Source organism: Pinus tabuliformis, chromosome 5_1, assembly GCF_031772625.1.
Source record: "Pinus tabuliformis cultivar Carrire ecotype Pingquan chromosome 5_1, CPIR1, whole genome shotgun sequence".
Classification (NCBI taxonomy): Eukaryota; Viridiplantae; Streptophyta; class Pinopsida; order Pinales; family Pinaceae; genus Pinus; species Pinus tabuliformis.
In genome coordinates this window covers 993,900,111-993,972,199 of record NC_142305.1, presented here as the reverse complement: position 1 = coordinate 993,972,199, position 72,089 = coordinate 993,900,111, and the positions used below count along the sequence as shown (strand labels likewise).

The following is a 72,089-nucleotide window of genomic DNA, read 5'->3' as shown; positions in this document are numbered from 1 at the left end:
TTTGCATTCTCCTCTCATATCAAGGAAGGTTCTTGTGGATTCTCCCCTGATGAAATATTAGAAACCAGATTAATCCCCAATACTTTGCAGTTGTATTCAGCTAACAATTTGGCTAGGCCTTGGCCTTTTACTAGCTTTGTGGTTTTAATTTCAAGGTCAAATTCAAGGATTTTAGCAATCCACCTCCCTCTTCTTCCATCAGTGTCAGGCTGAGTCAAAACAGTTTTGACAACATGATTAGGGAGATAAGTTGTAATGTGTGAATGCAGGATATAGGTTCTAAAGGCTTTCAGGGCTTGAATTAAGGCATAAGCTTGTTTTTCAATAATATCATACCTAATTTTAGCATCTCTCATAACTTTGGAAAAGAAGGCTATAGGCTTGTCATCACCGTTTGTATTTTTCTGTAAAATTACAATAGCTAAGGTTGTCTCGGATGCAAAATAAAATATGCTAAAAGGTGAAGAATAATCAGGGCTAGCTAACGTAGGGGCCTTATATATGGTCTTTTTGATCTAATCAAAAGCATATCTAGCAGGGACTGTCCATTTCACTTCATTATTTTTCTTAAGCATATATGTTATATCTTTAACTATCTCAGCATAATTTGGGATGAACCTTCTGAGAAAATTGATCTTTCCGAGGAAGGTTTATATCTCTTTCTTATTCCTTGGTAGAGACAGGGTATGAATAGTTGAAACTCTCTTTCGGTCAATTATAACTCCCTTCTTGGAGATTATATGCCCTAGTAATTTCCCTTCATTCACAATAAACAATGATTTCTTTAGATTGATGGATATGCCAAATTTCCTACACCTGTCAAAAACCTTGCTCAAGTGTTTTAAACAACTTTCATCAAAATTAGAGAAAACTGTTAAATCATCTAAATAAATGACGGTAAATTCAGATTTTTTACCTACAAATGTAAGGTCCATGGCTCTCTGGAAAGTGGCTCTGGCATTGGTTAACCCAAATGGAATTCTGGCATACATGAATGTACCCCAAGGTGTGGTGAAAGCAGTTTTGTCTTGGTCAGCTTGACTTACCATAATCTAGTTGTAACCAGAAAATACATCTAGCATAGAAATACTATTGACACCTAAAACTTTTTGAAGTAGATGGCCCATTTTAGGCAATGGATAGTTATCCTTTAAAGATGATTTGTTCAGATTTTGGAAGTCTACACATAGCCTACTCTCACCATTTTTCTTTCTGACCAGAACTAGGTTGGCTACCCAATTAGAATACCTTAGAGGCACAATGATATTCAGGTGGCTTTTTAAGTTCTTTCTTAATGGTTGGTAGTAGTATGGGATTAATTCTTCTTAGCTTCTGCTGAAAGGGTTTTGCTGTTGTTTTCAAAGGAATCTTATGCTCAATGAAAGATGTATAATAAGTTTTTAACTCATTATAGTACCAGGAAAAAACAACTTTGTAGTTTTCAAGAAGGTTCAAGTATCTGGATTTTACATCTGAAGGTAAGGTTGATGACAATTTAATATTTTTCACATCATCGGCAGTCCCAATATTGCATTCTTCGATTTCTTTCTCAAGTGAGTGAAACAAGGGAATTTTAGAGACATCATTATTATCAAATAATTTTTCCAATGGGACTAATCCTTTAGGAACAAAATTATTAGATAATTGGTTAATATCATGATCAAGACTTTTAGCACTGAATGAAGTTTCTGGATTTTGTTGATTAATTCTCGAATATCATTTTGATCTCATTCAATTTGCATATTTGAGAATTCATCAATAACTTGAAGGAAAGATTTCAATTGTTCATCATCTTCAAAAATATGCCAGTGTTTAAGGTTATCAGGAATTGAAGGCTGATACTTGACTTGGATTTTGTATTCTAATGATACTAGCTCAAGGATTTTGAAAGAGCTTGTTGAGACAACAAGTGAATCAACATGCATGTTTTCATCTCTGGGTATAGCGGTTATGTTAAAACCTTGGAATAAATTTTCAATTGTGTCCCAAGCTTCATTTCTGTAGGACCTAAGCGTTGTGGGGAAAAATGCCTATGCAGGACGATCCTATCCACCTAAGGTGTGACAGTGCCTTAGTAACAAACAGAAACAACTATTCTAGTATTCTTCCTTTATGAATTAAGAATGAAGAGAGATGGATGGACTAACCGGTGTCTTCCGTTTGTCCCTCGATCCGGTTTCTCTTCTCTTTGAGAGTTCCCAGTTACTTGCCTTCTCGCTCACCCGGCTTCAACAGGTTCCTGCAAAATCACAAGAAGGGAACACTACACAAAGACATAGATTCATATTCATAACTAGTTCAGGATTAGAAATAAACCAAATACACTAATGCAATCATACATCAAAGATACATCAGTATATAGGAGAAACCAAGATAGCTTTATTGATGAATAACAAGGTTCAGGAGGAGATACAACCAAGAGAGTTCCAATCCAACATCTCCTTCCCAGCAAATGAAATTCCTATCTTCACCTCCCTTCAAAGCATTAAGCACCCAATGATTCCAATCTCAAACCAACAACAATTCTTTGCAATGACAAAATTCCAGCCTCTAGATCTCATGGAGAAGAGATCCATATATAGATGTTTGGAGTGAGGATGAGTCAGCTTGTGATCTGACTAGTGTCCTCTCTCTCTGTCAGTTCTTACTTCCACTTGGAGACTAAGAGCCTCTTACTCATCACTTAGTCGAACTCAGCAAGGCAAGTGTCATGGAGGAAGATTCTGGAAGCTTCCACAGTCTTTACACCTCTCACAAGAGACCCTGACATTTGTCATTTCCTGCTCAGCGCACCCTGGTAGTGCTTCCACCTGCGTTGTAATGCAACTAGCCAGTGTAACCTCTGCATTTCAACGCAGGCAACTAGTGGAGCTTCTGAATTGATCCTGAATTGACTTGTTTTTGAGCAGTTTCTGGTGGAGAACTTCTGTGAATTGCTGTGGTTTGTTAGCCTTGTTCCTCTAGGGGCAGGAACAACATGTTTAGGGACTTTGGATCCCTTGGATTATGGACATTTCATGCTTATAGCTGTAAGGCACAAAAATGTCTATAACAGTTTCCCCCTAAAGTATGAGGCCGTTTATCGGGTGAAATGCTTTATTAGGAGGATCCGAAGTTCTTTCATTGCTGGGAGGAGACCTGTAATACAATACAATACAATACATTATTTTCATACTTTTTTCATGATCTAGCTGAGGCGGGCATTCCCATGATCAACTTTATAAATTCATTTTCATGTACATATAACAGACAATCGTCTGATGATAGACTGATGATTCTGAAAGAGCCATCATCCTTTTGGTAGGATGATTATCTGTGCTGCAAAGCTGTACATTTCCATGTCTTTATTTTCTGAATATATATCGCAGCCCGGATGGATGAAACTAGATCCGGGGTCTTCAATCTCGTCCGATCTTCACTCTAAGTACAAGTCGATCCATGTGAGAATTGCTCTGAAGTCAAACATGGAAGGACATCGCTTGATTACCAGTCAATGATGTAAACTGTTAACAAGCGCGAGAGGAATCACCGATAATGATGATGACCCTCAAGGTACTGCAGTACAATTCACGTGGTGTGAATAGAGGACTTGGCGTCGAACACCACATGAAATCTTTCGATCGAAGGTCATTGATGTATACCTGTCGCCGGAAGTGAGAAACTTGCCATTGAGGCATGCAAGCTTCAAAGTACTGAAGGGGGTGTTCCTAGATCAACTTCTTGGATAATGAGCTGATGTCGACAAGAAGCGATCCGTCAAAGAAGGGCCTTAATGAATCCCACATCGATGACACGGAACGGAGCTAATGATTTTGATGGAGGTGAAAACGATCTGATGACATATGATTCAGGGTGGCGGTCATGAAAGAGTATAATGTATGGTAGTGGATGGGACACAGGTGACTTCTCTGAACGACTTCTCTTGAACATATGGTGACTGATGCGATGGATTGGTAGCATTACCCCAAGTATGGATGGTATGGCGAGACCATGGTGATGTGACCGGTGAATGAAACAACCCAACCCGATTGTGGTACGGAGGAAAAGTGTCATGTTCAAGAGCGACTTGCTACAATCAAAGTTTTCTTGAGTTTCTCCCAATTTTTCCCGAGTCATTGCTGACCAGTACCTCTTTATTTTTGTCAAGCTTGAGGAGGATAACATATGCTTGTTCTATAACTTGCCCTTCGGGCAAGCCCATCGCTATGTTTTAACGAGCCTAGCGATAGGGAAACTCGTTCTCGTCTAAAGACAAGTTTGTCGCTATTTAATGCATTTAACGAGTCTAACGACAAGGATAACTCGGTCCTTTTCATTTTTAGAGAGTCTAAAAAGGTACATAAAGTTAACTCCAAAAGTCATTTTTTGTCATCTAATCCCTTAAGTCCGAAAAAGTATAAAACAATACAGAAGGGATGAATTTTCGATAGTTTTAACGAACTGAATAAAACAAGCGCTCGATCTTTTTGTGCAATAATCCCTCAGGTCCAAAAAGATTAAAATCTAGAGGAGGGATAGCTCTTCCGGTCACTTTAACGAGCTGGAAGGCCAAAACTCGGCAATCTTTTCATATTTTACGAGTCAGATGAAAAGAGCTTAAAGAAGACTTGTCTTTTGAGGAACTAGTGAAAAAAAGGGGTAGGAGCTGATTCCAGGGAAGGATTGGAATTTCCAAATCACGACAGCGTCACAAGGATGGCTAGTGAAATCACTCTTCGCAGCTGTTCCTGAAAATGGGTAAACAATCATATGGAGGTGAATGATCGGCCAATGGAAAAGTGGAGGTGGTGGGCAAACACGACCAAGGCTTTAATGGCTGATGTTGCTACATTCACGGTGGTTATTTACCGGAATAGTTCATTTTTTAACGAGCTTAAACGCGGGTTGAAACATTTGCTGGGTCTTATGTTTATTTTTTAACGAGCAAGAACTATGTGCTAAAACTACTCGGATCTTGCGTTTATTTTTTAACGAGCATGAACTATGTGCTAAAACTGCTCGATTAATCTAGTCATATGATAAGAATGTCTCATGTAAAACGACAACATTTAGATTTTGCCCCACATCCTTTCTTTATGCAAGTTCGGAAACGACTAATCCTACGAGTTTAAAGGGTTAGACCTACAGGTTTAAAGGGAAGGACCTAAAAATTTAAAAAATAAATAGCCGCCCCTTGCTTGCACTCCAAAAGGTTTGCATGCCCCCAGGTATAAAGTACGATTTCAAGGTTACCCCTCAATTTGCAAGTAAAACATTTGTTCTACCAGGAAAGGCCTACCTCTTTCAGGTTACCCAAAGATTGTTTCATTAGTCTTTCAAACAAAACACTTCTTCGGCGGTGTCTACCGAGATAGACAAAGGTGAATGACCTCAGTGCCAAACACGTAGCTTTGACAAGAGGATCTTATTCTAGAATAACCCCTCTTCCTAGACGGACAGGGTACAGACTAGTCATATTCTCTCGCGGAAACCTACCCTATACCCAAGGTTTTCCTGCCGAAGCAGACCAGGACGCATGCCCCCTGGGTTCTAGTCATATCCTCCCAGATTACTCGCGCTCATCAGGAGGACGGACCGTGGGTTGAGACATTTCTTGAGTGAAGAGACCATTTAGGGATGGCATATGGCTATTTGCGATGCATGATTCGGGGAATGAAAGTTGGTCCACGAGCTTGACCATTCTTCCTTCATGTGGAAAACACATTACTCTAAAGAGTGAGGAGACGATGGCTCCCATGCAATATATATAGTCTCATCCAAGGAGTAGGTTATAATCCAAGGGTCCTTGAACGACCATCACGTTCATTTGAACGGTCTTCCCTTTCAATGTGATTGGCACATTGGGAAGAATCCCTAACGGTCGACTGGTTCCTTTATCGAAGCCTGTCAGATTTCTCATTTCAGGCAAAAGCGCTGGCGAACCAAGTGCTTTCCAAGCAATATAGGAAAGGATACTCACAGATGCCCCCTCATCAATGATGGTGCCAGCCATTACCATTTTGTATATTTGAACGATAATTCTGAATGGTATGCTTGCTGGCAACCGGGGTCTGCCTAGTTGGTTCCAGTCGAAGGATACAACTAGGTTGCTTGGTGGTGGGACCGAATAGACGGCTGGGTATGACTCTGACAAAGTTCCTTCCTGCGATAAAGGAATGGGCAAATTGCCCCCTTGTTCGTCGGAGTCTGTGTTGATGAAGAGAATTTGGATGGTGTCGTCTTTATTCTCCTCTGTGATGGTATCATTCGAAGATAGAACCTTTGAAGGCAAAATCGGTTCAACTGCCACTTCAACCTTTTGACTTTCGTCAGGTATGGATTCAGACGGTTCATCCTCAATGATAGGTGCTTCGGCTGTCCACCTGAGCGGGCCAACCGGGTTCTCAACTGGTGAAGGACTTGGCAGGAGTTTTTGATATCCAGGAGGAAGTTGCACTGGTAAAACCGGGCGATCTTCCAAAACTCTTTTAGCCTCGTCTAAGAAGGGACAACAGTGGATGGCATGGTTGCCTTCACACAGTTTGCAGGGAAATGTAGCTTTCCCTCTCTGTCCTGTGGCTTCACTTTCACTAGTTGACGGTGTGCTGTCAACATGGCTATCAGAGGTTGACGTCACCGAATTGTGCAAGCGGGGAGACCAATCCCTTAGTATCCGAGGGATGCAAGGACAATCTCTGTGAAAGTGGTCTCCCTTGCATATGACACATGGCGATTTAGGCCTGGTCAGTGCAGTGTGTGGATTTTCATTAGACGCCATTCGCTTTCCCCCAGTCGCTTTTGGCTCCTTCTTCTTCTTTTCTTTCTTCTTCTTCTCCTTCTTCTCCTTAGGAGCTTGGCTTTTGGCTTCGCCAGCTCCATCATGCGAAGAGGAAGGAGGAGAGGAAGAATTATAGGAAGTGGAAGGCTGGTGGGCAGCTCTAGACTGGTCTAACTGCTGATTCGATTGTTCAGGAGTAGTGGTGTTTTGAACAACATTAGTTGAGAAGAGCCAGACAGGCAAGCCTATTGTCAGCCCTAGAAGCGACAATGTGGCCATATGGGGTGCTCCAACATCTCCCCAAGAGGAGAAGGGACTAGGAATTCCACCAAGGGGAATTCCTTGGTTGGAGGGCTCCATTTTCTCAACTGAAAGATCAACGCGGGAATAAGGGTGATTTATTATTCCGTTTAGAATAAGTTTTAATGACGCTTTAGACACAACTTGTTTTTTCAGTTTTAAAGAGTCGAGAAAAAACAAAAGATGACTCTAGTCGCCTTCGATGTTTTAACGAGCCCGAAGTGACAAATGCTCGGATGGACTTTTTCCATTATAGAGTCTGAAAAATGCCAAAAGGAACTGCTCTGGAGATCTAGGTAGAGGGTGTGCCAAACCAATCACAAAACTGCAGAATGCGTTTTACGGTACGACAGTCAATCTTCCCGAATGCTGTGTTCGGTGCATTGCGATCAGTAGGGCGGTCGACACGGCTTCCTAAGGATAAAGGTTTTAAGCCTATAGGGGTCTCCCAATATATACGCGACGGTACGTGGGAGCACAATCCGTACTGGCACTTTTGGTCCCTCTGGAGGAATCACCCAACCATCCGTGAGGCCAACATATACCAAGTTTTACGACGCCAGAACACGTCTCTAGCCTAGACCTCTATGTTGTGCGTTATGTTACAAAGCGTTATTAAGTTCATTCAGTTTATTTTATGTTGATCTTTCTTAGAAGTTTGCCTTTTGAGGTTCACCACGAGATGTATAGACAACTTCCTAAATGCAATCTAAAAGATGATAAATAAATTTTATCTCTTTTTCAACAATGAAAATCCTAGCTACAAAGGGAAAATAAAGACACCATCTTTTCTCAGAGAGCAATCAGCACACTCTAAATGCACTTTCCCTAAATCAATCATGCAAACTATCAAGATGCAAATGCACAATGCAAGTCTTTGTTTTCCGCTTTCTTAATATTGATGCCTAAAAAGAAAGCTTTTTGCACAACTTTGAATTTGCTTTAACACAAACAAGTTTACTTTTTCGAAATCAGAAAGGGTAGAAGAGATTACAACACTTAACGATTTTCGAAATGAATACTTGTTTTGACACTCAAAAGAGACAAACTCAAACCAAAAGCAAAAATGAATGTATAACCAACTGTAAATAGCCAATGAACTCTCTCCTAAGATCACAATCAACAGATCTGAATCAAGGGCTACAGGATGAATATTTCACTCTTGCAAAGGGAAACTGTAAATGATGTCACAAACACATAAAAACACTCACAGTCTTTTGTACAAAAGGAGGCGGAATTTAAGCAGAGAAAAGGGGCTATCAGACAGGTACCTATGCTGGCTACAGGCTACAAAAATCAGAGATCAAAACAAGGAAAAACAGAGCAGAGAACCCCAGCTGCACAAGACCTAACTGGATCAGCGCACCTGTATAACAGGGAAACTAAATTTCAACGCAGGTAGCCTTCACGGTAACTGCGTTGAAATGCAGAGTCTCTTCACAGAGCCTGCGCTGAAGGAGAAACGAGAGTTCCTCATTGGGTTCTAGGTCACGGTTTGCTATTTAATCTACAGTTTCAGGCCAAATCAAAGCAACAAGCAAGGTACAATCAAAGGGATGCTTTGTAGGAGGACTAAGATCTATCACAAAGGATCATCAAATCATTTGTGAGTCCATTGTTTAGATCATAGACAAATCCATTGATTGGATCAAGGCAGCAGCTGTCTACTTTGCATCTGAGAATAGCAGATGCAGTTCGATTGCTGCTCTTGAGTCTATGAAACAAACAATGATAGAAACACAAATAAAATGACTAAACAGATCTCCCTAGCGGAGTCGCCAATTTGTTGTGGGGAAAAATGCCTATGCAGGACGATCCTATCCACCTAAGGTGTGACAGTGCCTTAGCAACAAACATAAATAGCTATTCTAGTATTCTTCCTTTATGAATTAAGAATGAAGAGAGATGGATGGACTAACCGGTGTCTTCCGTTTGTCCCTCGATCCGGTTTCTCTTCTCTTTGAGAGTTCCCAGTTACTTGCCTTCTCGTTCACCCGGCTTCAACAGGTTCCTGCAAAATCACAAGAAGGGAACACTACACAAAGACATAGATTCATATTCATAACTAGTTCAGGATTAGAAATAAACCAAATACACTAATGCAATCATACATCAAAGATACATCAGTATATAGGAGAAACCAAGATAGCTTTATTGATGAATAACAAGGTTCAGGAGGAGATACAACCAAGAGAGTTCCAATCCAGCATCTCCTTCCCAGCAAATGAAATTCCTATCTTCACCTCCCTTCAAAGCATTAAGCACCCAATGATTCCAATCTCAAACCAACAACAATTCTTTGCAATGACAAAATTCCAGCCTCTAGATCTCATGGAGAAGAGATCCATATATAGATGTTTGGAGTGAGGATGAGTCAGCTTGTGATCTGACTAGTGTCCTCTCTCTCTGTCAGTTCTTACTTCCACTTGGAGACTAAGAGCCTCTTACTCATCACTTAGTCGAAATCAGCAAGGCAAGTGTCATGGAGGAAGATTCTGGAAGCTTCCACAGTCTTGACACCTCTCACAAGAGACCCTGACATTTGTCATTTCCCGCTCAGCGCACCCTGGTAGTGCTTCCACCTGCGTTGCAATGCAACTAGCCAGTGTAACCTCTGCATTTCAACGCAGGCAGCTAGTGGAGCTTCTGAATTGATCCTGAATTGACTTGTTTTGAGCAGTTTCTGGTGGAGAACTTCTGTGAATTGCTGTGGTTTGTTAGCCTTGTTCCTCTAGGGGTAGGAACAACATGTTTAGGGACTTTGGATCCCTTGGATTATGGACATTTCATGCTTATAGCTGTAAGGTACGAAAATGTCTATAACACTAAGCCTTAGGTGTTTAGCTTGACACAGATTTCTAACCTGGTTCACTATAAGCTCAGAATCAGAAAATACACTCAAGTTTTGAACCTTTAAGCTCCTACCTAGCTCAAGAACAAGAAGAAAAGCCTGATACTCAGCCACATTATTGGGGACCTCAAATTCAAGTTTACATGACTGAGTTATGTTTTCCTTATTTGGAGATATTAAAACAATTCCTACACCTGCTCCTTTTGAGAAACAACCATCAAAATAAAGTTTCCAAATATCTGATTCTATAACTTTAGGTTGGGAAACGATATTTTCAATGGCTAGTTGAATATTTGATGAATTTTGTGAAGACAAGTGAAAGAAACCAAAATCTCTATCTACTACATAGATAGGGTGATTTTTTGCTTGATCAAACCTACAAACAGTATGAAGGAATCTAACTTCCCAATATAACCTTAAATGCTCACCTCCATAAACCGAGATAGTAGCAAAAGACATGTCCATCTGAAGTGATCCTCCAAGTTTAGCACAACATGATCTAGATAGAAGCATGACCAACTTGGCAGGAATATTAGTGACAACTATGTCTAAAACTATACTCTTGATAGGTATTTGAGCTAAGGTCACAACTAGTTCTTTGATCAATCCTAGGCATGGTACTTTCTTTGAATTAAAGGTGTAAAGGTCATGATAGGAATGGGTGACTTGTAAGTGAAACTGGTCCATAATTACCTTTGGCATAAGGTTATGAGAGGCTCCAGAATCGAGCATGTAGTTATAAAAAAGAAAATCATGAGCTTTTAATGTTACATAAAATGGTGGAACAATTTCATTAATCATATCAAAACTAAGGCCAAATACAACCGAGGGTTTTTCATCCTGCATACTAATAACATCTACACTAGAAGACTGTATCCATTTAGACACTTGATTTTTGTAACCAAGATTTTTGGAAAGTTCAGCTAAAGGTATAGGAATCTTGACCCTTTCCAATTCCTTTTCAATATTAAAAGTGGTCAACACAGTCTTGTTAGATGAAGGGGTTTTAGTGGCTGACTCTATAGTTTGAGGTGTTGGAGTTTTTGTTTGAATGGTTTTCATCACAGGTTCAATTATGGTGGTATATTTTGGAGGTCTACAAGTACCTGATCTAGGCCTTAGATCATATCTTTTATTCAATTCTACAATTAAAAATTCATAGAATGCTAAGTATTTTGAAAGTTGAGCATCTCCTAGTTCTTGTTCAAAAGACTGAGGTGAGGATGAAGGAACTATGGCCATTTGTACTGTTGAAGAATCAATGTTATTGATATCTTCAATGATTAAAGGGCCTGTATCATATGATTGTTGTTCATCAATCATCAAAGGTGGTTGAATGTTTTGTTCAGAACTTGGTCTCTGGAGAATTTGCATTTGAGGAGTTCTTCTGAATTGAGTTTGAGCTTGAGGTCTGAAAGTAGTTTGCTGAATAGTTCTAGGCTGTGTTTCAATTTTGGAAATTATGTTAGACAGGTTCTTGAGTAAAGATGTAATTTCATCAATTTTCTGATCTTCAAGTTTATATTTGGAAGAGGATGAGTCATCAATCTTAGCTTTTAGTTTTCTTTCTTCTTTTTCTACTTTAACTTTGAGTTTCCCAGAGGCTAACCTATTGGCTTCTACCTCTATAACATTTGTCTGCATGTCTTCTAAAGTATTAGAAACCCTTTTCCTTAGCATGAATACAAATTCATCATCAAATACTTTGGAAAATATAACATTTTCAGCTGCTACTGGTGGTTTACAATCAACAGGCATTTTATGATAGAGTTTGTTAAATCTTTTGATGAATTTAGCAACTAGTTCACTAGGATTTCTTTTTAATTCCTCAAATTCAATGAGAAAATAAACAGGGTCTGCCTTTACCCCCCATCGATTTTTGAAGATATTTATGAGATCATTCCAAGTTCCGATAGAATCAACTCTGAGTTGCCTAAAACATATCCTAACATTTCCTTCTAAATATTGTACAAATACTCTCATATAAACATTTTCCTCTTCTATGTTCATATTGTCAGCAAAATCTGGGAAGGCTGATACATGATCCTCTACTGAGGGACCTATTTCTCCATTGAATCTTGGCAGATGTTTTAGATATCCATCAAGAAAATTTCCCAAAATTGCAGGGTGAACTAGAGCAGCATACCTAGCTTTCACAATGGGTCGAAAAGCCATAATAGTAGGAGAAGTATGGGGTGTCTGAGTGGATGTTGTTTAGAAAGAGGAAGATGATGAAGATGAAGATGAAGGAGATGAAGATGAGTTTGTAGGTGTAATAGTATTTGGAGGAGAGGGAGGAGATCTCTTTAAGGGTTTGAAAGGTGTTTTGATAACCAATTTATGAACTCCTGGTGGGAAGTCTTCCTTATTTTCAAAAAAAGGATTCGAATAGACAGAAAATGTCTCTTCAAGATTAGTTGAGTATGATGGAATAGAATAAGGAGTTGTAGTAATGAAATCTTGAGGTTTGAATTCAGGGAAATGTAAACCCAATTCTTTCTCACATGGAGGTGATTTGATAAGAATGGATGGAACTTGATATGACTCAAGTCACTGTATTAAAAAGGCTGATAGAAGATTTACTCCTCTAGAAATAAGATTAGAAACCCTAGGAGGTGGTTCAGTCCAATCAGGATGGGTTGGTATAAATGAAAAGGGACCTACAGATGGAATGTCTTTAGGTTGTAAAGCCGAAGAAGAAGAAGAAGAGGTTCTATGTATTCTCCTTGAAGAGGCTCCCCTAATAAGTCTTTCTTGGTTTGGTAGAGGGTTAACAATATTATGATCAAAACATGATCTAGTATGCTTATAAGGAGCAAGCTTGGACTAGTGGAATCTCCAGGTAAAATATTTTGACCTATAACCTTATCCTTTATTCACCTTAAAGGAAAGGGAAAATCGTTGCCGAAGGAAAATTTAACTTTCAGTTCTTATCTCCCTGGCAACGATGCCAGTCTGATGTTGTCCTTTGAGATAAACTAAGTTCAATTGGATATTGCAAAGCATCTATAATGTTTTGTTGATTTTAGTGGTTTTGGATGACCAATGAACTGTTTATAAACAAGTGCTTTAAACTTAGAAAGATCCTTAATCAAACAAAAGGCTATTCTTTAAATACATATGGTTATTTTGATTTAAGTGGGATGGATAAGTAGAATATAGAGAAGTATAAGAGATTTAATATTCAGACTAAGTATTTAACCATTTATAAGAAGAAATCAAGAAAATAGTGTTTCCTATAGCAATATAATATAATTAAACTATTGAAGAAATCTAGTGCAATTTAAGTTCAAAGAGTAATTTACAATAACAGATAGTTCTGCAAATTAATCTCTTATTTAAATGCAACTTCACAGTGGATTCAAAATGAAACTAAGATTCAATTAAATTTTCAATCGGATGACTATAAAAGAATTAAATTATATGAAGAATACAAAACGAAAAACATGATGAAAACAACTCATTGAGAGACAAGCCATATGAAGTAAATCCAGAATCTGTTATTATGTCAAAAATGCTCTAGTTTAGTACAAATATATGTGATAATTGGTTCAAGGGTGCAACCCTAAATACTTTGACACACTGAAGTATATATAAAAAGAATACAAAATATTACAATACATGCCCAAGTGACACGGCATTCTATTATTACTTAAAACTAACAGAAACAGAAGTAATTCGATCAGAAGGAATGAATGTAAACATCTAGCCTAGTTTTGAAGGAAAATTGTTGTTGAGTGACCACTATTCGGGTGTTGCGCTGGTGAAGTTGATGTGTCCTTTAATCCTGAAACTCACACAACTTTTCCCACCTTTATTCATCTGGAATGACTATCTTGGTTGCCTTGAAGTAGATTTCATCTATGTCAGTATACTGATAAAAGTGGGTTTTACAGTGAAAATATGTTTTATCTCATGTGAATAAAATTGATGTTGTTGATGGCTTTGTAAAATGCTCTACCTATCATAGAACCTTTAATGTTGGAGGACTTAGATGTGTCCCTGGAAATGTCCTGAAGCTTCTTCATATAGTCTTCCCTGGTAATTAATTTATCATTAATTAAAAACAGTGAAGGCAAACCCTTCTTGTTCAATGCATCAATCCTTGTGAAAAACTTGTTGACTTCTACCTCTAGAGTGTGACACTTCTGTGTCAATTGTACAACTAAGTTCTTCTTTGTCAAAAATTTCTTCACCTCCAGGATGGTTTATGTTCTATCATCCACTCCCATATCATCCATGTCATATCTATTTTTGGAGTTAAGGAACTTTATAATGTTGTTGGATGTAGCAGGCATCTCTCCAGTGTGAGCATTTATATTGGTGATGGTGTACTTTTCCTTTTCCATCAACTCCTTCTGCTCAAAAATAATATGGATACATGGCCATATTTCATCTATCTCCTCAATGATTTTGTTCCATATGATTTCCTTGACATGACCCAAAGTGTGGCCAATAGAAGACTCAACTGCTGACTTCTTCCATACTTCTATCTAATTTTGAGCTCTCTGAAGCTATGTTGCATGAAAAATCTTAGATTTCTTTTGATGGTCCTCTAGAAGTTTTACTTGATCATGCAATTTCTTGATCTCTTCAGTCTAAATGGACATGTTTTGCACAACATTGGCCAAATGATCTGAAACATCTCTTGTACTTGTTGTAGCAGATATGGCTGTAGGAATGACTGTTATAGGAAGTGCTTCCAAAGGGGCAATATTTTTAGCAGCTTTCTCCTTTTCTTTAATCAGCTTCTCCATCTCTGTCTCCATTTTCTTGAGCTATGTAGTCTGCTCCATAATGAGTTTCATCATATCATCCTTTTGAGTCTCTGTCTCTATAATATCCTTAGCTAGAGGATCTTTTGTAGTTGGTAGTTTTAACTGCTTCCTCAATGCTGCTATGTCCAAATTCTTCTTCTTGACAAGCTCCTCTGCAGCATTGATGTTTGCAGGATCATAACCCAATTTGATTACCAAATCCTCTAGGGTTTTAATCATGGCGTATCTAGCAAGCGCAGATACCTTATCCATCTTCATCTTTTATTGGACATTCGCTAAGGTAAATTGTCATTTTGATAAAGTCATGGCACTATTAGTTACAGTTGAAAATATCATTTCCCTAGTCTACTTATGCATCTCCATTTGGTCAATGGGATGTATATATTTTACATCAAACTCAAAGGATGTCTTCTTATAGTCTGATGCTACCTTCGGTTGGGGCACTTGTGCTTGGAGGAATGCGATTTTCGTTTTTCCCTTTTCTGAATCAAAAGTTGACAGCAACATGCTTTGAGCACCAGAAGTCTGCTTCTAGAACTGGTTGTAGGTGTTAATCTTCAACGCTTCATTTCTGAATTTTATCTCCTTGAAGATGTCCATAATACTCTTCTCTCTTTCCCCTGAAGTAGATGTGCATGTGTTCATAATTTTTTGTTGCTCTTGTGAAGTTGTGGAGGTAGTAGGAGACTGTGTGGAAAGATCATCGACTAATGAGGAAACAAGTGGCTCATTAGTGGTCTTAATGGTCTTTTGTTCTGAATATTTGCTGATGCTTAGTATAGAACTAAGGTTGGCCTTCTTTCTATACATTATCTTGAATCCCTCATTGAAAATTTCATCTCCTAAAGAGGACTCTTCTTCTCTACTTCTCTTGGTTGTCTTCTCCTGCATGGTAGGAGTCTGCACTGTAGATGATGATACTTGTTGTTCTTCTGCCTCATGAAGGGTATTTTCAGCCCATTCTAACTTATTCTTATATTTCTCTATCTCTGGCTGGATGTGTGAAAGTAAGGAGTAGACTTTGTTTCTAACCTTAATTTAGAAATGATCCCTAATGGATCATATGACCAAGTGAAGCTTAGGCTGAACTGCATTTCCTTCAAGCACTTATCCGCTTCTTCGCCTGCTGCCCTGTTGTTGCAAATGAAAGGGCCAACCTATGTTTTGATTTTAAACTGAGACTTTTTCTTGTCAAAAACAAAGTGGATTTCATCCATGTTGATCATCTGCCTTATGTATTCCAAAAGCAAAATCCTCATTGGGAGGAATTTTTGCAGCTCATAAGTTGGGAGTTCACATCCAAATATTCTTATTTTTGTATAATTCTCATAAAGGTACCAATCTCCTATCTGAACTTGATCTAACAGCTACAAAACCTTTCTGATTTCCTCACTGATCCTTGGTTCTATCCTGCCGCTTAGGAGACCTATTGCTGGATGAAAAAACATCTATGTAAATTGTTTATAAGTGTACTCCTTTTTTTCCTTCATGACTAGAGTAGTCCAAAAGATGACTGACTATTGGTTTCCCTTCTCATCCAGCTTTTGCAAAGATAGGTTCATGTTGTCTCCCTGAAAATATAGGAACATATAAACCAATACAGGGCATATTTGAATACCTTCTCAGCTAGAAATTTAACAAGTTGCTAATGAATGGATCCTGCAAGAAATTGGTTGAAATTAAATACAATGGAGGGCTTAGAATCAATAGAGAAGATGGACAAAAACCCTATAATGGCCTCATCTACCCAATGGTTAGAGTCATAGCCAAGGAGGTAGGAAACAATTGTAATAATCTGCTTGCCTCTCTCAGGGAAAATGGAGGGATAAGGAGGATTTTTTTAAGGTAATGAAGCATCATCTATCAAAAACAACTCAAGAGTTTGGGCCCTCTTGGCAAAGTCTAGTTTTTGGTATAATTCAACCAGTGCTTCATAGGAAAATGGGGTAGCATTCTCTAATGTGGGGGCTTGCATCATCTGATCAATGGCCTGAGGAGTTATGGTAAACGAAATTTCTCCAGTGGGGGATATTATTTCCCTTTGGCTTGAAAAGTATGAAGCATGACAGTTTCTAATAAAATCTGGGGTCTTGTGGGTACGAGGAAAGATGTAGTGAGGTAAATTTGACTCCCACAGCTGGATATCATCTGATTTATCTATATACTTGTCTTTGAGCCAGCAATACATCTCGAAGAGGTCAAGTTCACAGAGTGTCCCATGTATTTTGTAGTCTCTGTCATCCATAGGAATGTGATGAAGATCTACAGGAGGATATATTAGAGGATTAACAATTTCCTTTGGTCCTTTGTCCTTTGGAGGCATTTTGGCTATGACTAATTAAGTACAATAGTGAATTGGATAGGGAGTTTGAGAGTGGAAAAACACAGAGAAAAGTCAGGCTCTGGAGGAAAAAGAAGAGTAACATGCTAATAATGATTGAGTAGAGATGTCATTGGTGGTTTAAATTGTCAGAATTGAGTCCAACAATACCTGTAAGAAATCAATTAATAGTGACAGAGCATGAATTCAGTAACCAGTTCTCAAATAGAAAGGAGGTTTATATAAAGAATTTGGTTTTCCATTGAAGGTGGCACAGGTCCGTTGAATTAATGACTAAGCCAATTGAATGCTTAATGGGTTAATTTTGGAGTGAATGAATGTTATTTGATGAGTTTAACAAACAGATAAGGTGGTAGAAAGTGAATGGTGGGAGCGCAACGGATAGGAAAGTGTTATCGGGAGCGATGGAATCAGCTTTTCGAGGGGGGGGGAGAGTGGTTAGCAATTTTACTTGATGGGTGTCCGAAATGCTGTTAAGCTGACACGTAGGGGTGAGCACGGTTTTGTATACCACCCATTTCGAATCCCCCCTGACGGTAAAGCTCAGATGGTGAGGGGAGGCCGAAATTGCATGCGGGCCATCAAATGTGGGAAGATGGGTGGAGATGAAGCGTAATATGGCGGGAGGTTAACTTATGTCATGATAGGACACTTGGTGAGGACGACGGGAGTTAAATACTTAATGTGTTGGAAATATGTGCGATATATGAGGGGAAATATGGGATTTAAAACTTAGGGATAAGTGGGTAGAGGGAAAATATGAGTGGAGGGAATAATGAGTTGGGAATTTAGACTTAGGAATAGGATAAATACCAAAATTATTTGATATATAAACCTTAGAGTTAACCTTTACTGCTTTGCCTTAATCTGTGCACATGAAAATATGATTTGATGTTTATTTGTGGCGCATTTAAACTAGCAGCCTGTGCATTTATAAAAACATGAAATGAAGCCTTTCTTTTCTTTTTGCTTCGTTAACATTTTATTTTATTTTTGCCTTATTTATTTAGGGCATATAACACCAAACATTTTATTGATATGGATGCCTATAAAACATTAAATTTTCCTAACATTTTAACTTTTCTTTCTTTTGCATCCATATCCTAACTTAACATTTTAAAATTATTTTGACTAATATGCTAACTTTTCAAAAATAAATAATGTTACAACAGGTTTCATGTCGACTAATGAACAACGTAACATGTGAAATTATAGATTTTGCATGTGTCCCATTTCCAAATCTTATGAAGTCAATTGGAGCTAATGAGAAAAATAACATGGAATTTTTGAGAATTTGAAATATGACCAAGGATATATGTGTATTCATGAAAAACATGACATCACCCTGATCATTGAGAAATAATTGGATCCAACATGGATGGCAACTGGATTGAAATTTGACATAGAAACATTTTTTTGAATGCTCACTTCAAATTCAGAAGATTTGTAGAAGAATTTATGTGGATTCATATTGTATCAAGCTTTGCATCTAGATATTGTTATAGTCCACATTCATTGCCCTATGTTGCTTTCTTATTTTGGTTCTCTAATATAATGGAAAACGTTTATGGGATTGTCAATTTTGGTTAGTGCATAGAAATTGGTTTACCTTGGGCATGTGGCATGCTAAGGGCTTCACTTATGGATGGATAAATAGTTTGGGGTGCACATATAATGTGTCTAATCAAGATGAGGACACAAGCACACACATTGTGTGATAGATTGAAACACACTTCATGGATAGGCACATCATATGACACACCTGGATGAGGATTTCTAACACACATCATGTAATAGATGAAGATGGGCTCATGGCATTGAGTTTCCACTTAATCAGCCTATAACATATGTGTTTGTGGGATACTAAAGAATAAGCCTAATTTCAGTAGACATTAATAAACACCTCCTAAAATCCTTTCACTAAATTCCCCTTCTCAATACATCATTCTAATAAAATAATTCCTATTTTAGTAGATTAAAATAAAAATATGTTTACATAATCATGCATATAGCATATGTTCCAGAATAACCCCCAACATACATATGACTGATAACAAGTTATGGGGCATGCATGAGGCCCCTCAAAGAAACCTCATAGAGAAACATTAGATATAGCCCAAACAATAGGTAGCCACTCATCAATTGAGAAAACTAGACATGCAAGCCTACATAAAGGAACCCTTAGAAAAGGGTGCATCTGTCAAATTCCCAAACAATGGGAAACCACTTATCAATCTAGAAAACTAGGCGCGTAGGCCTAGATAAAATAACCCTTAGAAAAGGGTGCATCTCTCAAATGCCCAAAAATGGTTCTCAAACCATTACAAAATAGGTCAAAACCCCAACATATAACCATGATGAAAATAGCACAAGGCTGCCATGGAATAACCCATAGCATATTTGATATGAACCAATCACAAAGCCCTAACCATGACCACCCAGATGTAAGACAACAACCCCCACTAGCATATAAGCAGAGAAAAAGGATCACAGGGTCCATGGAATCATGACATCCTTCACAACGATGAATACCATCCCCGATTTTCTCCATCATATTGTGCCCTAGCACCAGCTAACCAACAAAGCAACCCATTGAGGAGAAAATATCATCAACGATGGCATAAAAAGACATAAAATAATTTATTAGGTCCCCCTTGTTGTGTATAGCTCTCGCCAAATAAGACGAGTCTAATATGCTCTTCCTCAGCTAATAAAAACTGCCATTATCCTCGCCAGTCGCTAGAACGAACCTCACAACCTTTGGCATCTTCACCATGACCAAACCTATTATTAATAAAACAAGAAACTTATGCCATATTTTAAGGGTTCAACTGTATTTTGCATATGATCAGTTTCAACAATTTCTCCGATTGTTTATGGAGTACCTCTTATATATGGAACAAATTTATTCCAAAACAAACTGACAAGAAGCAAAATTGCATAAACCAAAACCTTTCATTCATATGCCTCACACACAATCAACTTCTACAGGGCATGCACAAAGACCCCTAACCCATATTTGTTACTTAGTTAGGCCCTTACTTTTTAGCTAGTATCATAGGATCTACATGCTTAAAATATTGGCTATGAACGCTCTCAATACATTGCAAAATTTTGACCCCCATGAAGCACTGGTTGTATATCATATGTCCAACATAGAACAGGGATTACGAGAAGATTGACAACTAAAGGGTGCATACTCCATCACTTGGCATGGTAATCCAAATGCTAATAACATGTAGGGTATCAAGAGAATGAAGTATTTCTCTCATACACTATACATCTATTATTGCTTAACCACCTAAATATATAATATACACTCAAATGAATAGATTACAATGGTGTTACGAGAACGATGAAGGAAAAAACCATATTGCTACTATGAATAGCTCCAATGATTTGTATTGACCTCATAATTATATGTTTTGAATGAGGAACTATATCATTAAGCTACATGTCTCTTTATACTTGTGACAGGGCATGATAGTATCACTAGTTCCCAACTAGAAAAATAGGGGATGCTAAAAAATGAATGAGAGATGTCAGAGTCCAAGCCACAATTATCCAAGCCAAAATTATTAATAGTGCAAAGAAACATTCAGTGGGAACCTTAAGGTACTTGAATGATGTTAAAGGTGGAACAAGGAGCACAATATTACACAGAAACTGTAGAGAAACATTCCTTAATGTCTTCACCATCTTGACCACACTATATATGCAAGAAAAGCCCCTTATGCTACAAAATAATAAACATCTTTCCATCCAAATGACACAGACTTTGTGAACTCCAAGGATAATATATCAATCAATGGAGTGATTATTTTAGTTATTCTTGGAACTTCAAATAGTTTATCACCCCTCACATGCATATATCACATTTAAGCATAGGCATAATATGGAGGAGAATCACAGTTGCTAAAAATTGTCTCTCTCTATCTGGAGGCAGGAATGACTACAAAATTTTGATTCAAAGCATGAGAAGAAATGGGCAAACTTATGTTCCCATATGGAATGTGAAACCAAGTGAGGTGAATGATATTACATATAGCTAAGTATATCCACCCTTTTCATATCTTCCATAGTTCAATTTAATTGTGCTAGAGTACTAAGAGAAAAATAAACAGAATCTAGGTAAGTATTTTAACATTGCCTTTCTAGAATTAGTAGCATGAGTGAACCTCCTACGTGTTGTCTATTTGTTTTGATTTTATTTCATTGCTTATAATCCCCTTGTTTAGTGGATCTGAGGAGGTATTTTGATAGAATTCCTATAGAAATTTATTGATCATTGGGCAGAACTAAACTCAGATCCTCTTCACAATTAGAATTCAGACCTGTCATAGTGAAAACATTACAGGTTTATGAAATTTTGGTCCCTGAGGTAAGACCTTGGCCCAGAGGTCTAATATGAGGTTTTTCTGAGGAGGAAACCATCATGGGAGATTCTGGGCTTTAATCCAAGTTTACAGAGAGACAAAATTAGTCACCTATGTAGGACAGAGGAACATACATGGCCTTGATTGATCCCAGTTTTTTGGTTGCACTAGTAAATGATTCCTAGGTCATTCTAGGGCTTGTTTTTAGATCATTCCCATCAATTTTTTTTGAGGAAAAAGTGTAGCAGATCTTGAACTTTGAGCAGAAAAAACATTGTTATTATATTCATCTATAATTTGAAGAAAACCTTAATTAAAGAAGTAGCAAACAACTTCATAGTGTTGGAAGGAGGGTCTTGGGAATCCTTTGGAGCAACATTTGAAGGGTTATTTAAAGTGAAATTGAAGCAGGCTTGAAGAACCTTTTGAAGCATTTTATAAATATCTCCTTTAGGTGACTTAACACACACTGGAAGTCTTATTCTACACCTTTGCATCAGTTTTGAAGCAACATATCTTGAAGGGTGAAGAAAATTTCGGAGAATTGAATTATATCCTTTCAAGGACTCTTGATGATACCTTGAATATTGGTTGAAGGAGACTTAGTTGGAATTTTTCAATCTCTAGAGACTAGGTTTTTGGGCAACATTTGGAGGAACCAAGTGACAATCTTGACAACATCCTTAGAGTAGACTTTGAAGAGCATTTTGGAGGACACTTTGAGAGGAAAAAACTTTAAGAAACCTATTTAAGAATTCACTGTCATGACATGCTTCTTACTATTATCCTTCTTCCTCACTAGGTTTCTCTATCCCTTTCCCTAGTGTTACAACCCACACTATTGCAAATTCCTCTATAATTTGTGTTATGGTTTTAGCCTCTACAATTTCAGTTGTATCTTCCCTTATTTGTGATATAGTTATTGCTTCCTCTAGCATCACACTCTATCCCCTATCTTCCAACTTTGATAGAAATAGGGGAATGCCTACAAGGTCACCCAAAATGTGACCCACATACTCTAATTCATGCATGACAAGAGGTAACACATTGTACATTTGGACACTCAATACCATCTACTACAACATTTCCAGAAAAAGAAGGTTGATTTTACCAACCTATGGTGTTGTAAATGGTTCAATAGCTTGAAGTGGTATAAGAAAATAAAGTATTGTTTCCATTTGCAAGTGAATTACTTTTGAATGAAGTATGCTATATTGGTCCATGGTAAGGGTAGGGACTTCTGTCAAACCCATTTATTTTCTACACCAGCACCTCCCCTTCCTGCAAAAAACCATTCTTTACTTCTAGTAGCAACACCTTCCTAGAAAAAAATGTTGTCCCTCGTGAGGCAATCCTTTCACTACAAATATTCATCCATTATAATCAATAGGAGTGCCCATAACTATAACCTATTACCAAATTCAGACAATCAATGGGTTTCCAATCTTTGTCCAAGTTATATTTTTATGCAAAGTTGTAATTAGCATCCTGGAACCATTCATAGACACATTATGAATTTATTTTAGGGATATTAAAACTAAAATATATAGAATAAACAATTTCCATAAGATTTGGTAAGTTTTTTTGGAAAATTCCAATGTTAGCATGTTCAAGCCAACTTTTTCCAAAATCGACCCTTTCAACAAAAACTACATTGATCCTTACCAAGAAAAAAGATAGCTCTAGAGATCCTCAAATAAATAAATTTATGGATAATGGAATCATAGTAGAAGGATGCTTATAGATATATGCTAATCTAAGGAGTCCAACAAAATCTTGGGTTTTCCCATCTAACTCCCTAGGCATACTTTAATGGAAAGTTCCAAATAACTTCATTCAAAAACACATTGTGAATTTGATCCATGGGTGAAAAAGCTAAACCAAACGGTTTAAATGAGTTCCAAAATATAAAAATAGCGTGTTTAACCAAAGAGGATCACACTATCTGAAATAACTTGAGTCAAGGTCTTGCAAAATTGGAAACTTTGTGAGAAAATCGCATTGATATTTTCTAAGCTAGACTCTATCACAATAGATCTTCAAAGAGTACAATTTTAAATAGATGGGATCAAACAAAAGGTTTCTCCTAGATATGATATAATTTTAGGAGTCTAACATAATTTATGGGTCACCAATCCAAGTCCCAATTAGATTTTTTGTCAATTTTCAACATCTTCATTTGGATTTTAACAAATAGTTTTCTTCTTTATTTGGATTTTAACATCCATATCTTGATTCCAAAGGAGAGAATAGTTAGAGCAGTCATAACAACAAAATAAGAAACAAAAGACATATGAGCTATCCTCTATACTTGAGTAGGAAATTTCCACATCTAAAGAGGTTAAGAATAAAATATGAGAACCAATGGATAGGCTAAATACTCTTAACGTTCTCCTCAATTAACTAACGAATTTTAGAGTTGCCTTCAATGGATTTCAGATTCAAAAGGTACTTAATAAGGACTTGTTGAAGAAGAAGAATTGCACGTTTGATTCTTCGGAAGTATCATCCCTTATACTTGGTTTCAGTTTGGCTGCCTTCTACATTGGGTACTTATTGGATTGGTTAATGAATATTATATGTCATGATTTTTCTAAGCTAAGTGTGCAATGCCTTCTAGGTTATAATAAACAATCCTTAAATGTTGATATATGTAATTTTCAATGAGTTCATTGCCTCAAATTTTCTCACCAATTTCCCCCTTTAAATAGATTAGAATTCTTGCATTCAGTATAGCTACTAGAACAATAGGTGCACCCATAATTGTAATTATCACACGCATCTCATAGTACTTGCAAAAAAATAAGAATGGAATTTGAGCCATAATTTAAATGGTCCTCTCATACCAAATTTTGTGAGGTCCAGTTGGGACCTCATACGAGAGAGAGTCAAAAACTATTGTTGGGAAAATTTTCATTATCAATAGTTATGTGAATTATGGAATCGAGGTCCATAATAAGGTTCAGACCAAAAAATGTGGTCATTTAAGGCCTCAACATGGATCTTAAAGATTTCCTCCCAAAAATTTCAAGGTGGGAGAAGTAGTAAAAATGACACATAAAGGTGATTCCTCAAAATATTCTGCTCTAAAATATGGCTGAAAAATAATGTATTGATCCAAACACAATTATTTATGATTTACAATCCTTCCCCTTCGATCGTACCTAAAAAAATATGAACAAAATTCTTTACCTAGAACATCTAAGTAAAAGGCGTACTCACATTACTTAGAAGAACATAATATTCCATCCTCAAAATCCTCCACCTCCTCAAGTTAAAAAATAATGTTAGGGGAAGTAAAAGTTACTTTGAATCCTAACACACCAATAGGATTTTTGCTACTTGTTTTATCAACAAATATAATTATGTTAATGAAACAGGATGACTATGTAATCAAAAAATGCTAACGCTCAAAATAGTTTTGTGAAAAAGTTCCATCACCTAAGGAGAACATATAGACCAAGGATATATTAAAGATGAGGTTCCCATAATAGGTACAACTTAATCTCCACCCATAATTATCCCATTCTAGAAGTTTGAGTTAATTTTATTGTCCCTCTTTAATGCATCCATTACTACAACACATGAACTCTTGAAGCCTAATATTTTCATATATTGAAAAGGATTGGTTAATCCAATCCCTCTACTCTAGTACTTCTCACATGGATATGTTGTGAAGATATTGTTTGTAAACTTAAGATAATTTGCGATCCCATCTTTAGTACCATGAATTAAAGGTTCCCATCCATTCTCAACTTTATTTTGTATAAACATGATAAGGAGACATAAAAACTTGACTTACTAGTGACAAGTCTTCTAAATAGTCCGCAACATCATAAGATGATCCTTAGAAACATCTCTAAAATTCAACCCATATTATATAGTTATCAATTTAATAATTCATTATATAGTTTAATATATGTTATTTTATAAATAAACCATGGTTGAGAATAATTTTGTTAACAATAACAAAAAATATATATATCTTATATAATAGAATATGTTTGTGTGTTTTTTCATTAGAAAAAACAAAGTTAATCATAATTCTATTAGATTTGAAAAAAATACACAGAGCATATAATTATAGCATTCACAAGGAATTGAGGTCGTTATATTCTCGTTACAAATTTCTATCTCAATATTTAAAATTCCAGCCAAAAAATTAAGAAGGTCATAGCCCTTTATAAAATTGATTGTAAACATCTAATATTTTAAATATTTATATTTAAATTATATCATGGTAAAAGTTTAATTATTTCCAATAAGAAACTAATTTACTCTATCGTCACCTAGAATAGAGTACTCTCGCAAAGGTCTATGTAGATATGACATTCTATTCACTCAATATTGATTATTGCAAAAAATATTTGGAGTTCTACTCTTCACCTATCCATAAACCTTGTTGCTCTAGATATTTCAATAACAAGTCATGCATGAGCCATTAATCCATTACTATGTTGTCTCTTATTAGCCTTGTCCTCAATTACACAAGCAAAAGTGATGTCATCTTCTCCTTCTTCTCCTTCCTTATATAGAATACATGGATGATAAGGAACCCAAACCCTATGATCCACCTATAAGTCATCGTCGTCGTCGCCATCATCATCATCATTTTTTATTTCCTTTCTATTCTACTTTGAAATTTGTTTATATATTATTTTATTATTATTATATTACTTAATATTATGTGGGATCTAAAGTTCCTCTTCTGGTGGGATCTAAAGCTCCCTCTCAAGAGAGCACCACATCAATTTCTCCTCATCAAACTTTACGTCCCTTTGCACAACTGTCATTATGAGGTATGGAAAGTACACACTATAGTTGTGGGGAGTTTATGTGTAACCCACAAGTACCCCTAGTTTTGTGGTCAACTCAAGCTTATTCCTTGATTCTTTGGAGACATGGTAGTAAACAGAGTCTCCAAAAATCCTGAAGTGTGACACATCCAGATTTCTCCCCGAGAAAGCCTCCTCTGGTGTAACCATGCCAAGAATCTGATGAGGACTCTAGCTCTTCAAATAGGCTGATGTGTTGCATGCCTCAACCCACACATGCAAAGGTAGGCCTCAGTCATGGAACATTACCCTCGCTGCTCCCAAAATGCTACGGTTCTTTCTCTCATCCACCCCATTATATTGTGGTCTGTGGGGTGTGTTGTCAAATCTCATTGAATGCCTTCTTTCGCACATAAATTTTTAAATTCATTCGACAAAGGGAGACTTTGGATTGGGCACAAAATTGCTTTTCCAATGAATTGGTTGGATTTCAAGTCGCAAGAAAAGTAAGGCTATCTATGACGGAATGACAACTAGGGAGTACCAAGGTGTGCCACAGAATGTTAGGAACTACTAACACACGCGAGATAATTCCAAGGCATGATAGGCATGCCAGGATGTGTCATGTGCCAAGGTGTGGCATGAATGCATGCTAGGGAGTATGAGGGCCAAGTTCTAGGGAAACACAAGGGAGCACTCATTTAAAATGCAGGGAAATGAAGTATCAGCAAGTTCCCCGAGTGCTAAGGAGGGAGTGAAAAGGTATGCTAGACAGTGCCAAGGCATCACAAGGGAGAACTAGGTCAAAAAGCTTGGAAATGAATGAATAAGAGTGTGTGCCAAGGAGTGTCAGTGAATTCTAGGTGTCCCAAGGATGAAGTGTGTTAGGAGAAGTTCAGAATAGGACTTGCAAGAGGCAAGACTAGGGTTGTGATAAGGCATGTACAAAGTAGTTTAAAAAAAAGGGAGCATTTGGGTTGGGCACAACCTTGTTTTGTCAATGACTTGGTTGGGTTCCCAAGTCACAAAAAAATTAAGGTTATCTATGAGGGCATGATAGCTAGGGAGTGTCAAGGTGTTCCATGCAATGCGAGGAAGTACTAACGCATGCCAGAAAATTCCAAAGAATTTTAGGCATTCCAAGACATGCCAAGTACTAAGGCATGCCAAGAAGTTCTAGGTGTGTTTTGGAGAATTTGGTATCTACAGATAAATACTAATTCCATAGATAAGTAGCCATATATAGAACAACAGTTTAAAGAACTTTAGCCTTTTCCTATAAGAAATAGATAAGACAGAGAGGATGACAAGACCTACTTGTAGTTTCACTTTCCTCTTGTCTCATTTATATCGATCTTGTCGCTTCTTCCTGTACTTAACACACTTGAGAAGTACCTGTAAACATCAATAGAAGACAAAGAACTGATCAAAGCAAAAGATACATTAAATACAAGTAAATGGAATCAGATACATTCACACATATAAGCATCATATAACAAGATAAGCATATGGGAAAAAGGTTCAAATACTTTATTGAATAGAAGAAGGAATTACAACCATCAAGTCTGATTCGAAGTCACTCCTCTAGCTTTGGTTCCATCCACATCATATCATAAGCATGACATTCCAGTAGCATAAAAACACTTACAATAGTCTCAATTCTCAAAATAACATTATCTCCTTATGATTCATTGAAGTCCAGCCCTTGATCACTTAGATGAGTGCTCAATTTATAGGAAGATGGAGGAGTTTTTGTCATAAATGAGGGTATTGAATGGCCTTCCAATCATAGAGTTAGTTTCCATGGAGAAAGGGATGATAGGATAGGAGGTTAATGGATCCTTAGCCTATCCAATTTTGAGCTCATTGGAGGGGATAAGTGGTGGGATCCTTCTAGAATGATTTAGAAACAAAGAATATTTCCAGAACCCTATGCAAATTTCGCTCAATCTTGCCCACCGTAGGTCAAGGTGGGCCTAAGTGCTCTATAGAGCACATTTGCATTGGCCTAAGTTCTCTACAGAGCACACTTACATGGGCCTACCTACACTAGTCCTTGAAGGAGTCATTTTGGGATGTCTTCAGGCCATGAAACTTTCTGGGAAGGAGGCATTCAATAGGTTGACCTTTTTAGGGCATGTAGAAACTGAAATTAGGGTTTGATGAGCCCTAAAACACTGATCTGGATGATGGGAGTGATGTGAACAAAAGGATCTGTAACAGCTGCCCCTGTTTCGAGAATATTTAGTGTTCTCAGACAAATGCCTAACCCTCTAGATCTAGTAGTGGGTCTAGAAACAACAGACAAAGTAATCTTAACCTTTTCTATAATCAATAGATAAAACAAGAGAGAAGAGAAACCTACTTGTAGTTTTCACTAGCTTCTTGTCTCCCTTGACGGATCTTGCTGCTCCTTTCCGTACTTAAGCCACTTGGAAAGTACCTGCACAACTACAGAAACAAAGACTGATCAAGGCAAATGATAATGATCTATTGCTTAAAAATAACATGGAATCGAGAACATGATATGCATATGAAAGCATTAACATGTAACACAACCATAAGGAAAAAATATTGAAAACTTTATTGATAAGAGGAAAGATTACAACCAATATGAGCTCGACCAATAGCACTCTTCCAATTCAATCCCTCTTCACCTCATGAAGAGCAAGACACTCCAACACTATAACAATACTTACACTCAATTCTAATCTCATATCAATAGCATCTCCTTACAACTCAATGTTTTTCAGCCCTTGATCCCTTAGATGAGTGATCTATTTATAGGTGAGTGCAGGAGGTTATGCCATCAATGGTGGTAATGAATGCCTTTCTAAATTTTGAAATTAGTTCCATGAAAGAAGGGATAAGGGATTGATGTCTCCTAATTCCCTTCCTCATCCAAATGTGAACTCAAAGGTGTAGGTGGCATTGAGAAACTTGTAGAGGCTTCCAATGGATAAGGAATCTTCAAACCCTCATAGAAGTTTGCTCAAATTTGCCTAGTGCAGCCCAAAGAGGGACCAAGAATGCTACATATCACCCTATCAGTGTATGGTTTGCATTGTAGCACGCCCTAATGAAGGTCTACTTGCGCTGATCTTCTTAGAGGTAGTTTTTGGATGTTTTCAGTGATGGAACTTCTTTGGAAGTGAGGCATTTTGATGACTAACTTCTTTATGGCATTGTTATCAGGAAAACTAGTGTCTATGCAGAGTTGCTAGTCCCACTAAGGCTGGTAGCTACCTTAGAAACAAACAAATTAAAACTACTTTCATTTTCCTTTATGAGAAATAGATAAGAGGGGAATAAGGAGACCAAACTCTGTCTTGCGCTTGGTTCCTTGCTCGATTCCTCTCCCTTCTGATAGATCTTTGCTACTCGCTTCTTTGTCTAGCTAGCTTCACAGAGCACCTGTAGAATCAAAGCAGCATAGCACTATCCAAGAACATAGATCTATTATCATAAACAATATAGGACCAGATATATATTGACCACACAAATACACATAACATCAATCATACAAGAATGTGGAGGAAAACTTGAATAGCTTTATTGATAAGCAAGAAAGAGAAAAGAGGATTACAACCAATTGTTCTGACCCAACATCATCCTCTCAGCAAGAAATCCCTTCTTCACCTCATGAAAAGCTTAGATCACCCAACACTATGATATTGCACTAAGAAACCAACAACACTTCCTTACAAGATACCAAATTCCAGCCTCTGGATCTCTGGGATGAGGGATCCATATATAGATTTTTGCAAGGGGGGTGAGTTAGCTTTTGAGAGTTGATTAGTGTCCTCTCTCTGATAGTTCTTGATTCCACTTGGAGATTGATGATCTCTTACTCATCCCTGGGCGAATGCAGAGAGGAAAGTGTCACAGGAGAAGTTTCTAGAAGATTCCATGATCCTCCACCTTGCGGATTGACCCTGCCATTTGTCCACTCTCGCCCATCGCACCCCATAGAAGGGATTTTCGAGATGCATCGCACCTAATGTGTGTATTTAGGTGGGGTGCAACGCACTTTGACCATGGAGCAGGTGAGATGGTCCAGTTTTGACTAGTTCTGAGCAATTTTACATGGAGAACACCTGGGAGAAGATGTAATCAGTTGACCTTGTTCTTTTAGAGGTTGGAACAACACTTTTAAGGACTTAAGAGCCCTTGGTTTGTGGAAATTTATGATTGGGGTTGAAGTGCCCAAAAATGTCTATAACAGTTGCCCCCTAAAGCAAGAGGTCGTTAATTTGTTGATGTCAGGTGAAATTCTTTATCATGAGGATCTGAAGTTCTTTCAAGCTGGAAGGCGACTTGTAATAAGATACAATACAATACATTATCTTCATAATATTTTCATGATCTAGCTGAGGCGGGCATTCCCATGCTCAGCTTTATAAATTCATTTTCATGTACATAAGATAGACAATCATCTGAGTGTAGACTGATGATCCTGGTAGAGCCATCATCCCTTAGATTGGATGATTATCTGTGCAGTAATGATGTACATTTGATGTCTTTATTTTCCTGAATATATATCGTAGCCCGGATGGATGAAACTAGATCCGGGGTCTTCAATCTCGTTCAATCTTGACTCAAAGTACAAGTTGATCCATGTGAGAGATGTTCTGGAGTCGAACATGGAAAGACATCGCCTGATTACCAACCAATGATGTAAGCCGTTAACAGGCGCGAGAGGAATCACCGATAATGAAGATGACCCTCAAGGTACTGCAGCACAATTCACATGGTGTGAATAAGGCACTTGGCGTCAAACACCACGCAAAATCTTTCGGTCGAAGGCCATTGATGTAAACCTATCGCCGGAAGTGAGAAACTTGCCATTGAGGCATGCAAGCTTCAAAGTACTGAAAGGGTTGTTCCTAGATCGACTTCTTAGATAGTGAGCTGATGTTGATAAGAAGTGATCCGTCATAGGAGGGCCTTAATGAATCCCACATCAATGACACGGAATGGAGAAAATGATTTTAATGGAGGTGGAAACGATCTGGTGATATAAGGTTCAGGGTGGCGGTCATGAAAGAATGGAGCATGAATGTATTGCAGCAGGTGAGACACAGGTGAATTCTCTGAGCGACTTCTCTTGAACATATCAACGACACTGACATGATGGATCGGTAGCATTAACCCCAAATATGGATGGTGTGACGGAACCATGGTGATGTGACCAGTGAATGGAATAACCCAACCCAACTCGGATGCGGAGTGAAAGTGTCATGTTCAAGAGCGACTTACTACCGATAAAGTTTCTTCAAGTTTTCTTCCCAATTTTCCCCAGTCATTGCTGACTAGTACCTCTTTATTTTTGTCAAGCTTGAGGAGGATAACATATGCTTGTTCTATAATTTGCCCTTCGGGAAAACCCATCACTATGTTTTAACGAGCCTAGCGATAGTGAAACTCGTTCTTGTCTGTATGTACAAGTTTGTCGCTATTCGGTTTTAACGAGTAACGACAAGGATAACTCGGTCCTTTTCAATTTTAGAGAGTCTGAAAAAGAGATGTAAAGAAAAATCCAATAATCCTTTTTCGTCATGTAATCCCTTGAGTCCAAAAAAGTATAAAATAATACAAAAGGGATGAATTTTTGGTACTTTTAACGAGCCGAACAAAACAAGCGCTCGATCTTTTTGTGTAATAATCCCTCAAGTCCAAAAAAATTAAAATCTAAAGGAGGGATAGCACTTTTGGTCCCTTTAACGAGTTGGAGAGGCCAATTGCTTAGGAACCTTTTCATATTTTACGAGTCAGTTGAAAAGAGCTTAAAGGAGACTCATTTTTTGAGGAACGAGTGATAAATATGGGTAGCAACTGATTCCAGGTAAGGTTTGGAATTTTCCAATCACGGCAGTGTCACAAGGATGCCTAGCAGGATCACTCCTTGCAGCTGTTCCTTAAAAAGGTTAAACAATCAAATGGAGGTGAATGATCGGCCAAAACAAAGTGGAGGTGATGATGAGAACACGATCAAGGCTTCAAAAGGCTGATGGTAATACATTCACAATGGTTATTTACCGGAAATTGGTTCATTTTTTAATGAGCTTAAACTCTGGGGGAACATTTTCTCATTGCTTATGTTTATTTTTTAACAAGCTTGAATTCCGCATTAAAACTACTCGATTAATCCAGTCGTATAATAAGGATGTCTCATATATAAAAACGAAATTATTTCAAAGCTTTGCCCTGCATCCTTTCTTTATGCAAGTTAGGAAACGACCAATCCTATGAGTTTAAAGAGTTAGAGGACCTATAAATTTAAAAAAATAAATGGTCTCTCTTCGCTTGCACGCCAAAAGGTTTGCATGCCCCCAGGTATAGCGAAGTAGACTTTCTAGGTTACCCCTCAATTTTCAGAAAAAACATTCGTTTTATTGGGAAAGGCCTACCTTTTCAGGTACCCCTCAATTTGCAGACAAAACATTTGTTTTATCGGGAAAGGCCTACCTTAACAGAGGTATCTTATTCTGGTCTAATCCCATTTTCCAAAATGGACGGGTGTGTCAGGCTAGTCATATACTCTCCGTGGAAACCCACCCTATACCCAAGGTTTTCCTGTCGAAACAAGCCACGGTGCATGCCCCCTGGGTTTCAGTCATATCCTCTGAATCACTCGTGTTCATCAGGAGGACGGACTGGGGATTGATGAGACATTCCTTGCATGAAAATACCATTCAGGGTTAGTATATGACTATTTGCTATGTGTGAACCGGGGAATGAAAGCTGGTCTATGAGCTTAACCACTCTTCCTTTGTGCGGAAAACACATTAATCTAAAGAGTGAGGAGAAAATGGCTCCCATGCAATAAATATAGTCTTGTCCAAGGAGTAGATTATAATCCAGGGGTCCTGGGACTACCATTACATTCATGTGAACGGTTTTCCTTCTCAACGTTATCGGCACATTGGGAAGGATCCCTAACGGTCGACTGGTTCCTTTGTCAAAGCCTGTTAGATTTCTCATCTCAGGCAAAAGCGATGGTGAACCAAGCGCTTTCCAAGAAGTTGAGGAAAGGATGCTCACAAAAGCCCCTTCATCTATGATGGTACTGGCCATGACCATTCTATATATTTGAGTGATGATTCGAAATGGTACACTAGCCGGTAGGCAGGGTCTACCTAGTAGATTCCAATCGAAGGAAACAACTAGGTTTCTTGGAGGTGGGACCGAATAGACAGTCGGATACGACTCTGACGAACTTCCTTCCTGCGGTAAAGGAATAGGTAGACTTCCCCCATGTTCATCGAAGTATGTGCTTACGAAAAGAATTTGGACAGTGTCATCCTTGTTCTCTTCGATGATTGTATCATCTGAAGATGGATCCCTGAAGGCAAGACTGGGTCAACTGCCACCTCGACCTTTTGACTTTCGTCTGGTGTGGATTCAGATGGTTTATCTTCAATGACAGATGCTTCGGCTGACAACAAGGGCGTGTCAGATGGATTTTCAACTAGTGACAGACTTGGCAAGAGTTTCTTATATCCCAGAGGAAGTCGTAACGGTGAAACCGGACGGTCATCCAAAACTCTTTTAGCCTCGTCTAAGAAGGGACAACGGTGGACGGCGTGATCGCCTTCACACAATTTACAAGGAAATTTACATCTTCCTTTTTGTCCAGGGGCTTCACTTTCACTAGTTGACGGTGTACCTTCAACATGATCATCAGAGGTTGATGACACCAGATTGTGCAAACGGGGAGACTAGTCCCTTAAGATCCGAGGGATGCAAGGACAATCTGGATGATAGTGGTCTCCTTTACAAATGACACATGGCGATTTAGGCTTGGTCAGTGCAGTGTGTGGATTTTCACTAGACGATGTTTGTTTGCGCCTTTTTGCCTTTGGCTCCTTCTTCTTCTTCTCCTTCTTCTTCTCGGTTACTTGATTTTTGGCCTTACCAGCTTCATCAAGCGAAGAGGAAGGAGGAGAGGAAGAATTGGATGAAGTAGAGGGTTGGGGGGTAACTTTGGTATCGTTTAGTTGCTGACTTGATTGTTCAGGAATCACGGGGTTTTGAACGACAGAAGTTGAGAAGAGCCATACGGGCAAACCAATTGTCAATCCCGGAAGCGACAATGTGGCCATATGGGGTGCACCAACATCTCCCCAAGAGGAGAAGGGAGTAGTATTTCCCCTAAGGGGAACTCCTTGGTTGGTGGGCTCCATTCTTCTCAACCTAAGACCAATGTAGGAAAGGTGATATTTATTCCATTTAAAATAAATTTTAGATGCTTTGACACAACTTGTTTTTTCAATTTTTAAGAGTCGAGAAAAAAAAGAAGATGACTCTAGTCACCTTCGATTTTTAATGAGCCTAAAGTGACAAGTGCTCATATGGACTGTTTCCTTTAAGGAGTCTGAAAAGGAACAAAAGGGACTACTCTGGAAATCTAGACAGAGGGATTACCAAACCAATCGCAAAACTGCAGAATACTTTTTATGGTACGGCAGTCAATCTTCCCGAATTTTGTGTTCAGTGCATTGCGATCGATAGGGCGGCAGACACAGTTTCCTATGGATAAAGGATAAAGCCTATTGTGGTCTCTCAATATATACTCGATGGTACATGGGAGCACAAGTCCGTACTAGCACTTATCATCTCAAGATGGAGGAATCACCCAACCAACAATAAGAACAGCAGTTACCAGGCTTAACGACGCCAGAATATGTCTCTAGCCTAGACTTCTAGATGTTGTGCGTTAGGTTCCAAAGCGTTTTTAGATTCATTAAATTTATTTTACAGTTGATCTTGCTTAAGAAATTTTCCTTTCAGTTTCACCATGTGATGTAGATGTACAATTCCTAAAATGCAATCTAAGATGATAAACAGTCATTTAATCTTCTTTTTGCAATGAAAATCCTAGCTACTAAGGAAAGAGAGATGGCGTTCTTTCAACATAGAGCAAAGAGCACACACTATATGCACTGTCCTAGATCAAACCAACAAATAGTCTAAATGCAAATGCACGTGCATGTATTTGTTTTCAGCCTTCTTAATGTGTGAATGATAAAAAGAAAGCTAAGCGCAAATCTAAATTATTTTTCAAAGCGACGTTACTAACAGGTTCCTTTTCAAGACAAAATGAGGACAATGACGAAACTTTGCGATTTGGAAATGAAAACTTGCTTTCGACACTTGAAAAACTACTAATTCAAATCAAATACAAGAGTAAGATTGTAATTGACTATCAAGAACAATCAGATTCTCTTCTATGACTGAAAATGACACTTGCGACACTTTCAAATCAAGAGACGACAGTACGATTATGCTACTTCTTTGTAAAAGAGAACTGAAAATGGCTCAAAATACATAAAAGAATTTACAGTCCTTTGCACAATACAGGCAGAATAATGGCAAGGAAGGGGGTTTCAACAGAGGTGTACTGACTACAGGCAGCAAAACTCTTGAATAGAGCTGAAAAGAGTGAACACAGAAACCAAATCTAGGAGCAGGAAAGGCCTTGTCTGATCAGCGCACCTGTAACACAGTGAACTGGAGATACAACGCACCTACTACACTCGGGAAGTGTGATGCATCTAGAATTCACAGAAGAGATAGTGCGCTGGACCAGGGATGAGACTTTAACTGGGTTCCGGGTCACAGTTTGCAGCTCAGTTCAGCGATTTAGGCTGAGCAAGTGGTAATCAGTAAGTCAATCGCAGGGGTAGATCTAAAGAGGTTACTAGAGCCACAACAAGGGCAATTCGAGAGATTGTAAATCAATTGTTCAGTTTATAAACAAAACCCAGAGATAGACTGAAGCAACATTGATCTACTTTGCACTTGCATAGCAAATGCAGTTTGAAGGCTAGCTGGCTTAACTTCAAGCTCCGTCTGTAAGTTTATAAAGTAAACAAATGCAAATAAACAAACAATCTATTCGCTCCCCAGCGGAGTCGCCATTTTTTTATCATGAAAACTAGTGTCTATGCAGAGCTGCTAGTCCCACTAAGGCTGGTAGCTACCTTAGAAAAAAACAAACTAAAACTAATTTCATTTTCCTTTATGAGAAATAGATAAGAGGGGAATAAGGAGACCAACCTTTGTCTTGCGCTTGGTTCCTTGCTCGATTCCTCTCCCTTCTGATATATCTTTGCTACTCGCTTCTTTGTCTAGCCAGCTTCACAGAGCACCTGTAGAATCAAAGCAGCATAGCACTATCCAAGAACATAGATCTATTATCATAAACAATATAGGACCAGATATATATTGACCACACAAATGCACATAACATCAATCATACAAGAATCTGGAGGAAAACTTGAATAGCTTTATTGATAATCAAGAAAGAGCAAAGAGGATTACAATGAATTGTTCTGACCCAGCATCATCCTCTCAGCAAGAAAGCCCTTCTTCACCTCATGAAAAGATTAGATCACCCAACACTATGATATTGCACCAAGAAACCAACAACACTTCCTTACAAGATACAAAATTCCAGCCTCTGGATCTCTGCGATGAGGGATCCATATATATATGTTTGCAAGGGGGGTGAGTCCGATTTTGAGAGTTGATTAGTGTCCTCTCTCTGATAGTTCTTGATTCCACTTGGAGATTGATGATCTATTACTCATCCCTGGGCGAACGCAGAGAGGCAAGTGTCATAGGAGAAGTTTCTAGAAGATTCCATGATCCTCCACCTTGCGGATTGACCCTGCCATTTGTCGACTCTCGCCCATCGTACCCCATAGAAGGGATTTTCAAGATGAATCACACCTACTGTGTATTTAGGTGGGATGCAGTGCACTTTGACCATGGAGCAGGTGAGATGGTCCAGTTTTGACCAGTTTTGAGCAGTTTTTCATGGAGAACTTTTGGGAGAAGATGTAATCAGTTGAACTTCTTCTTTTAGAGGTTGGAACAACACTTTTAGGGACTTAAGAGCCCTTGGTTTATGGACATTTATGATTGGGGTTGGAGTGCCCAAAAATGTCTATAACAAGCATGTAACAAATGCACTAGGGGTTGATGGGCCCTAATAGTATCAATTTGTAATTTGGGGTTGATGTGCCCAAATAGATCTGTAACAGTTGCCCCCTAAAGCATGAAGTCATAAATATATATGTTGGGTGAAATGCTTTATCACGAGGAGAGGAGGTTTTGAAACGGAAGGTGACTTGCATCAATTACAATACATACATCATGATAATTTGATTTTTCTCAGGAGCTAGCTAAGGGAAGGCATACCCATGCTCAGCTTATAAACTTTCATTACATGTACAAATATAGTCGTCTACAGATATAGACCCATGAATGGTTGACCATGAATGTAAGGCCATTATGCATTTGATTTAATACTCCCGAAAATATCGCAGCCCAGATGGATGAAACTAGATCTGGGGTCTTCAATCTCATTTAATATTTTTCTCAAGTACAAGTCTAACCATGTGAATAGATGTTCTAAAGTTGAACAAGGAAAGAAATCGTATGATTACCAACCAATGATGTAAGCCATTAACAGACACAAGAGGAATCACCAACACTGATACTGACCCTAAAAGTACTACAATACATTTCGTATGGTGTGAATAAATTATTTGATGTCAAAAACCATACAAAGTCTTTCTGTCGAAGACCGTTGATGTCAACCTATCGCTAGAAGCGAGAAACCTACCATTAATGTATGCAAGCTTCAAGGTACTGAAGGGGTGTTTCTAGGTCAAATTATTGGATGATGTGCTGATGTTGACAAGAAGTAACTTCATCGCAGGAGGGCCTTGATGTATCCAACATCTACGACATGAAATGAGGTAAATGATTTGGAGATGAGAATCGATTGACGACACAAGGTTTAGGAATGGCGGTCATGAAAATGAAGGTTTTCGGTATTGCAAAGGATGAAGTTTGAACTGAATGACTTCTCTTGAACATGTCGACGACACTAAGATGAATTGGTAGCATTAACCCACAACAAAGTAATGGATGGTATGATATACCACAGTGTGATAACCATCAAGCTGAAAAACCCAACCCACATAGTCACGGTGATGAGGTGAAAGTGTCATGTTCAAGAGCAACTTGCTACTATAATTTTTTCTCAGATTTTTCCCATTTTCCCCAGTCATTGCTGACCAGTACTTCTTTATTTTTTTTATCAAGATTGAGGAGGATAACATATGCTTGTTTTATAATTTCACCCCTTTAGGTGAATACATCACTATTGATGATTTAACAAGTCTAGGGAAAGTGAAACTTGGCCTTGTCTAGATGGACAAGCTTGTCACTATTTGATGTTTTTAATGAGTTTAACGAAAAAGACAACTCAGTCCTTTTCATATTTAGAGAGTTTGAAAAGGGATGAAAAGAAAACTCCATAAGTTATTTTTCGTAAAATAATCTCTCAAGTTCGAAAAAAAGCATAAAATAATACAAGAGAGATGTCATTTCCAATCCTTTAACGAGCTAGAATAGACAAGCGCTCGAAAATATTTTCATATTTAGAGAGTCTAAAAAGAGTTTAAAGAGGAATCTAAGGGGTTTCTTTTCGTTTTTAACAATGCTCAAAAAACAAACAAAAGTTTGCTTTGTGGTCAAAGATGTTCAATTTAAACTTGAGCACATTGAATTCTGCTTTCAGCTGTTAAACCTACTTAAAACTCCATCAAAGAGGATTAAAAATACATGTTCATGGATAAAATGAATAAAAAATAACGTTGACTCAATTAATATGCAAGAAATAAACATAAAAACAAGTTTTATTATTCATTTTCACCATTTCACTTTTACCCTTTGACTTTGGTGCTCTGGAGTAGTTTTTTACCTCAAAGTTCACTAGCTGATTATGCAGGATTCAGTGGATTGTTTCTCGTGCTATCCAGACCAGGTAGGAGCTATCCCTATTCTCTTCCATTTTATTCCATTTATTTTTAGTTTTAAGAAAAAAAAATTGGTTCTTGAGGACCCTAGGGTTTCATTTTGTGTTCTCTGGATCAGCGCACCCTTTCAATATCAAAAGGTGTGTTGCATTGCATACACCTAGAAGGAAGATGCATTGTAGCACACTATCTCTAATGGAGGGGTGTGATGGGTGTAAAAACCAAATTTTTGACAGTTGTTTTCTCCCAAATTTTCAACTGTTTTTTGTATGGATCCTAATTTGTCTAATGGTTGCATTTGAGAAATTCATCGGATCAAAATGGTGATTATATGGAGAGAACGAGAGCGTGAAGAACAAGACATGATTTCCCTAAATAATTAGGGAACAGTTGATGCCTTAAGGAATTGTTGGTTGCTGAAGTATTTTCGATTATCCAGCATGCAGCAACAAATTGAGCTTTTGCAATACCTTGTTCGTTCTTGGGATCCTACCGATCAAGTTTTTCACATTAGGGGTAAAATGATCCCCTTTACCATCAATGATATTTTCTTTCTAACTGGACTGTCAAGGTGGGGTTCCCCCATCTCATTATCAGTATTTACCAGAGGAGGTGAATCAGTGAGAGATTATATATGACAGTTCTGCCGGGAAGGAGTTCAACCTAGCAGAGGCGAAAAGATCAATATCAAGGATGTTGATGATTTACCATTGAGAACAATCCTTTTTACCCTCACCAAACTGGCTAGCAGCACAACTTTACACTTGGAAAACAAGGCATATATGCAATATGCTTTAGAGTCTTTGGAGCCAAAGGTGTTCAACTGGTGTGAGGCAGTTCTTTCATCCATGAAAGAATAACTGACCAAGGTAAAGAATGGGAAGACAAAAAATTTTGGTTGCGGGTCTGTCTTGATTTATTTTGCCTTGGAGAGAATCCCACTCATTCAGCCACGACACATCTCATTGGGAGTACCTAGACCTAGAGACCCACAGATGCAGAGGTGGGTAGATCTTATGGCTAGGCATGCTGGCTAGGCATTGATTTCATTTACCGTTGCTTTCTTTGAGTGGTTTGACCGTCAGGACATGACCTTCGTAGAATATCCATATTCAGAGATGGATTTCCGTGGTGATCCATATCTGATGTTACTGGTTGGAGTGCAATGGAGTGCTATTGGTAAATTGTTTTGACCAAAGTGTTTTTGTTTTTAAAGCTTCTACCTTTTTTTTGTTTTTTTATTATTGCCAAGACTAAACAAACATTTTTTATATGTATGCAGATATTGGATCTATTTGATCTATGGGACATCGACAAGAGGTAGGTGTGCCAGTATAGAGAGCTGTTGGGAGAGCAACTCTCCAAGACTTGGATTTAGCAGACACTGGCCCAGCTACACGATCACATAGAGGGTTTAACCCTAGGTATTCCGGATGTTTGGATCGAGGAGTTACCTATGCGATTGCAACACCATACCATTGGTGTTTCGAGTTGTTAGATGAGACTCCTATGCATGATAACATAGGCTGTAACCTGTTATCATGAGCAACACTAGTTTACTTGGATATTTTCTGCATACATTTTTGAGTTTTTTGGGTCAAATGACCGATTTTTGTCTTGGACACAAACTATTTGTAAAAACTTATATACAACTATCTATTTTGAATTTCAGAGTTTTATTATAGTTAAATGATGTAATCCAATTCAAATGATGATGTGAATTGAAAATGTTTACTTTACAAATGTCGCAAATGTCTATTTAACACATAGTTCGCTAGAGAGTCACTTAATGTGTTTAGATTTCTAGAAATATGTTGATATTGAATAAACTCAAAATACCTTTCCAAAATACGAACTCTAAGGAACATGCGATGAATCGCTGGGTTTCGAACGGTATAGATGCTAGTGAGATGTAGTACAACAAGTTATGAGTCTAGCCTAATGATGATTCGGCATATGCCAAATGAAATGGAATTAGAGAGGCGTTCAATCAAAACGCTATACTCAGTGATATTGTTTGTCAATCATCGAATACATATCCCTATAAAACTCACTAACTCACCGCTTGGAGCGAAAATGGCCCATGTTGCAAAAGATAAATTCTGCGTACTATGACTAGCTCCATCAGCATAACCAACAAATGGTTCCAAAAAGTTCAACATTTGCAACAAATGCGAAGTGGATTACCTAACCAAATAAAACCTCTAAAAGAAACACACACACAAATGCAATCAAATCATATATACAGTGAGTTTTACTACACTTAACTAAGCATAGTAACATTTAAGGTACAACCTGTTTCGGGGTTGCGACAATGGAATCCCATCATAGTCTACTAACTTGTAGGCACCTTTTGTCAACACACGTTTAACAATAGAAGGGCCCATCCATAGAGGTTCAAATTTTCCTACTCCAATTTTATCAGAATCCTAATCGTAAAGCAATACCAGGTCACCTTCTGAGAAGACACGAGGCTTAAAATTTTTATCATATTGTGCCTTGATGCATTTTTTTATGTGCCTCGTTAGTCACTATGGCATCACGATGGGTTTCATCCAGATGGATTAACTCCAAGAAACGTGCTTCTTCTTCAGAAGTGTCAAGTAGCATGTCAATCGCGAGTTTGAGAGACGAGATTTCACATTGGATTGGTAAGACTGCTTCCAAACCATACACCAACTGAAAAGGCGTAAATCTGGTTGCATTTCTCATCGAGGTTTGATATTCCCACAAAGCCAAGTATAGGATTAAATGCCAATTCCTTTTATGAACTCCAATCATTCTTTGCAACATCTGCTTAAGGACTTCGGTGATAGTCTCAACTTGTCCATTAGCTTGTGTGTAGTATGGAGTAGAACTATCATGTGACAGTCCTAATTTAGCAGTTAATTCAACCATCATGTGATTGCAAAAATGTGACCCATGATCTGTAACTATAGCTTGTGGTACACCAAACCTGGCAACCACATGGTTGAAAAAAAATAGAATAGCCATTTCGCCACTGTTGTTCAATGTTGGCACCACTTCAGCCCATTTGGTAAAATAGTCAATGGTGAATATAATATACCCATGCCCCCCGGCCAAGGTGGGGTTACATGTCATGAAGTCAATGCCCCATTTTACGAACGAGCTAACAACAATGACTGGATGCAGTGGTGCATGTAGTAGTCTAGTTTTACGGTCAAATATCTAGCAAGCATGGAAACTTCTAACAGCAAGAATGCAATCTTTGAATATGGATGGCTAGATGTAACCAACACATACAATTTTCTCTGCAGTTGCGTAACCAGATAAATGCCCCCCACAAGCACCGGAATGAAACTCATTCAAAGATTTTTTTCCTTCTCATGAGTAAGGCACCTACGTAAGATCGTATCAACACCACAACGATAAAGTGTATCACCAATGATAAGATAATATTTGGCTTGATATTGAGTACGTTGATTTTCAGAGTGAGAGGTATTAGGCTGAAAAGCTTGGGTTTGGAGATAGACCAGTATATCTCCATACCATGGATCACTTGACGAGATAAGAAACAAAGACTCATCCAATATTGATGCTTCTGATTTTAAATCATTGGAGGATGAGGGAAGATCGCAAATTAACTCAGCAAAGACAAGAGATTTGCTTGATTTATATTTGATGAATTCCAAATCAAACTCCTGCAAGATAACTATCCATTTAGAATACTTGGCCCCCAACAATTGATGTGAAAAAATTTATGTCATGGGGTTGCAATCTGATACAATGGTAGTTTTGTGAAGGAGGATGTAATGACGAAATCTCTGGACATCTTGAACGGCTGCCAAGGCTAACTTTTCGACATGTGAATACTTACGTTTTGTATCGTTGATATTATGACTCAAATAATAAATAGGATGTTTAGTTCCACTTTCTTCTTAAACTAAAACCATACCAATGGTTGTATCTGCAGCGGAAAGATACAGGTAAAAGTCTTTTTGATAGTTTGGGGCACACATTAATGATGCTCTAATCAGGGAATCTTTGAGAGCATCAAAAGAAGCTTGCACAACTTGGTCCAAATGGAGGGGTACCCGTTTCTTCAATAGACGTGTATAACCTTTAGCTAATTCAACATAGTTTGGAATGAACCTCCTTAGAAAGTTTTCCTTCCCTTGAAGTCTTTGTATCTGTAACAAGTTTGAAGGTGGAGGCAAGTTAAGGATTGCCTGAACCTTAATTGGATCAAGTCGAATTCCATCTTTTGAAACTACGAATCCAAGCAATTGACCAGAGCCAAAACAAAACACACATTTATGTGGATTAAGTCTTATCTTGTAGTGTCGACATCGTAAGAATATTGCTCTCAAATGTTGCGAGTGATCAATCCGTTTTCATGAATGAGTAGGCAAATCATCAAGATAAGGTTGAACAATGTGCTTGATGTCATGGAAGGCATAATCCATTACCCTCTAAAATGTAGCCCCTGCATTCTTCAAACCAAAAGGTAACTTTCGATAGGCGAATGTGCCCCATGAACAAATAAAAGTGGTTTTTAATTGGTCTTGTGGGAGGATATTGATTTGATTGTAGCCAGAAAAGCCATCCATGAATAAAAAATTTCACATCCAGCACATTCGTCAATAATTTGGTCGATAAAAGGTGTAGGATAATTGTCTTTTGGACATGCTTGATTTACATCCCTATAATTGAGGCACACTTGAATTGTCCCTTATTTTTTCATCACTGGAACAATATTAGATACCCATTTAGTAAGAGGTACAGGAAAAATGAAGCCAACACACAATTTTTTTTCAACCTCTACTTTAATGGTAGCAACTTTCTTAGGATGAACAGGTCGAAGCCCCTATCGCACTAGTTTGACATCAGGGTACATTTTAATCTCATGTTCAATAATACTTGAGTCAATGCCTGGCATCTTCTCATAATACCATGCAAAGATATCTCGAAATTCGTGAAAAAGAGCATATTAATTATCAACTTCCAATGGAGAACATGATTTGCCGACATGAATGTTTTCTACAATGTTAGGATTGGTCGAAATGTTTATAGAAATTGTTTCTTCTATGTTGGACAAATTACGCTCATAATCTACAGTATTTACAGAATTTGAAAAAAAATCAATGATCGATGGGTGATGTAGTTCATTTGAATAATCTTCATTGTCATCTAGAAGGTGGGAACGATGATGATAATCTTCCCACGACATTTGTCCTATCATCATTGATGTGATGATTACTTCATCTGAAGAATGTATACGTGAAAAAGGATCCAAAGAGGTACCATATTCTAACGATCTATCTACCCATACAATTGTTGAGTGTAGATTAGGGTTTGCCACAGAAGCCTGAAAGATTGATTGCTATGATGATTCAAAGGGTCTTAGCACAACCCCTCACTAAGACCATCAATTACAAAGTGGTTGGAATTTCTCATAAAATCAGATCATGTAGAAGAAATCATGTTGCAAGTCTCCGCTCTTGCCACTTCTACTAAACCAAATGGTGACGGGAGGGTAAAAGTGCCCATCAGGGAAGGATCTTTAAGGAGACCTACTCCAACACCTTGAAGTGACAATGGGTTTCCGTGTATCAATGGAATGCTTCCCGTAGCTTGTGAACTATTGGAAAAGAAGGCTAGCTAATCAATGACCATGATTCCACCCTTAAAAGGGAATGCAATTGTAAGAAATTATGTGGAAATGACAACAGGCATAACATATACCCAAGTCCTTCCTAGTAAAATGTTGTAATCAAGGATTTCGTCAACTACCTCAACGTCAACAGTAACTGTCTTGCCCCCTAGTTCGATTTGCAGGTTACTCAAAATCCCATATGGAGTATATGTCCTTCCATCAAAGGCTTTTAACATAGTTGGTGATCGTGACAATGGTGGTGAACCAAGTGTTTTATAGTAGCTCATGGACATAATGCAAGTAGAAGCTCCCTCATCAATAATAGTTCGGTGAACATTTTTATTGAGAGATTTTACTTGTATTACGAAAGCTAATTGCACCGGTAACTGTGGTGAATATCCCGCATGGTTAAAAACCACAAGATTTGAATCAGTAGGATCTATTCCACCTATTGCTGACAATAAAGCTTGCTTCTAGGAGGGACAATTTTGCAACACCTCGAGTGTCGACATATCAGAAGGTGTTTGAGCCAGATCTTCCACTTTATTATATTTTTGAGTTGCTCGAGCATGAGGATTAAATGTTTATTTGTGCACAACTCCCTTTGGTGGCTTTATCATTAATTCAAGTACAATTGGTGGAACAACTTCTGATGAAGTCAAGGTCGAAGTATTAGGTTGATCAGTGGCCTGGTTATTCAATGACGATGGATTTCCATAATCTTTGTTCCTTGTTGACACCAAAACATCATTTTGTGGATTTGTGATGGATAACATGAGTACTTGGGATGTGGAAGCATTGTCAGTTGCAATCAAATGTGTCTCTAAGGTAGGAAACGGATTTGTTAACACTGTTGATGTGGTTGAAGTCTTTAAAAGTTTAGATACCTCAGAGCGATGTAGAAAATCTCTTGTATAATGCTAGTCATTACATATAAAACATGGATAACAAGGTTTCCTAGCTGTGGTAGGGGAATCAACTGATTTCTTTGGAGTGGAATTTTCTTGTTTCTTTTTGTTATTCTTCCCCTTTTTCTTACCTCCTAGTTGCTTTGGATTTTTGCCTTTGTCAGATGAAACGACATTAATCTCTAAGGCATGAGTATTTTCTTATGCATTTGTAGCTTGATTGGAAATAGCAAGAGTTTGACTAGATGGTCTTCCTCTTGCCTCTGTGCTTGAAGAACCAATCACACCGTCAATGGCATGAGAGTCCTTACTCGATTGTGAGGGTGGTGGAATAGTGTAAGCTGGTCTAGGTGCATTAGGAATTTTATCATAGAGCGTGTCAGATTGTGTGTAAATCAAATCCAAGTATTGGGCACAAGCTATAACTTGCTCTTCTGTGACAACTCCACCTTTTGCCACATACTTGTTGATTGATGGAAACAAGGACTTTATGAACCACTCAGCTAAAAGCTGATTGGGAACGTATGCCTTAACCATTCAACGATGACACCGCCACTCATGAATATGATCTGATATATGGGTGGAGGTAGACAGTTTAAAGTTGGTCAAGATCTCTGTTCCAGTCTCGTATCTGATAGGTAACTGGAAGTGGGTCAGAAAGGTTGTGGCTAAAGTGGTGAAGTTACCGAAAGAAGCTCTTGATAATTCAATATACCATTTAGCAGCTGAACTAGTAAGTGTTCTTTGAAAAAGATGAAGTCTGATCGATTCATCATTCAAAGTGTTGGATGAACACCATAAATGAAAGGTCATAACATGATTCGATGGGTATTCTCCAGGATTTCCATTAAACTTCAGAATATCAGATGGTAACATGTGTGAAATTACTGGCCACCAAGGTACATATGTGATTGGATCATTGGTGAGCTGGTTTAAATCTGGTACTTCTAAAGTTGCTACGAATGGAAACTTTCGATTCAAGTTAGGTTGAGCATACCCAAGATATGATGGAATTTCTTGTTCAATAGGTCTTTGCAGACCATCGTAGGGCATCTGTATTTGGTAACTTTGGTATGGTTGTTGAACAAAACCAATATAAGGTGGTTGTTGATAGCTAGATTGAAATTGTGGTTGTCCATAACCTACAAAGCTTTGTTGCCCAAGACCTTGGTAAGCTTGATATTGACCAAAACTAGGTCGAGCTTGTGAACCAAGTCTAAACTAAGGTTGGAACTGTTGGAATTGGGGTTTTTGGAATTTCGGCAACCACGATTATTGAACCAACTGTTGCTGCCCAGTAATGAAAGGTTGACAAGGTTGTGAATCAACTATACTAGTGTAAGCTTGGGTCAATCAAAATAATGGTATACTAACATGAGGTTGTTGGTAAGCTCCAGAAGCAAGTGGTTGGTGTATAAAAACTTGAGAAACTTGAACCTCTTGACTTGAAACTTGTGGTTGCAAGGGAGAAGGATCAGTTTGTACCGGTTGAGATACAACAGTTTGAGCTTATTACTGTGGCACAGTAGTAACAACAGGTGTAGTAGGAATAATTGACACAGTTAGCATTGGTTGTGTTGGATACACAAGCCTTGGTTGAGTTGGCACTACTAGTTGCCATTGATAAACTCTAATTATAGTTTGCCTTGAATATTGTGGGAAACTACCATATGGTTGTCCTCTAGAATAAGGAGGATATGATGAATAAGCATATTTCTTTCCATATGGTGGAAATCCAGTATTTAATGGATACACAAGTCTTTGTTGACTAGATTTCCTATCATGATATTGATGTGCAGTATCAAACTGTTGAGTTTCCATTAGAGAAGAACCAGGTAGAATTCCGGTTGAGGACATGGGTGATTACCATGGTGTAGAAGCAACCACTGAGTGGGTTCCAGACAATGATTGGTAACCAACTGAGATGGAAAATTCACCATACAGGTGCGACTCAAGTGTGGAAGAAAACATCGAAGGAGTTACAATAGAAGATTCTACTGTAGTTGCATCAAATGATACAGTCTTGGATGTTAACGGTTGTTCAGCCATAGTTAACTGGCCCAAAAGTTGTCCTAAAGATTTGACAGGAACTTGAAAGGAAGCAGGATCAAATGAAGCAAAGTAATTAGGAGTAGTAGGGTAAAGATTAAGCCCAGTTCCAAAGTGAAACGGGGTTCCAGGTGTGGAATCTTCTACTAATTCCTCCTCTATGGCAATCAAATCTGGTGGAAGAACTTGACCGTCAGGTCCGTAAAAGATTTCTGGTGTTGATGAAAGTGTAGTTTCAACAGTAACTGATGTCTGAGGGGTAACAACTTCTGAATGTTGAAATTCGAAGTCTAGATGTTCAGGTAAATGAACAACAATTTCAAAGGGAGGTTCCTGAACAACTTAAAGTTCAGATGTGACTTTTATTTGAACTGGGATAGATTCTGGACCAACTCTTGGTTGAGTTGTTTCAAGTTCAGAAGCACTTTCTGGTTGAACAGTTTCAAGTTGAGTATCAACTTGTTTTTGGACAACCTCGGTTACTGTTACACTAGGATCCGTGCTAATGTCCTCAGGTAATTGTGAAACTTCTTCTTTAGGAATGAATGTACCAGAATAGTCGGAGTAACTGGAGTCTCTATAGCTACTGAAATGAATGTTTCACGTAACCTAGATGAAGAACTAGGAGTTCTTGATGTACTAGACTCAGTTAAACGAGACTGCTTTGTCCGAATTGGCATTGCTTCGGGAGGAAAGGGCGGTTGGCTCACTTTTCTCCACGAAAGACGGGGTTTGGGTTGATGTTCCTCCATGATTGCTGATTAATTTTATCAACTTAAAATCAACTAAGGAATGAGGATGTTATTCATGGTCAATTAATTTTTATGACACTGAAAGACAACTTTGCTTTTCATTTTTAAAGAGTTGAGAAAAAGAAAAAGATGACTCTATTCACCTTTGATGTTTAATGAGCTTGAAAGGACAAGTGCTTAGATGATCCTTTTAATTTTAAAGAGTCGAAAAGGAACGAAACTAACTGCTTTGGAGATTCTAGACAAGATGGTTTACCATAAAAATCACAAAACTACAATATACACCTTGGTGATAAATGAAAGAGAAATGACCAAGGACTTTACGTACGACAGTCAATCTTCTCGAATGTTGTGCTCGATGCGTTGCAATCGGTAAGGTGGTAGACTCAACTTCCTAGGGATAAAGGATTTCAACCTATTGGGGTCTCCCACCATATACTCGATGGTACAGGGAGCACAAGTCCGTACTAGCACTTATCGAATCAGAGAGGAGGAATCACCCAACCTCAGTGAAAACGATAGCCACTAGGTTTAAGGACGCTGGAACATGTCTCTAGCCTAGACCTCTAAATGTTTTTCGTTAAGTTCCAATTTGTTATTAGATTAATTGATGTAAATTTTAAGTTGATCTTGCTTAGAAATTTGACTTTCAAGTTCACTGCATGATGTATCCTAAAATTCCTAGGAATGCAACTAGTATGAGAAGCACTCTTTCCATTTAATTTCAGCGATGAAAATCCTAGCTACAAGGGATAGAGCATACAAGTACTTTTTGAACAAGCAACAAAGAGCAAAAACTAATGCAATTCCCTAACCCATTCCTTTTGAACACACAAACTCAAACTCTAAAATGAAAATTTCATGTATTTCTTTTCAGTTTATCTTAATGTGAATGATGCAATAAGAAAAACTAATGCAGAAATAATTTAGAATTCTTTTCATAAAAAATGACGTTTTATGACAATTTCTTTTAAAAGGGAAAGGAAGACTGTCCGACACTTTCTATTTTAAAGAAATGAATATTTTCAACACTTTAAATGAAAATACAAATCAAATGCACAAATAAATCAATCGATTATTTATGAAGGAAGACTTTACAACACTTAATTTTTTGAAGAAAATGATGATTTTATGAGACTGTTTTATCGACAAAACAATCCATAAAAACTACCTTTCGATAGTGGATTGCAAATGATAAGAAAAATACATAAAAACATTCAACAATCCAGTCTAAATAGGGCCAAATTAAGGAGATGAAAACTATTTTCAGAGAAAACATCATTGACATTCAGCGACTCATTAAAACATGAGAAAATTGGCAAAAACTTTCAGTTCCTAGATGGGAAACTGACCCTCAAGGGATCAGTGCAGTGAGCAGTTAGAGACAGTGCACTAAATCGCTTTGTATCTATGTGGGAAGTGCACTACAGCGTAGGCAGTAGTTAGAGACAATGCGCTGATGACAGTAAGCAATTCTGAAGGCAATTTTGTCACAGTTTTGACTCAATTTTCAATGAAAGAGGACTGAAATCAATAAACAACCACAAGTACAGTATGTAGAAATGTCTTAAGAGGCTGATAAGTTACTCAAAAGGATAAATGATCCCGAGTGGAGTCGCCAACTTGTTTCGGGAATATTTATTGTTTTGGACAAACGCCCAACCCTCTAGATCTAGTAGTAGGTCTAGAAACAATAGACAAATTAATCTTAAAATTTTCTATAATCAACAGATAAAACAAGAGAGAAGAGAAACCTACTTGTAGTTTTCGCTAGCTCCTTGTCTCCCTTGACCGATCTTGTTGCTCCTTTCTGTACTTAAGCCACTTGGAAAGTACTTGCACAACTATAGAAACAAAGACCCATAAAGGCAAATGATAATGATATATTGCTTATAAATAACATGGAATCGAGAACATGATATACATATGAAAGCATTAACATGTAACACAAACATAAGGAAAAAATCTTGAAAACTTTATTGATAAGAGGAAAGATTACAACCCATATGATCTCAATCCAGGAGCACTCTTCCAATTCAATCCCTCTTCACATCATGGAAAGAAAGACACTCCAACACTATAACAATACTTACACTCAATTCTAATCTCATATCACTAGCATCTCCTTACAACTCAATACTTTCCAGCCCTTGATCCCTTAGATGAGTGATCTATTTATAAGTGAGTGAAGGAGGTTGTGCCGTCAATGGTGGTAATGAATGCCTTTCTAAATTTAGAAATCAGTTCCATGGAAGAAGGGATAGGGGATTGATGTTTCCTAATTCCCTTCCTCATCCAAATGCGAACTCAAAGGTGTAGGTGGCATTGAGAAACTTCTAGAGGCTTCCAATGGATAAGGAATCTTCAAACCCTCACGGAAGTTTGCTTAAATTTATCCAATGCAGGCCAAAGAGGGACCAAGTGCACTGCATAGCACCCTGTCAGTGTATGGTGTGCATTGCAGTGTACCCTAATGAAGTTCTACCAGTGCTGATATTTTTAGAGGTAGTTTTTGGATGTTTTCAGTGATGGAACTTCTTGGGAAGTGAGGCATTCTGATGACTAACTTCTTTACGACATGTAACAAATGCACTAGGGGTTGATGGGCCCTAATAGTATCTATCTATAATTTGGGGTTGATGTTCCCAGACGGATCTGTAACAACCCCCTAAAGCATGAAGTCAAAAATAATAATGTCGAGTGATATGCTTTACAATGTGATGAGGAGGTTCTGAAGTGGTTGGTGACCTGCATCAATTACAATACATATATCATGATTTTTTGATTTTTTCATGAACTGCTGACGGAAGGCATACCCATGCTCAGCATACAAACTTTCATTACATGTACATAGATAGTCATCTACAGATATATACCCATGATCGGAATGACCATCAATGTAAATCCATTGTACGGATGATTTGGTACATTTCCTAAAATTGTAGCCCAGATGGATGAAACTAGATCTGGGGTCTTCTGTCTCATTCAATCGTTCACTCAAGTAGGAGGCTAACCATGTGAATATGTGATCTGAAGTCAAACATGGGAAGACACCATCTGATTACTAGCTAATGATGTAAGCTGTTAACAGATGCGAGAGAAATAACTAATAATGATAATGGTCGTCAAGGTACTACAGTACATTCTGCATGGTGTCAATGAATGATTTTATTTCGAACACCATACGAAGTCTTTTAGTAGAAGGTCAGTGATGTCAACCTATTGCCGGAAGTGAGAAACTTGCCATTGATATATGCAAGCCTCAAGGTACTGGAAGGGTGTTTCTAAGTAAACTTCTTTGATAATGTGTTGATGTCGACAAGAAGTGACTTGTTGTAGGAGGGTCTTGATGTATCCCACATCAATGACACGAAACAAGTGTAATGATTTTTGGATATGGTATGTGACTGAAAACACAAGGTTTAGGAATGGCGGTCATGAAAATGAAGGTTTATGAGTATTGCAAAGGATGAATTTTAACTAAATGACTTCTCTTGAACATATTGGCGACACTAAATTGGAAGCATTGACCCAAAACCAAAGTAATGGATGGTGTGATAGACCATAGGTATGATAAAAATCAAGTAGATAACCCAACCCAAATAGTTTGAATGAATTGACAGCATTGACCCAAAACCAAAACTGATGGATGGTGTGATAAACCATAGGTATGATAACCATCAAGCAGATAACCCAACCCAAATAGTCATGGAGATGAAGTGAAAGTGTCATGTTTAAGAGCGACTTGCTACCATAAAGTGGTTTACCCCTTTTTCCTATTTTCCCTAGTCATTGCTAACCAGTACCTCTTTATTTTTTATCAAGCTTGAGGAGGATAACATATGCTTGTTGTATAATTCCACCCTTCGGGTGAATCCATCACTATGTGATGTTTTAACGAGTCTACTGAAGGTGAAACTTAGTCTTGTCTAGATGGACAAGTTTGTCGTTATTTGATGTTTTAACGAGTTTAAAGACAACGATAACTCGGTCATTTTCATGTTTAGAGAGTTTTAAAAGGGACAAAAAGAAAACTCCACAAGTTCTTTTTTGTTGATTTGTCTCTCAAGCACGAAAAAGCATAAAACAATATGAGAGAGAACCTATTGACCATGTTCGATCAACGTATTCTTTTTTCGTAAATAATCTATCTCAGTCTAGAAAGGGGTTAAACTTATACTGAGTAGATGTCGTTTCAAATCTGTTAACGAGCTGAAAAGGGCAAGCGCTCGACAATATTTTCATATTTCGAGAGTCTTAAAAGAGCTTAAAGAGGACTCCATTTTGAGGAACAATGGTGTCTAGGGTAGCAACTGGTTTTGGTGATGTTGCAACTTCTCAAAACATGTTGATTTATGTGAAGAGGATGGAAAATAAGACCACTCATTGCAATTGTTCCTCAAAAAGGGTAAAACAACCAAGTGAAAGCGTATGATCAGTCAAGCAGATAGTTATGATGGAAGGAGAAAAACCAAGGCTCATCTGACGAAAAAGGCTGATCGAATGGAAATCATGAGGGTTAAAATGGATATGGGTTCATTTTTACACAGACTTGAACCATAGGGAACTATGCTGGGTTTTAGTTTCATGTTTACACAAGCTTGAAACAAAAAACTATGCTTGGATTCAGTTTCAGTTTTACACAAGCTTAAAATTAAGAACTATGCTTGAATTCAGTTTCATTTTTACACAAGCTTAAAACAAAAAAACTATGATTGATATTGGTTTACATGGCCCAAACATGATGAAAGGGAGAGTCTCCTATAACTAGACGGAAGTCGCTGTGGTGAAGCAGGACGATTTTCCAACATGTTTTTGGCTTCATCCAGATAGGGACAAAGGTGAATGGGGTGATTCTCTTCACATAACCTATAGGGAAACTTAACTTTACCATTAGGTGCATTCCCCCCAAGATTCATTACATTCATCTACGTAGACTACTCGTGGCTATGAGCTGGATGGAATGCAGGTTCATTTATGAGATCAAGTGAAATACTCAAGTGGGATTTTACAAGATGTACTCAAGGACTCGACTTGGAACTTTGCTCCAGGGGACCTTGTTTCAGTTTTAAATGAGATTAAAAAAATACAAGGAACTTTGCTCAGGTTCCTTGTTTCATTTTTTAACGAGCTTGACACAAGACAAGGAACTATGCTCATACTCCTTGTTTGATTTTTTAACGAGGTTGTCACAAGACCATGAACTATGCTCCTCTACCTATTTCATTTTTTAATGAGGTTGACATAGTAAAAGAACTATCCTCATATCCTTTGTTTCCTTTTTTAACGAGGTTGACACAAGACAAGGAACTGTCCTCATATCCTTGGTTTCATTTTTTAACGAGGTTGACATAAGACTAGGAACTATCCTCATACTCCTTGTTTCATTTTTTAATGAGGTTGACACAAGACAAGGAACTATCCTCATACCCTTGGTTTCATTTTTTAACAAGGTTGACACAAGACAAGGAACTATCTTCATATTCCTTGTTTTATTTTTTAACGAGCTTGACACAAGATAAGGAACTTTGCTCATCTACCTGTTTCATCTTTTAATGAGTTTGACATTGTAAAAGAACTATCCTTGTATTCCTTGTTTCCTTTTTTAACGAGCTTGACACAAAACAAGGAACTATGCTCATATTCTTCATTTCATTTTTTAATGAGGTTGACACAAGACAATGAACCATCCTTGTATCCTTGATCACGACTCATAAGAGGTCATGAATTCCAAGAGGTTCTCATCAGATGGGAGAACAATGCTTTGGAAGGGATTTGCATTAAGGAATCCGTGATCTGGTTCTAATGCCCCTACTACATAATTCACAACATTACTGAATTGATCGTCAGTTGATGTAGGCATGGAACGGGTTGCCACATAATTAACCATGGCAGGGATGATACCATTAGTAAAAAAGGACCATTTAGGGAAGATGGGCTAATTGGAAGCCATATTTGGACCGGGAAATGAAAGTTGGTCAATGGTGACAATTTTGCCTTCATGCGGGAAACAAATCACTTGAAAGAGTGTTGAAGCAATAACTCCCATGTCATAAACATATTCGCGCCCAATAAGTAAATTGTAATCTAAAGGGCCTAGGACTACCATCACATTCAACTAAATGATTTTTCCTCTCAAAGTAATAGGAAATTGAGGAAGGATCCCTAATGTTTGACTGGTTCCTCTATTAAAATCCAACAGATTCTGGGTAATAGACACAAGTGGTGGCGAGTCGAGCGCTTGCCAAGCAGTAGAGGAAAGGATACTCACAGATGCACCTTCATCTATAATAGTACCTGATACAATCATATTACAAACCTGTGCTATGATCTGGAAAGGCACATAAGAAGGAAGACGTAATCCTGCCAGTCAATTCCAATAAAAGGAAGCGACTAGACTACTTGGAGGGGGTACCATAAGAATGAGAGAATTATCCACTTGAGTTACAAGAACGGGAAGATTTTCCTCCATCTTGATGGAACAGGAGGGTTGCCCCCAAGCTTATTGGAATCTAAAGAAACAAAAAGAACCTAAGTGGTATCATATTCACTCTTTTCTGGAAAAGTACGATTAATTGAAGGTGAAATCAGGTCAACTATTTCCTTGACCTACTGATTTGGGTCAAGTATAGACTCATCAGATTCACTTTCAAAGAGAGTGGTTTTGACCGATGGTTGATTTGAGTCAGTCAATTCATCAACTAGTGAAGGATTAAAGGAGAGTCTCCTGTAGCCAAATGGAATTTGCTACAGTGAAGCAAGACGGTTATCCAACACTTTTTTGGATTCTTCCAGATAGGGACAAAGGTTAATGAGGTGATTCCCTTCACATAACTTACAGGGAAACTTAACTTTGCCCTTCTTTCTATGAACCTTACTACCACTAGTTGATGGTGTGTCACCAGCATGATCTCCAGAAGTTGATGACACAGGATGATGTGAACGGAATACCATTCTTCTAAGATCTGAGGAATACTAGAAGAATTTTGAAGAAGATGGTTTCCACAAAGTTTGCATGGACATCAAACTTTGTGAGGCTTATCGGATGGTTTCTCATCAGATGTTCCATTCAAAGCAATGGTTGCTTGGTTTCCCCTTTACTGAACTTGCTTCTTCTTCTTCTTCTTCTTAGCCACCTGGTTACTAGTACCAATACTTTCACCAGGCGAAGAGGAAGAAGGGAAGGAAGAAACAACTGAGGAAGAAGGCAAAGGGTCAACTTTAGGCTCAGCTATAGGTTGATTTTGTCCAGTTGGAGGTGTACTTGATTGCAGAGAAATCATGATATTTCGAACCAAGGAGGTTGAAAAAAACCATACTGGTAAGCCAATGGTAAATCCTGGTAGGGATAATGTAGCGATATAAGGAGCACCAATATTTCCGTAAGGAGGAAAAGGACTAGGATTCCCATCAAAAGGAATTCCTTGATCGGTGAGCTCCGGATTTGTTGCCATATGTTTCAACCTAAAATCAACTAAGGAGTGAGCGTGGAGGATGTTATCCACGGTCAATTAATTTTATTTTAATCAAAGTGACATAACAAAAAAGAAGAAGGATAATCTAGGCAAAAGGTTTACCAAGAAACTATGAACTACAAAATACCTCCCGGCGAACTGAGAATTATGGGTAGGCAATCTCCTTGAATGTTGTGTTCGGTGTATCATAGTGTACAAGGCGTCCAACTTGGCTACCTAAGGATGGATAGAAACCTATTTTTGTCCTCCCATATATACCCAAAAGTACGTGGAGGCCCAAGCTGTATAAGCGATGTCTAATGCAAAACCGCACAATGAGAGCATTCCCATATAGTTTACATATTGTAACACCACCCTATATACCCGAAGGTATGTGGACGAGCTACGATATACTCACATATGTGGAATGAGGTATCACAATCAGGATCTATTGCAGAAAAGTTAGCGACAACTGATTTGTTTTACAATGCCAGAACATGTCTCTAGCCTAGAACCTCTAAATGTTTTTCGTTAGGTGACAATGCTCCATTAGGTAAATTCAGATAAATTTTAAGTTGATCTTCTTTAGAATTTTCCCTTCAAGGTTCACAACGTGATGTACATTTGCAATTCCCAAAATTAAACTAATATGATAAGCATTATTTTCATTCAATTGAACAAAGAAAACATTAGCTAGTATGGATAGAGCAATCAGATCTTTGACAAAGAGTAAAGAGCGCATCTAATGCAACTTCCCTAGATATTCCTTTCCAGCATTCAAAAACTACAATATGAATGATGCAAGTTTTTATTTTATATTCCCATAATGTTATGATGAACAAAAAAGGAAACTAATGCACATACAATCAATCAACCTTTAGCAATAACGAAGACTTTACGATAGTTATGTTTTGAAGGAAAATAAGACTTTTACGACACTTTCTTTTGAACAAAGATTAATCGACTATAATCTAACTTTGACTATGGATTGATAATGACAAATAAAAAATTTATGAAACATTAATCAATCAAGTCAAAGTGGGGCTGGAAAGAGGAAATACAGGTCGATTTCAGAGACATACTATAATCATTGATCTTTCAGCAAGCATAAACAGAAGGAAATTTGGAGAAAAAAAACCAATCCAAAGGTGAAAATTTTCCCTAAGGTGGATCAACACTAGTAAAAGAGGGCCTAACTGTGCTAAAGAGCACTGTCTCTCACTCAAGGATGCTCTACAGAGCATTGTCCCCTGACCAAGCCTGCACTGATTCCTGAGAGGCCACTCAAAAGTCATATAACCTCAATTTTTTACCTTATAAGACTTCAACAAGGCTGAAATACAATCAATGAAAGGAAGTAAGGTCTTCTAAAGTTTCACAGGATTTGGATAAGCTACTTGGAATGATAATCGTTCCCCAGTATGGTTGTCAATTTTTTTTGGAGAATTTGGTATCTACGAATAAATACTAACTCCCTAGATAAGTATCCATATCTAGAACAACAGTTTAAAGCACTTTAGCCTTTTCTTATAAGCAATAGATAGGACAAAGAGGATGAGAAGACCTACTTTTAGTTTTGATTTCTTCTTGTCCCCTTTGTATTGATCCTGTCTCTCCTTCCCGTACTTAACACGCTTGAGGAGTACCTGTAAACATCAATAGAAGACTAAGAACTGATCAAAGCAAAAGATCTATTGAATACAAGTAAATGGAATCAAATACATTCACACATATAAGAATCATGAAACTGATAAGCATATGGGAAAAAGGTTCAAATACTTTATTCAATAGAAGAAGGAATTACAACCTTCAAGTCTGATTCAAAGTCACTCCTCTAGCTTTGGTTCCATCCACATCACATCATAAGCATGACATTCCAGCAACATAACGATACTTACAATGGTGTCAATTCTCAAAATAACATTATCTCCTTACAATTCATCAAACTCTAGCCCTTGATCACTTAGATGAGTGCTCAATTTATAGGAATAGGGAGGAGGTTTTGTCATAAGTGAGGGTATTGAATGGCCCTCCAAACTTAGAGTTAGTTTCCATGGAGGAAGGGATGAGAGGATAGGATGTTAATGGATCCTTAGCCTATCTGTTTTCGAGCTCATAGGAGGGGATAAGAGGTGGGATACTTCTAGAATGATATAGAAACAAGGAATATTTCCATATCCCTATGAAAATTTTCCTCAATCTCGCTTAATGCAGGTCAAAGTGGGCCTAAGTGCTCTGCAGTGCACCCTTACATGGGTTTACCTGTGTTGGTCCTTCAACGAGTCATTTCAGGATGACTTTAGGCCATGAAAGTGTCTGGGAAGGAGGCATTCAATAGGTTGACTTGTTTAGGGCATGTAGCAATTGAAATAAGGTTTTGATGAGCCCTAAAACACTGATTTGGATGATGGGACTGATGTGCCCAAATGGATTTGTAACAAGGCGCTAGGGTGTGGTGCCAACACATGCTAGGGAGTTATAGGGCCAAGATCTAGGGAAACACAAGGGAGCACTAGTTTCAAATGCATGGGAATGAATGAATTAGAGTGTGGTAGAGAGCATTAGCGAGTACGAGGTGTGTTAAGTGTGAGAGAGTGCTAGGATATGCTAGGGAGTGCCAAAGAATGCTAAGAAATGTAGGGGATGCTCACACGTGCTACATAGTGCCAAGGGATTGTTAAGCATGCCAGGTGTTATGGCATGTCAAGATGTAAACTTTGTGGCTTAGTTGTTTTACAATGATGGTTGGATGTGAGCCTTGTATTCATAACTTTTAAGTTGTATGAGTTCATATTCAACATGAGTAGCATAAGATGAGTTATAGGAAGTTCTGAGGTGAACAAGGCATATTCTAGTTGTAATAATTGTAACTTGGTCAAGCTATGGTTATAATCAAGTTGTTGTTATAGTTGAGGTAGGATTTCGTTGGGTTCCCATGCTGCAAAAAATGTAAGGGTAGTTGTGAGGGCATGATAGCTAAGGAGTGTCAGGGGGTGCTAATGAATGAAAAGGAGTGCTAACAAATGCCAGACAATGTGAATGCATGCCGGGTGTTGGGGAGTGTTAGGGATAGGCACAACATTAATTTTTTAATGACTTGGTTGGTTTCCTAAGTCGCAAAAATGGTAAGTCCATCTATAAGGACTTGAAAACTAGGGAGTACCAACATGTGCCAGGAAATGCTAAGAAGTGCTAACACATGCTTGATAGCTAACACATGCTAGATAGTTCCAAGTAATTTTAGGCATTCCAAGTCATGCCAAGTGCTAAGGCATTCCAAGATGTGCCAAGTGTTAGGGTGTGGCACCAACACATGCTAGGGAGTGTTAGTTCCAAGTTCTAGGGAAACACAAGGGAGCACTGGTTTTAAATGCATGGAAATGAATGAATAAGAGTGTGACATAGAGTGTTAGTCAGTACGAGGTGTCTTAAGTGTCAGGGAGTGCTAGGATGTGCTAGGGAGTGTCAAATCATGCCAAAAAATGCAGGGGATGCTAACACGTGCTACATAGTGTCAAGGGATTGTTAGGCGTGCTAGGTGTTATGGCATGTCAAGATCTAAACTTTGTTTCTTAGTTGTTTTACGACGACAGTTGGATGCGAGCCTTGTATTTGTAACTTGTTAAGTTGTGTGAGTTGATATTCAACATGAGTAGCCTAAGATGAGTTATAGGAAGTTCTTAGGTGAACAGTGCATAGTTTAGTTGTAGTAATTGTAACATGGTCAAGCTATTTTTATAGTCAAGTTGTTGTTATAGTTGAGGCAGGATTTCGTTGGGTTCACATGTTGAAAGAAAATGTAAGGGTAGTTGTGAGGTCATGATAGATAAGGAGTGTCAGCGGGTGCTAAGGAATGAAAAGGCATGCTAACACATGTCAGATAGTGTGTCTACATGCCAAGTGTTGGGGAGTTTCAGGGCTAGGCACAAAATTAATTTTTTAATGGCTTGGTTGGCTTCCCAAGTCACAAAAAAGGTAAGGCTATCTGTAAGGGCATGACAGCTAGGGAGTGCCAACATGTGCTAGGAAATGCGAAGAAGTGCTAAAACATGCTAGTTAATTCCAAGGCATGTTAGGCATGCCAAGTCATGCCAAGTGTTAAGGCATGCCAATATGTGCCAAGTGTTAGGGTGCAACGCCAACACATGTTAGGGAGTGTTATGACCAAGTTCTATGGAAACACAAGGGAGCTTTAGTTTCAAATGCATGGAAATGAATGAAATAAGAGTGTGTGATAGGGACTATTACCGAGTTACAAGTGTGCTAAGGAGAGAGTGAAAAGGTATGTTGGGGGCAGTGCCAAGGCATGCTACAATGCTATGGAAGCATGCCAATATGTACGAAGTTCCAAGGTGTGCCAATGCATGCTAAGGAGTGTTAGTGAGTGTTAGGGAACATAAGGGATCACTAGGTCAAAATGCATGGAAATGAATGAATAAGAGTGTGTGACAGGGAGTGTAGCGAGTTCCAGGTGTGTTAAGGAGGGAGTGACATGGTATGCTAGGGAATGCTAAGGCATGCTAGAGTGTGAGGGTAGCATCTGACCAAGATGTGCCAGGTGCTAGGGTGTGCCAACGTGTGCTAGGAAGTGTTACAGAGTGCCATGGAAACACAAGGGACCACTAGGTAAAAATAATGCATGGAAATGAATGAATAAGGTTTTGTGACAGGAATTGTCAGTGAGTTCCAGGTGTGTTGAGGGAGTGACAAGATATTCTTTACAGTCCTAAGGCATGCTAAAGGCCAAGAAAATGATATGACAAGATGTGCCAATGCATGCAGGGAGTGTTAGGGAGTACCACAGAAACACAAGGGAGCACTATTTTCAAATGCATGGAAATGAATGAATAAGAGTATGTTACAGGGAGTGTCAATGAGTTCTAGGTGTATTAGGGAGTGACTGACAAGGTGTTCTAGGTAGTTCCAAGGAATGCTAGAGTGTTAGGGCGACATGCCAAGATGTACTAGGTATTAGGGAGTGTTAGGGAGTGCCATGGAAACACAAGGGAGAACTAAATCAAATGCATGGAAATGAATGAATAAGAGTTTTTGATAGGGAGTGTTTGTGAGTTTTAGGTGTGTTAAGGAGGGTGTGACAAGGTTATATGCTAGGTAGTGTCAAGGAATGCTAGATTTCTAGGGCATGTCAGGGAGTGCTGGGGTGTGCCAAAGCATGCAAAGGTTTGTAGGAGGTGCTAACATGTGCGAAGCGATTGTTAGATGTGCCAGGTGCTATGCCATGTCAAGATGTACACTATGTTGCTCAGTTCTTTTATGGACACAGTTGGACATGAGCCTTGACATGGTAACTCGTTAAGTTGGATAAGTTGAAATTACACATGAGTAACCTAAGATGAGTTATAGTCAGTTCTTATGCGAATAAGGCACAGTCTAGTTGTATTAACTATAACTTGGTCAAGTTGTTGTAGTCGAGGAAATACTTGGTTGGGTTCCCAAGTCCCAAAAAAAATAAGGGTAGTTGTGAGGGCACTATAGCTAAGGAGTGTTAGGGTGTGCCAAGGAATTAAAAGGCATGCTAACACATGTCAGAAATTTCAAATGCATGTTGAGGAATGTTAGGGAGTATTAGGGCATCATAAGGGAGAACTAGGTCAAAATACATTGAAATGAAGAAATTATAAGTGTGTGCGCCAAGGAGTGTCAATGAATTCCAAGTGTCTCAAGGACAAAGTGTGTTAGGAGAAGGTCAGAATAGGAATTGTAGGAGGAAAGCCTATGGCTACAATTATAAGGGGTTGGTTAAATTAGTTTCAGACAAAGGGAGACTTTGGGTTGGGCAGGACACTATTTTGCCAATGACTCAATTGGGTTCCCAAGTCGCAAAAATAGTACAACTATCTATGAGGGCATGACAACCAGGGAGTGCCAAGGTGTGTCAAGGAATGCCAAGAAGTACTAACACATGCTATAAAATTCCAAGGCATGTTAGGCATGCTAAGACAAGCCAACTGCTAAGGCACACCAAGATGTTCTAGGTGCCAAGGTGTGGCATGAATGCATGCTAGTGAGTGTTAAGGCCAAGTACCAAGGAAACACAAGGGAACACAAGTTTCAAATGCATGGAAACGAAGTGTCAGCGAGTTCCAGGTGTGTTAAGGAGGGAGTAACAAGGTATGTTATGTAGTGGCAAGGCATGTTAGAGTGCTAGGGAAGCATACCAAAATGTGTCAAATGCCAAGGTGTGCCAATGAGTGCTAAGGAGTGTTAGGGGGTGCCAAGGAAACATAAGGGAGAACTAGGTCAAAATGCAAGGAAATGAATGAATAAGAGTGTGTGATAGGGAGTGTCAGTGAGTTCCAAGTGTGTTAAGGAGAGAGTGACATGGTATGCTAGGTTGCACTAAGTCATGCTAGATTTCTAGGGTGACATGCAACCAAGATGTGCCAAGGTGTGTCAACATGTGCTAGGAAGTATTAGGGAGTGCTAGGGAAACACAAGGGACCACTAGGTCAAATTAATGCATGGAAATGAACAAATAAGAGTTTGTGACAGGAAGTGTTACTGAGTTACATATGCGTTGAGTGAGTAACAAGGTATGGTAGGTAGTGCTAAAGCATTGCTAGAGGATAGGGTAACATGCCAAGATGTGTTAGGTGCTAGGGTGTGGCCATGCATGCCAGGGAGTGTTATGGAGTGCCAAAGAAACGAAATGGATCACTAGTTTCAAATACATGGAAATGGATGAATAAGAGTGTGTGAAAGGGAGTGTTAGTGAGTTCTAGGTGTGGTAAGGAGGGAGTGACAAGATATGTTAGGTAGTGCCAAGGAATGCTAGAGTTTTAGGGAAACATGCCAAGATGTGCCATGTGCCAGGGTGTGCCAATCCTTTCCATCGAATGTTAGGGAGTGCCACAAAAACACAAGGGAGGACTAGTTCAAAATGCATGGAAATGAACAGATAAGAGTCTATGATACGGAATGTCAGCAAGTTCCAAGTGGAGGGAGTGACAAGGTTATATGTTAGACAATTCCAAGGAATGCTAGAGTGTCAGGGCATGTCAGTGCGTGTTAGGGTGTGCTAGGGAGTGAAATGCATGCTAAGAAATGCAGGGGATGCTAACACACACCACATAGTGCTAAGGGATTGTTAGACGTGCTAGGTTCTATGGCATGTCAATATGTAAACTATGTTGCTTAGTTGTTTTATGGCCATGGTTGGACATGAGCCTTGGCTTGGTAACTTGTTAAGTGGGATGAGCTGATATTGGACATGGGTAGGCTAAGATTTTTTATAGGAAGTTCTTAGGTGAACAAGGCATAGTCTAGTTGTAGTAGCTATAACTTGGTTAAGTTGTTGTAGTCAAGGTAAGACTTGGTTGGGTTCCCAAGTCTCAAAAAATGTAATGGTGGTTGTGCGAGCATGATAGCCAAGGAGTGTCATGGTATGCCAAGGAATGAAAAGGCATGCTAACACATGGCAGATAATTTCAATGGATGCTGAGGAGTGTTAAGAAGTGTCACAGGAACACAAGGGAGAACTAGGTGAAAATGCTTGGAAATGAATGAATAAGAGTGTGTTCCAAGGAGTGTCAGTGAATTCCAAGTGTCCCAAGGATAAAGTGTTTCAAGAGAATTTCATAATAGGACTTGCAGAAGGCAAGCCTATGGTTGTGATAAGGCATGGACAAAGAAATTTCAGATAAATGGAGACTTTGGGTTGGGAATAATATTGTTTTGTTAATGAATTGGTTGGGTTCCCAAGTCAAAAAAAAAGTAAGGCTATCTATGAGGGCATGATAACTAGGGAGTTCCAAGGTGTTCTAAGGAATGTTAGTGTGTTCCAAAGCATGTTAAGGTGTGCCATGAGTGTTGAGGAGTGCCAGGTCTATCTCATTAATAGAATTGATAGATATTTATTATGTATTAAATAATATAGTTCCTACACACACTAGTGGAACTTTATCTAAAGGAAATTTGCTAGATAATAAACCTAATAGAGATGAATCATGTGTTGGATAATAGGAAAACTATATTCTTATTACTTGAGGGAAATGATACACACTAATTACCTCTTAACAAATTGACTGACTCTAACCACTATTGCCTTGGACACATAATGAAACTCGCATAACCTCAAAGAAAAAATCCTTATCTTTTGACAAAAAATATAGTAACAGGTACATATCATCATCAAAAACTCATTGGAATGATCAATAATGATGAACATTTTTTGACCGTCACCAAAAGTAACAAAAAAGAGCATTGGTGAGGGTCAATAAAATATCGTCACTAGAAGTGTCACCAAAGAGAGAATTAATGATGGGCCTTTAACGACCCTCACCAAAAGTGTCACCAAAGAGAGAATTAGTGATGGGCCTTTAACGACCCTCACCAAAAGTGTCATTGAAAATGGCTTTGGTGACAAACCTTAAAGGACAATCGCTATATATAGTTACAACAATGTCTTTTTAAGGACTATGACCATATGTGACATTGGTGATGGACCTTAAAGGTCTGTCATAGGCATGACCCTCACCAATGACCTTTTTGCTTGTAGTGTGAATCAACCTAAAACTGAATTCATCTGTCCCTGGGGTACATTTTCCTACTGGAAACTCCCATTTTGTTTAAAGAATTTTGGTGCCACATTTCAATGGAAAATTGATTAGACTTTTCACGACATTAAACACATCGCGTAGACTTATTTGGACGATCTCCCTACTCATTCTAAATATCGAGTTGATAACCTAATGGATCTAAGGGCCATTTTCTTATGCTGTAGACACTAAAATATACGACTAAATGCACACAAATGTATGTTTTGCATTAGTTCTAGTCTAATTCTTGGTTTTTTTTTTTTTTTTTTTTTAAATTTTATTTCAAAACATGGAATTCGTATTGATCCTCTTAAAGTCCAGGAAATCATCGATCTTCTTGAACTTTCTTCGCTCGTTCAACTTCAACGACTCCAAGGGAAGGCTAGCTTCCTACGAAGGTTTATCCCTAATTACGCTGATTTGACCAAAGCATTCACTTGCTTGATTAATAAATGGGTTCCCTTCCATTGGGACAACACTACTCAAAAAGTGTTTGATGCCCTAAAGGATGTACTGGTTAGGGTATCTCTCTTATATCCCCATGATTACCAGCGCAACTATTTCATGTATCTTGATGCTACCATTTATACGATAGAAATGGTATTGTTATAGGAAGATGATGTAGGGACTGAACATCCCATATATTATCTAAGTCAAAATATTAATGATACCAAAGTAAGATATCCATGTATAAAAGTTGGCTTTGGCAGCCGTTCAAGTCGTTCAAAGGTTCTTCCATTACATATTGCTCTAGAAAAATATGATGGTTTCAGATTGCAACCCTATGACATATATTTTGTCACGTCAATTGTTGGGGGATAAATACTCTAAATGGATCGTCATCCTATAAGAGTTTTCCTTGGAATTCATCTAATCCCATTTAAAGAAATCCCTGGTTTTCACTAAGGTTATGTGTGACCTTCCCTCCCCTGATCCTGAATCAACATCTGACGATTCTATCCCTGATGAGTCGTTGTTTCTAATTTTACCATATGACCCATGGTATGGATACATTCTTATATATCTACACACCCAGACTTTCCGATCTGATGTGTCTTGCTCTGAGCAACAAGATATTTGATACCAAGCCAAAAATTAGATCATTATTGGTAACACCCTTTATCGACGCAGTATTGATATAATTTTACGAAGGTTCCTCACACATGAGGAGGCCAAGAAATTCCCTAATGAATTCCACTCAGGGGCATGTGGCGTTCATTTGTCTGGTTATGCTATCGTGCAGAAGATCCTACGCGTTGGTTACTTTTGGGCTACCATTTTTCAAGACTATATTCTCATTGTCTAGAAGTGTCATGCATGCCAAATTATGATCATAAGACCCATTTGTTTTGGAGAATTTTGTATCTACGGATAAATACTAATTCCCTAGATAAGTAGATGTATCTAGAGCAACAATTTAAAGTGTTTTAGACTTTTCCTATAAGTAATAGATAATATGAGAAGATTAGAAGACCTACTTGTAGTTCTGCTTTCCTTTCGTCTCCCTTGTATTGATCATGTCGCTCCTTCCCATACTTAATACGCTTACGAAGTACCCTGTAAAGACAACAGAAAACAAAGAATCGATCAAAGTACACGATCTATTGAATATAAGTGAAAGGAATCAGATATAATTAACACATATAAGCATTATGAAACAATACAAACATATGGGAAAAAGGTTTGAACACTATATTAGATAGAAGAAGGAATTACAACCATTGGTGTCTGACTCAAAATCATTCCTCCAGCTTGGATCCCATCCACATCACATCAAAAGCATGACAAACTTGTAGCATTACAATACTTGCTTCAAAGCCAAATCTCATAACAACATTATCTCCTTACAATTCAACATAATCCAGCCCCTGATCACTTAGATGAGTGGTCAATTTATAGGAAAATGAAGGATGTTTTGTCATAAATGGTGGCATTGAATGGAATTCCATACTTAGAATTAGTTCCATGGAGGAAGGGATGAGAGGATAGGATGCACCTTAACTCATTCCTCATCCATTTTCGAGCTCATAGGAGTTGATAAGTGAGGGAACCTTCTACATGACTCCAAAAGATAAGAATATTCCCCAAAACCTATGTAAATTTAGCTCATTCTCACCCAACATAGGTGAAAGGAAGCCTAAGTGCTCTACAGAGCACCTTGGCAGTGGACTCAACTACTCTACATCGCACCTTTACAAGGGCTTACCTACTGTTGGGACTCAGAAATGTCATATTTTCATCCACCTTTTTCTTCACTATTCCTCACATTTCATCATCCCATTAACCTTTTATCATATCATTTTCATAAATACATTTGGGTTTCACCTTCTTTATTTTCCATTTTATTCAGTTTTGTATTACAAGTGAATTTATGATTAAATATTAGAAAATATACATATTTTTATATATATCTCAAGAATATGTGAGTTTTGTGATGTGTAGGAAATATGTGAAGAAGACTTCTCAAATATCTCCTCCACCATATTAAGGAGATAATTATGCAAGCCTATTCCTAAGGAGAAAATCATGGAGGATTTGGTTGGCATATCTTATCCATATCTCTTCCACCATATTAAGGAGATAATTATGCAAGCCTATTCCTAAGGAGAAAATCATGGAGGATTTGATTAGCATATCTTATCCAAGATATGTGAGAGATTAGTGGAGGATTCAAAGGGATCATATCTTGTAATAATGGGAAATTAGTTGAGAGTGCTTGAGAGAATATTGGATATGTAATTATGAGATGGTTATCTTCCTCATGTATATAAGAGAGTGCTCTCTCTTCATTTTGATAATAATGAATAATGAATAATGGAAAGGAATTCTTAGTTTTTCATCTTTTATTGTTATGCTTCCATGATTTGTAACTTGATTCTTGTAATACAATTTGAGATAGTTTTATTGTTGTGAGCTCACATATGTTGTTTGTCATTCAATTCTTCACATATTGTACTGCTTTCCCCTTATGAAATTTCCCACTTTCCTAGTTAGTATTTCAATGCCTTCCTAGATTAATTCGAGTTCAGTGATTTAGATTAGATTAGATTAGTTCCACTTCAGTCCTGCATATATAGTGCATGTGTCTTGTAAGTCTGCGAACCTCGGATTGACAAATTAGATAGTTGGGCAAGTACCACAACAAAATTAAACGACTATATTTTCACCCAACATTTTGGTGCCGTTGCCGGGGAGGCACGATGGATTAAAGTTTAGTTTGATTTTTCATGCAAGTGTGAATTTCAATTTCTGCAAGTGTGTTTTATTTTCGCAACTGTGAAGAGTGTTTGATGAATTCATGGTTCATGGTTGTAGTTGAAGAATTTGACTACTCAATTAATGAGAAGTCCTTGTAAGAGGGTTTAATTTAGTATTGAATTCAAGATTATTTCTGTGGTCCTTTTGTTTTTAATTCAGTTTTTAGTGTGCTGATTTGGAAGAGTTTTTGTGAACTAAAACCTTGTAAAAGGATTAAAAACTCAAACAATTATTAACACTTTGTTTTTAGAATCTCTTTCAACATGGTTTTATAATGAGTGTCAGCTTGGAACTACTCACTCAGATCCTTGCAGAAGTCGGGATCTCTTCTTCCCTGGAAAAGGAGATCTTGCAAGAATTGAAAGTTCAACTACTCCCCAAGAAATAAATGAAGATTCAACATCTGAAGAATCCTGCATATCTAATGGTAAACAATCATTCGAACAGGAGATCGAGGAAGAAGAACAACAGATTGGAGAAGAAGAACAGGAGTTACAACATGATCTAAGTGAGAGAAATTGTGCTTATCAAAGCTTTATCGAACAATGGTTCCAGGTAAGTACTAGATTAGATTCATCTTTTTATTTTTTAGTTGATTTGCAGTTACAACAACTAGACTCATTCACTCTTGAATATTTTCATTTTTCATTTGAAAAATTGCTATTGAATCTATTGCTGTTATTGCTACGTGAATGGCTTCATTGGAAGTTTAACTACACATAACTAATTTGTAAATTCTAATTAGTATAGAGTAGGTAGGCTTTCATTTTTAGTTTTTGCTTTCATTTTCAGTTTTTCTTTTACCTAGAATAAGTATGCTCTCCTCTGCGCTTAGTGCGATTGTGAGGATCAGAAAATAGGGATGATTTAGACGACTAATTTCAGGAATAAATAATTTTTTTGCAATATGCTTCATCAAAAACATCTTTCAATATGCAAATCATTGTGTCCATTTGTTAAAAAAATTAAGTCTAGAGAAAGTTTAGTTTCTTTCTAAATTTTAGTTTTTCATTGAAAAAAAACAAAATAATAATCATAAAACCTTCACCCACATCTCAATAATAATAATAATAATAATAATAATAATAATAATAATAATAAAATTTGAAAAGAATTTTGTAAAACAAAACAAAACGCAACGCAATTCACAATAACCAATTGTTTGTGGCCGCATCCAATTTTTGGTCTTCTTCAATCATTCTGATTTTGGCATTCGACATTGAAACTCCATCACCTGCAAGAAATGTTGTCTGCGTCGGGAGCTCCATCACTTCCATTTTAACATTTATAAAGACAACTATCTACACAAGTGGAATAATTATGTGTTTCATGCAGTGCGGTAGAGTAGTAACTGCCTCCTATCAATTACCAAAATCATCGAAAATCATCAAAAATCATCAAAAATCATCAAAAATCTGGGCACAAAATCCTCCAAAATCATCGAAAATCTGGCTTTTTCTGTCCAAGAAACTGACTTTGGTGAACACTTGCAATTTCTCTGTCTGGCCTACAATTTCTATGGGTTCAAGCAATCTCCCTCCTCCTCAGATGGCAGAAGTAACAGTGGGGTAGACACATTCATGGAACGTAGATCCATACTTGGACGGATCCATCTGAGGGAGGACTGATTGTGTGTTCGATTCCCACACCAATGCGGGGGCTTCCAAAACCTTCCCCCAGCAGGCGGGTACCATTCGTAAAAATGGGTACATCGTCATTAAGGCCAGACCTTGCAAAGTGGTTGAAGTATCCACTTCAAAAACCGGAAAACATGGGCATGCTAAGTGCCATTTTGTTGCAATTGATATTTTTTTAATGGGAAAAAACTCGAAGATATTGTCCCATCTTCACACAATTGTGACGTCCCACATGTTACTCGCACTGATTTTCAATTGATTGACATATCTAAGGACGGTTTTGTAAGTCTGTTGTTTGACAATGGAAACACCAAGGTTGATCTCGGGCTTCCTTCTGATGATCAACTACTTACCCAGATCAAAGATGGCTTTGGGGAGGGGAAAGATCTCGTTGTCACTGTGATGTCCGCAATGGGCAAAGAGCATATTTGTGCCCTGAAGGATATTGGTCTAAAGTAAATCTTAACTGCTGAATGCGAAGGATATGCTGTTATCCTTGAACTTTTATTACCCTTGCTTTCAGTGTCGTGCATTCAACATGTTGTTTTTGTAGGCATTTTGTGCACTATAAATGTCGAGGAAGCAATTGAGTAATGCTGGCTACGTGCTACTCTATCATATGTTAAGTTTCTTGGAATCAAGCTACCTACATGCTTGGTTATCTATATCTTCAAACTCTTTTTATCCTTGAAGGTTTTGCGGCATAAGGTCTGCCTCTGAAAATTTTTGCCCGTATGATGCATTTTCACTTTCCTATTTAATTATAAGGCTTTGCGAGAGGATTTAAAAAAATACTAAAAAACAAAAAATAATAATAATCATACAATAAAATTTCCCTCATTCATTTATAAACTAACTTCAACTGTTTTCAATCACTTCTTCTGCAAACCAATAAAAACATTTTGCAAAAGTATTGCACAATCAATTAGTACATTGCATGGCGACATGCAATATTTCTAGTTGGGGGGAAATAAAAGTATGTTGGAATTTATCATTTATTTTTGTGGGCAAGAGTTAGGATGAATATACTAACAAGTGAAATGAGATTGGTGTTATGTGTAGATCAACGAGAAGCTTATGCAGAAAGCTCAACATTACGACACCCTTTTCACCCACAATTAGTGTAACTTCGAAAAATAATTTTAAAAAATGGACATTTCATAAAATATTGAAAATGAGCTAATTTGTTTTTGAGTCACTTCATACAGGAATGATCAATGCATATGGCACACAAAGGTGACAATTTTTATGCAGGAATGGTGCTAAGTTTTTCAGAGTGAAAACAATCTAATGCAAAAGTGATTTTTCGAAATCACAATGAAACATGCATCATTGGACGCTTGAAGGAACTAATTCTTCACTGCACATATCATGACATTTTCCACTACACAAAAATCCTTTTGCGTCATGACTACTCACGCCTAGACCATCCTTATGTTGTAGCAATCTTCCATTTCCTTATCTTTCACGACTTCGTGCACACTTATTTTTCTGAATCACATACATTCCTTTATCCTTTTCAGTTTATTTTTTCCTTCTAGTTTTCCTTTTGAATAAAACTCATTCCCTTTCCATGATTACATTGCCTTGTTTTCCTCACCATGCTGATCCACACTGCTTGTCCGTGAGTTCTTTCCATTTATAGTCCTACCAAATCTTTTTGTACAAACTCGCGTTGACTGATGTGGGATTCCTTAAGGCCCACCTTTCAACAAGTCTTGCCCCATCGACATTAGCACCTTATCTAGGAAATAGACTAGAGTTCATTTTGGGTACCTTGAGACTTGCATGCCTCAATGGCAAGTTCTCTTGCTGACAATCATGGGAATACATCAATGTCCCTTGATCGTCAGATCTTGCAAATGGCTTGACGTCAACCCCTCTATTCACATTTTTCAAGATGTACTTGGGTACCTTGGCACTCATTGACATCAATGGTGAGTTGCCTCGCATTGGTTAACAGAATGCATCAATGGCTGGTAATTCAATGATTTCTTTTCATGCTCGACATCAACACATTCTTTCGCATGATTAGAATTGTACCAAGAAGTTTAGTAGTAGATGAAGACTATACACTTTTTCATGACTCCCTCAGCAGTTATAGCAGCATGAATTCTGATCTATGAGAGTTCCACAGTTCCACTTTCAACGTTTATCTCTTCCATGATTCAGCATCAGCAGTTTAGATTCATTCATTTCCCAGGATCCAGTTACAACAACATCAGTCACATTTTCCTGATCCAACAGTAGCTACATTCCTATTGCATATTTCATCATTCTTGGGTAAGTAGAGGTATGTTGTTTTCTAATCTTTAATCATGCAATTCCTTATATGCTAACTTGAATATTTTGGACAATTCCCTCACCATGCTACATTTGCTTTCATGAGCCATGTCAAGTTGCATGAGGACATGCAACCAATTCAGTTGGGGGGGGGGGAGAACTATATTCACTACATATTCACCACCATGATTCCATTTCTTCACCACTATCACAATATTCACTACATATTCACTACCATGATTCCATTTCTTCACCACTATCACTCCATTTTTTTTTCTTCACCAACATTTATTTTCCAATGATACTTTGTTGCACTTTGCTTCATACACAATATTTGCATGCTTCATTAATATTACAAAAGGGCTTTCTTATGCACATTATGATTTCCAGTGAGTGTTTACATTATTATTGAAGAAAAGAGAACAGAAAACGAAATGAATGTTGTTAACACAAGAACCAACATTCTTTGTATTCATGGTTGTCACACAAGAACCAACCATAAGAAAATGTAAGTTGTTACTCATGTCTTTCATATATCCTGGAAACATTCATTATTAAA

General features: G+C 38.0%; 1 pseudogene; it reads left to right on the top strand.

Moving 5' to 3' along the window:
- The first annotated feature begins 40,102 nt into the window (after window positions 1–40,102).
- Window positions 40,103–69,706, top strand: LOC149168050 (eukaryotic translation initiation factor 5A-2 pseudogene; annotated as a pseudogene).
- Window positions 69,707–72,089: the final 2,383 nt, after the last annotated feature.